The 72,089-nt window shown below is 39.5% G+C and overlaps 4 protein-coding genes across 5 annotated transcripts; 2 read left to right on the top strand and 2 right to left on the bottom strand.

The window, feature by feature from the left end:
* Window positions 1–9,215: 9,215 nt before the first annotated feature.
* Window positions 9,216–12,102, bottom strand: admp (anti-dorsalizing morphogenic protein; the record flags this gene model as incomplete). Its single annotated transcript, XM_083907797.1, has 5 exons — window positions 9,216–9,640; window positions 11,088–11,277; window positions 11,360–11,482; window positions 11,577–11,713; window positions 11,808–12,102. 5 exons carry the CDS (start codon window positions 12,100–12,102, stop codon window positions 9,216–9,218), a joined length of 1,170 nt encoding a protein of 389 aa, XP_083763923.1.
* Window positions 12,103–24,745: 12,643 nt separating this feature from the next.
* On the top strand, window positions 24,746–28,202 carry LOC310942204 (serine/threonine-protein kinase NIM1-like; the record flags this gene model as incomplete). The annotated part of the gene is made up of 4 exons (XM_083907528.1): window positions 24,746–24,809; window positions 24,913–25,152; window positions 25,674–25,942; window positions 27,447–28,202. 4 exons carry the CDS (start codon window positions 24,746–24,748, stop codon window positions 28,200–28,202), a joined length of 1,329 nt encoding a protein of 442 aa, XP_083763654.1.
* Window positions 28,203–33,603: 5,401 nt separating this feature from the next.
* Window positions 33,604–35,914, bottom strand: ccl25a (chemokine (C-C motif) ligand 25a; the record flags this gene model as incomplete). Its single annotated transcript, XM_083907796.1, has 4 exons — window positions 33,604–33,695; window positions 33,974–34,091; window positions 34,212–34,329; window positions 35,851–35,914. 4 exons carry the CDS (start codon window positions 35,912–35,914, stop codon window positions 33,666–33,668), a joined length of 330 nt encoding a protein of 109 aa, XP_083763922.1. The 3' UTR covers window positions 33,604–33,665.
* Window positions 35,915–46,060: 10,146 nt separating this feature from the next.
* On the top strand, window positions 46,061–71,773 carry ranbp3b (RAN binding protein 3b; the record flags this gene model as incomplete). Of its 2 annotated transcripts, XM_083907525.1 has the most annotated exons (17): window positions 46,061–46,114; window positions 47,920–47,975; window positions 51,408–51,444; window positions 51,524–51,601; window positions 51,708–51,779; window positions 53,374–53,439; window positions 53,591–53,683; window positions 53,880–53,989; window positions 54,311–54,427; window positions 54,557–54,648; window positions 54,746–54,821; window positions 54,903–54,999; window positions 58,655–58,779; window positions 58,875–58,995; window positions 61,087–61,229; window positions 68,561–68,750; window positions 70,601–71,773. In XM_083907525.1, 17 exons carry the CDS (start codon window positions 46,093–46,095, stop codon window positions 70,642–70,644), a joined length of 1,539 nt encoding a protein of 512 aa, XP_083763651.1. In that variant the 3' UTR covers window positions 70,645–71,773. The 2 variants fall into 2 exon arrangements, with proteins under 2 accessions (XP_083763651.1, XP_083763650.1); XM_083907524.1 differs by lacking the exon at window positions 46,061–46,114 and having other exon boundaries at window positions 47,892–47,975.
* Window positions 71,774–72,089: the final 316 nt, after the last annotated feature.

The following is a 72,089-nucleotide window of genomic DNA, read 5'->3' as shown; positions in this document are numbered from 1 at the left end:
TTTTTCCTCAGGTGTTTTTACATAGTTGGACAAAACTATTTATCAGACTGTCTAGGGTGGGACTGGTTTGCCCCAAAACACTTGTCCAGATGCAGAGCGTGCTACAAATCAATGAAAGTGGACGCCATGGAAGAAGCGACTATTACACGTTGCTTTCCCACAAATGTGTGGGAACCCTCCCTCATAATAATAGCTTTGCAACTCGATCTGGATCCTGCAGCCCAGAGGTCACCTGCAAGTAAGTGCCATAGAATGAGGAACTGAGCATTTTCTGTTTCTGTATCTAGACCTTCAATATTTATATTCTTGTATGACGAATATGTCAATATGAATATGACGTTCACAATTCCCTGAAATATGATTATGAATATGATGAAACAATTCAAATAGCCTGTGGGAGAGGAGTAACTGGCACGCAAATTAAGTTAAATAAATAATTATTTTGAACAGTGGGGACATAGAAATACACAGAACTTCCCAGCTCTTCAAAAGGATGATTTTTTAACATTTATTGTATTTCCTCCTTGTTTTTTCTTCTGCTGGGCATAAGGGAGAGACGGACAAAGCGATGCTGCCTTGCCTTAAGCTGAGTAAAGATAAGTCTGGTGTGGACGATTCTCAGACATGCCTCGAACAGTCAGAGCCTAAACACTCAGGTTTGAATTGTTTACCATGTAGCAAATGTGATTTCAAAGGCTTTCTGCGGAGAAATGCTTTCTTTCTTCTCACAGTGGCTGGAATTGTCCTGGGTAAGAGTCCACCTTTGAACTCATGTCAGTTTTCTTTAAGTCTCAGTGTTTTTTGATCTTCATACTTTTACAAAGGATATATGGATAGTTGTATCAAACAGTTGACCAAAGATATGACTTATGTATGTACTTCATAATGTCAAGATATTATTCAGTGTTTATGAGCCTTGTCTTCATACTGTAAATAATAATAATAATAATTGATATTTATTACCACAGTGGCGATACCATGTTTGTATTTCCTCTAGGTCTCACTCTGGGTTTTGCTCTGCACTCCGTTCACATGACAGCCACTCAGATTCATTACTTCAAATTTCCTGGAGAGCTGCTATTGAGGATGTTAACCATGATCATACTTCCTCTCATCATCTCCAGTCTGGTCTCAGGTCAGATCCCAACTTTACACCAAAATACTGTAACACCTTCCCAGAGTCGGCCAAATGATGACCAGGGGCCTCCAGTAGTATATGGAAAAAAACCCAAAACATTTTATCATATTAAAGACATCTAGATATCTAAATATTGTTGAGCTTAATTATTTTGTTTTATTTTGGAGTTGAAGATGTGCTCGTTTAGTTCACATTTGCACATTAGTCGTTAAACTGGTTTACTTGTTTAATTCAAGTTCAGTATCAGTGAATATGAAAGTGCAAATGAATGCTCGGAAACGTTACAGATTTTACTGCCGTCTAAAAAAGCAATAGTGACACTGGTTTGATGTGAATAACTATAATAAATACAATTTACAGTGTTACATTTGTATCAATAATAATAATCGAGCTACTGTGATGTGGTGAAATTTATTTTAGGGCCACATAAAGGCTTGGGCTGATGCTGCAACTTTCTACATGTGATCCCAGATATTCAGTGATGTTATTTAATTCATTTAATCTCTTAAAATTCTCTCAGACAGTCTTGTTGAGAACAGATTCTCTTTTACAAAGAGAATTATAAAACACAAATAATAAAATAGAGATAGAATAGAAAACAGATTGTACGGAGTATTAGGGCCACGTAAAAAAACAAAAAAGCAAAACGGCATGAATTGTGAGATACAGGTCCGAATTCTGATATTAAAGTCAGAATTCTGACTCTCAAAAGACAACAAGAACATACATTTAATGCCAGGCTTTCAGTTGATGCCATGTTCAAATGCAGCACTGGTCTTGGATCGCTCTGCATGCGCCTTTTTCTTGCAAGTAGCTTTCTCAAAAAACGTTTTTCGTTTGCAACCAACACCTGTTGTTGGCACCTTTTCTGACATAACATTGCTGCAGCTGCCTCTAGTTAAGCTAGACAGTTGCTAGGTTATGCCAGCCAGAGCTACAGTATATAATATGATTGGATGGTGTTTTGACAGACCTGTCTGTTCCACATGTAACTGATATTTTTCATTTTTGTGACAATGCATTAATGAATTGGTTTGTCCATTGTGGGCTACTGTGAAAACATAGTGCTCCAAAATGGCAGCATCTTTAGAGCTGTCCTGTCTCCAAATATAACATACTCAAATGAATCATCTCTGTATTCGCATTTTTTTAATCATTAGTACATTATTTATTTCTTAAAGGTCACAGAAGAGAGTTTTATTGCAGGACTGTGTGACACTGGTAAAATGTTCACTGACTTTGATAGTGAAATGTTACTTTATACATCACACTTTTCGTTCAGGCGTATCGTCTGTGGACAAGGAGACGTACGGAAAAATGGGTCTCTTCTCTTTTTGCTATTATGTGACATCCATGGTTCTGGCTTTGTCAACTGGCATCCTCCTGGTTATTTGTATCCAGCCAGGGAAATCACCTGTGAGCACCTCAGAGACCTCTAGTGGTGAATCGAGGGGGACGCAGACTTTGGATGCCTTTCTTGACCTGATCAGGTGTGTATTAAGAAAAAGCATTTCCTAATGTCACTATTATTTAGATATAAATCCACGATTTATAATGTGATCTCTTTTCTCATTGCAGAAATATTTTTCCTCCAAATCTGGTGGAATCTTGTTTCAAAATGGTGAGCTCCATGGTCATGATGTGTGTGTTTTTTAAATTACTGCTCAGCAATCTTGATTTTCTCTTGTCTTTTACTTAGTATAAAACGGTTTATTCTGAAAACCAAACCTCCGGTGCCATCAATACAGCTGAAAAAAGTGAGTTAAATGAGACTGTTCTCTTTTCCCCTGTCTTTGATTTCATTTAATATTGATGATTGCTGTCTTGACTTGTAACGGCATTACTTACTTGAACCCCTTCAGATGACTCAATATCAATCCCAACACTAAAGGAAGGCAGCGTAGATGGGATGAATATTATGGGTGTAGTGTTCTTCTCCATAGCTTTGGGCATCGTCCTGAGTGTTATGGGTGATGAGGGAAAACCTTTAAAGGACTTTTTTGACTGCCTCAATAAAGCCATCATTCATCTTGTCAACGCAATCATCTGGTAAGATTTTTTTTAATGATCTGGTCAGTTTTAAAGTTTGACAGATATGAGAGGATTTAAAAAATAAATACAATGAGCTGATGCAATACTTTTTATCGGTATCGGTCTGATATTAGTCAAAATCACTGGATCAGATATTAGAGAGACCATAAACCCTTAACATAACAAAAATTCATCACAATGCACAGGTTCACTCATTTTGTCTTTTGAATCAGAATAACTGAGCGTAACGTTTTTAAAATGGCAGTGACGAGCTCAAACAGCTCATTCCAAAAATTTAATAAATCTGACTTATTGGTATTGGTATTAAGATTCTTAAGATTGTGATATCATAGACAACACATATGCTTGTCTTCCCAAAATATTACAGGATACTGGGATAAGATTTGATGGGGTCTGAAAAAAAAATCTGGATATGAGATACCTACAACCTGTAAGATACTCAACTTGGGAAACTTATCAGACATACTACACAGAAGTGTCTAAAAATACTACTAACGGCAAGCAAAGCAATTACGTGATTATGGTATAGAACAGAACCTCTGACTGAAGGGCAGGGGCTGTGTATTGTGGATGAGATATTTGTAATGGAAAAGTGTCCCTTTCTTTCTGTCTTTGATTCTTTTTCTTTGGTAAATAAATGAGTAAATGCGAAAAATCAATGTGTAAGATACATAGATAAATAACAATACAATAGTACGGGGTCTTACAGGAGCAGTATACTTATCTGCACCCAAGGAGCAATGGAGGTTAGGTACTGTACGTTGCTCAGGGGCACCCCAGTACTTGACCTGTCACAGGATTTGAATTGGGGACCCTCCAGTTACAAATCCAAGTCCCTTTCATTGAGCCATAGGCTGCCAGCTAAGACCTGTAACAACAACAACCTAGCCAGCTTGTCCATATGGGCCCCATATAGTTTAGTAACATCGGCCCCACGTGGGAAGCCTGTGTGGGCAGACATGTAATTATTACTATGCATAACAATGTTAAAAAAACAATGCTTGAGAGCAACAGCCTAATTAAACTCAGGGACCCAATGGAAATCATGGACAAACCGGCTAGCACCAAATATAACCGCTGTCTGGGAAATTAAAAATCATCTCTGCTGCTTTGACACTGTAAAGTTACCCACTGTGGGACTGCTTTTGCTATCATATCTTATCTTAGGTTGTCTCTGATCTCTCTCCTACAGGTACTCCCCAGTAGGAATCATCTTCTTGGTTGGAGGACAGATTTTAATGTTGAAAGGCTTTGGTGAAATAGGACGCCGGCTTTTCCTGTACACTGCCACTGTCATCACGGGTCTGGCAATCCACTCTCTTGTCCTCCTCCCTCTCATCTATTTTATCGTCACACATAAGAATCCCTTCAAGTACATAGCTGGTCTCCTCAGCGCTATTACCACTGCCTTCGGGACATCATCCAGGTGAACGACTACTGAGTTTGGATGCTGATTTGATTGCTATTGAGTGTATATTAAACTGTATGTTTGTTCTTTCACAGTGCTGCTACTTTTCCCATTACTATCCATTGTTTGGAGAATAATCTTAAAATGGACAAAAGGGTAACACGCTTCATGGTGCCAATAGGTGCAGTTATGACAATGGATGGAACAGCACTCTATGAGGCAGTCGCTGCCATTTTCATAGCACAGGTTCATAATATTGAACTCAGCCCTGGCCAAATCGTCATCATCGGGTAAGTTGGAGATTCATCTTTGACCTTAGACATTCATATTTGAGGAATTTAGATTTTAATTTAGTTCACCAGTCATCTACACTAGTTCAGATTAGACAGACAGGGACCCTCTGTGTGATATGCTTTACCTCTCTTTTCCTATTTTCTTGCTACAACTACCCAAAATAGGCAAAACTTTTGTGTGTTCGTTGCATCGAAGCTAAATAGCTAAGCCGTTTGACATTTCATCTTCATGAAACTGTAACAGTGGAAACACTAAGTGGAAAGTAGGGAATGCCGTGACAAAGGTCCATGGATGACTTTACCATTAAGTCCTCAAGATACCTCAATAGGCTCAGTTATAGGACTCCCAAGTAATACATTTCATCTATAATTACTAAAATTATTCAACAGTCATGTCTAATGTTTTGTAAGAGACAGTAGCTCAGTGGTAGAGAGTGAGTCGTCCTCTTCCAGCTTGAAGTTTGTGGGTTTGATTTCTAACACTGCTAGTCTACATGCCGATGTGCCCTTGGGTAACCCGATGTTGTTCGTGAGGACTTGTGAATAGGTATGAAAGATGTGTGATAGTGTAAAGCAGCTTTAAGTGGTCATCAAGACTAGAAAAGTGCTATATAAATACAGACCATTAATCATAAACATGATGAATGCACATTCATTTATCGAATGGTTTATCATAAAATTGCACTTTTAATAATAAAATAGCACTACAAAGCATTCTGGTTAATCACTAACACATACAGTTTGACTGAGTAGATTTTTCATAATAAATAACTCCTTATTTGATTTTTCTTCTTGCCCGAATAAGCCTTTCATTAAGTTAAGCACTTTAGGAAAGGGCCTTGCTTTCATCAGCTGCCATCATGTGGTGCCATGTTTCTCTGGCAGCCTGAATGGACAAACAAACCAGAAATAGAAGTTTAGTACATAAACAAAAAGAAAGACATAGTTCTGACATGCTTGAGAAAGGGAGGGGCTCATTGACAACAATTAGATGTCACTCATTTCTACACACTCAATGTTTCCAAAGCAATAAATGATATTGTGATATTTAATGATTATATGAAGATTATGATTAGTGTCTGTTTGTAATGATGTAATTGCAGTATAACTTCCGCAGTTGCAGCTATGGGGGCTACAGGTGTTCCACAGGCAGGCATCATAACCATGACGATGGTGCTGTCAGCAGCTGGACTGCCACTGGATGGCATTTCATTAATCATCACAGTAGACTGGATCCTGTAAGTGTGTGTGCTGTCATTTGTGAACTGCTGTACCTACAGATTTTGTTAGTCTGGATACCACAAATTGCACTTTTCCATTATACAGTTTTAGCACTACTTGGCTCCACTCGACTCTACTTTTTTTTTTGCTTTACCATTTGGGATAGTACCTGGTACCTGGTGCTTTTTTTAAGTACCTGCTCTGGCGAGGTTCCAAGTGAGCTGAGCCGAGACTAAAACAGACTGCCAGTCACTGATTGGTCAGAGTTGTCACTGAAAGAGTCATGAGTGTGACGGAGCCTGGTGTATTTGGTGACGGCACTGCTCAAACCCAGTGATCGTGAGCCAAATCACAATCTGTTCAGTGGTATTTCAGTTCATTGACTGTGCCAGGTCATGAAGGAAGTACTGAACGATTCAGTGAACAAATCTTTTTAATTAACTGATTGTAATGATTCAGTTCCACCAAAAACAACTGCCTTGCCCGTCACTAGTAAAACCATGTCACAATAGTGCTATGATGACCCCCTCCTCCTTGAGGAGGTACTTTGAAGTAAAATGACGTGTCTGATACCAAACTGAGAAGAGTCGAGTAGAGCATGTGTGATGGAAAAGCGCTGCAATGTAGACACATTCTTCACATTCACATGAGTTGGTGTCATGCTGTTGATTCTGTTACCTCAAACCCTCCTGTGACTGTGGACAGGGATCGTCTGAGGACAATCACCAATGTGATGGGTGACAGTTTTGGTGTGGGCATAGTGCAACATCTCGCCAGACATGAGCTGCAGAGTTCTTCCACGGAAGCACAGATGTTTGATGACAGCATGGACAACTTTTGACTGGGACACTATACAAACATGCGACCACACGTTATGTTCTTCCTGCGACAAATTATAACACAATCAATGCCCGGTAGAATGTATGGTTGCAATAGTAGAACCATTAAAACCATATGTACAAATTCTACACAAATATTTTGTTTCATTTACACACCAAAGAATGTCCATATTATGGGTAACCTTGACACAAAGATTCAAATTAATCAACTTAAATTGAGGGGCGTAGTGGTTAGAACTATTGCCTCACAGCAAGAAGTTTGCCAATTTGAATCCTGGTTTGATTGAGGGCCTTTCTATGTGGAGTTTGCATGTTCTCCGCCTGCGTACGTGGGTTTTTTCTGGGTTGTCCTGTTTCCTCCCACTGTCCAAAAACATGCAGAGGTTAATTGGCGTAGGTTACGCAGAGCCTCTGCGTCGTCTCCGACGCACAAAATATTTAAGTGTCCGTCACTCCGTCAAGGGACAACAGAGACCGCAAGAGCTGTGATTGGTCCTCAGGACAGGCCGAGCTAAGCTGCTCTGTGCCGGCTCACAGTGCGCACCACAGCGTCCACAGAGGCGGAGCTGATCACCGCCGAACAACGTCACTGCCAAACTATAAATACGTTATATCTTAATACACAAACTTCATGTTTAGACTCTAAACGGCAAATTTCTCGCATCAAATTGTCAGAAAAGTGAGAAACGGCCACTGTTTCAACAACAACAGTCTTTCTCTCTCTGGCGCCATTGCTCAATGTAGCCAAAAGCACAACAACCTTGCACAGCGACCCCTACTGATCGGGCGGGAAATTGCAGCGTGTAGCCGTCCACGGCGCAGAAGTATGAAGGCTCGAGGGGTCTCCGTGGTTACGCAGTCGGATAACACATTACGCAGTCGGAGAAGTATAATGTGGCCTTAAGAGCAAATGCTTGTTTTTCTGTGTGCATGTTCCTGCGATAGATTGGACCTCTCCAAGTTGTGCCCCCGCCTTTCAACATGTCAGCTCGGATTGGCTCCAGCCCCCCCTACCCAACCCTCATGCAGTGGATAAAGGAGTAGACAATGAATGAATGAATGAATGAATGAATGAAAACAACAAAGCCCTAAAAACTCCCTAAAAAGTACCATCTGACTTAATGTGTTAGAAAAGTCAAAAGATACAGAATTAGCATTAGTTGTCTTTGCACAACACTTATTGACAGTGGATGTACCCTCTGCATTTAGCTCATTCTTATCACACACACAAAACCTCCTACATAAAAAAAGAAAACTTCGCCATTTTAAACTAAATCAAACAATGTTCCTCACAGTTACCTTGCTCAGAAAATGCATCTTACTTTAATAACATGGCCCATGACCAAGAGGAAAGAAATTGGGCTTGTAACTAGAGGGTCACCAGTACAAATGGACCCAGGAAGGGTCAAGGGTTGAGAGTAACCCTGAGAGACACCCAGTCCACCATTTCTCCCTGGGTGCAGAGGCACCGGGCAGTGATTATCTTTTTTAAGTGGTGCAATTTAACTGTTTCTTCCAATATGATTTTTTTTTACTTTATAACTGTGGTAACAACGGTGCTCTAGCCAGTCTTGAAGCTTGCTTCATTTTTACAATTGTATGATTGCAAGTGTTTTACCAAAATGTTGTAGTTCTGTTATTTACAAACTACTGCAGCGGATCCAAAAAAAACAACTCACTCACTCAGTGTCTACCACTTTATACTCCACAAGAGAGTCACAGAGGGCTGGAGCCAATCACAGCTGAAAAAGGGCAAAAGGCAGGGTACAACTTGGACAGGACACCTGTCCATCACAGGACATATAGAGACAAACTATTCACTCTCATATTCAGTGTCCTGTTAATCTAGCCTGCATGTTTCTGCACAGTGGGAGGCAGTACCTGGAGAAAACCCACATGCACAGAGTGAATATGCAAACTCTACACAGAAAGGACCTGAGCACTTTTATGCTGTAAGGCAACAGTGCTAGCCACTAATCCGCTGTGTGGCCCATCTTCCGGCATTAATTAATAAAATAAATACATTCCAATTATATATATATATTTTTTTTTTTTGTTTAAATCATTTATTCTGTATAATCATTCACAACAGGAAACATAACATATACACATTTACATCTTTCGCAGGCTATCACTTCCATATATTATAATTTATGGGTATTTACATATATTACAATGTCACATGTGGCACATAGCACAACTGTCTGTGTCCCCGTACTGGATTTAAACGGTGCCACTCACTCACTCACTCACTCACTGAAATGTCAGTGGCAGCCACAGCTTCCAGCCACCATGTCGCTGTACTGTTTGAGCACCACATTCTCATCATCATCGAAGTAGAGCAAATTGATGGAGAAGAGCTTGTCTGGCACACAGCACGGCGTCTCGATGCCTTTGATCAGCTTCAGTGCGTTGATGATGGACTGGACGGTGGCGTGGTTGGTCGGCCTCATGTTCTGACCCAGAGGGAAGGAGCAGGAGCCTTTGCAGTGGTAAGCATTGTAGCCGCGGGGAGAGACAATCCAGCCTGACCAGCCAATCTCCTCAAAGTCCACATAGAGAGGCAGGCGTTGACAGGGCATAGACATGCCGTCCTCGTCGCTGTAGTCCAGGGAGCGAGCGCTGCGGGAGGGTGGACCTGACATGGCGGCATGTGGCAGACTGGAAGTGGCTGCGAAATCATTTGGGTCTGGTGAAGGTAAGGAGAGCTATATGTTAGACAAAGTTGTGTTTGGTTGCATGTTAGGTTCCCTCAATACAGAGTTTATAAAAGCAAGGAACATCTGTCTGTCTCTCTTTTATTTGAACAACTGTCCAATGGTTCACTTGAGAGGCTTCAAACGTGACAGGTGACTTACTAAGGGCAACACTTTGGAGGTGTAAGAGATAACAGTAGAAATACAACAGACTAAAAAGTCCCTTCTGCCCCAGTCTTGCACTCCATGCACCAAATCATTTGGGTTATTTTGTTATTATTATCATTACATCATTATTTCAGTATGTGCATGTATATTTGATGTAAACAGAACTATTGCTGTGCAATAGTAAAAGTGACCATTCTAAAAATACACACAAAAAATCATACACAAAAATACATATAGTTAATTATGTTTATATACGTGTATAACTGGACATGTTGGTCAATTTCACTCAATTTAAACACTTGTACGTGTAAATGTACATCTGAATGTATGTGCTTTCACTTGCTTGACTACCAATCATATGTTCTTGTTATTTTGGTATTGCTATTTTGTTAATTCAGTATTATAAATAAATGTTGTTTGTTTTGTTTGTGCTATTTAACACCTTAATGTCATATGTCATTTTGCAGGGTGACCTTGAAATAAAAGAGCTTGCTCTAAATAGTCCTTCCCTGTTTTAAATAAAGGATGATAACGACCTCCAAATTAAAATGGTTTGTCTTTTGTCCTTGGAAATTGTGGGTTTCCGACTAAAAATGTAACGCAACACTGGAGCAAATATATAAATATATAAGGGCCTCACTTTGCAGATGATGCCATCTTGCACCAGGAAGTTTGAACAATAGGACTTCTCTTTAGCATTTTGAAACAGAAGCTTCCTATGAGATTAGTGAACAACTTCTCCCACATTAACATGATGCATAAACCCAGGCATGGGACATCATTTCTGGTATATGAAGGCTACAGTCATTTCCTGACGTACTTAGGAAAGGGACATGTGAGTAGAGGGTTCTTTTGTTTGTTCCACTGCAGTCTCGCCATTAGATGTAATTAATTCTAGCTAGATTTAACACTAGTTATTTATTAATTAACATGGAACATATTTTTTCAACATGAATAAAACAGGAATTTAAAAATAAATATAAATCCAATGTATGCTATGTAAATCTGGTATATAATGTGTACACATGTGGCACAAGTTGAGTAGATTATTGGCTTTTTAGAACAGCAAAACAATTGTTTAAAATAAAGCTGAATGTACATCATTTTGCTTCAGTTGTTGATAAAGATAAAGAAGCTGTTGTACATCAGTAACAAGAGGAGATTAGAGGATTGGAAAGCCAGAGGTCACTCAAGGCATTTTGAATCTCCACTAAACCACTGCTTATCAGCAATAACACCACAAAACACACAAGCAAACCAATAAACTCTCACCAGTAATCTCAGGAGCAGAAGAGCGGCGCCCATCGTCAGTGAAGAGAACCAACATTGGCTGTTTGCTCTGGTGGTGGTTGCGTCCCGAGGCAAAGCGGATCAGTTTCAAGTCCATCCTGCTCCCACCCAGGGTTTGAACCACTACATGGAGGCCCAGGTTGTTTCCTTCATCCACCATCCAGGAGCGAACCTGCAGGGATTAGTTTGTCAATTAAGACACCACATTTGCTTTATGCTGTTAGTACATGACCTTCAGAGAAGACGATACTTACAGCCTGAGTGATGGTGAACACCTCCCAACCTGTGGAGTGGACTGGGATGAGTCGAGAAGACAACAGCTTCTTCCCTTGTGTGCTGTTGCTTTTGCTGGTGTCGAGCACCTGATAAACACTGACCTGGATCAAACAGAGTGAATGCAGCCACTTTTAGAAACAGGCCATGCAGAGATACATTAGTGTGTCTCACTTCTTCATGCTTGTGTTTACATACTTGGCAGAAGTGATGTCGGTTAAATGTTGAAGTGGCCTGTGGTCGCAGCTTGAAAAGATGAAGCTCTGCAGTCAGGATCTTCTCAGTTCTTGCAACCGTGGACAAGTTGAACCTGAACTCCACTTGTTCACTTCGCACTGCAGAGGAAATGACATCATTAGAGACCAAAATAATCCAGAGTTGTTGTTTTTTACCTTATATGTTAAAAAAACGCAGACATGCGGATCTTACATCTGTCGAAGAAGCTGCGCACAGTATTCCCCTCCAGAAGATACGGGTCCTTGGTAACACCATCCACATCAGCGACTGTGTTGTACAGATCGAGCATGTACTGTGGAGGCTGCTTGTGTCCATGGATCGCAGGAGGGTCCTCCATCCCAAAAACCTCCAGAAGCCTCTTGATGGCGGCAGAGCGGACTTCTTCTGACTCATTCTCGGCGGTGAAATGATTCTCCAGGTAGTTGAGTGAAGGCCGCGCAGCGATCGTGCACACAAGTGCGGCAAAGCTTAGCGCAAGCGTCAACATCTCCGTAGATTGGTGGTGCGTAAGTGTCCACAGAAGCGCACAAGCAGCCAGTGACCTGGAGACGCAGTGACTGCAGGATCCTAGAGGCTCCACTTTTTATATCAAATGCCCCCGTTCACTCTCCAGTTCCCCCAAAGCCTCAGTAAACAGCAGTAAAGATGCTATTTGGTCGCAAATGTAAATCACCAATCAGCGAATGTAAAGGGAGACTAATGGCGGTGTTAACAAGGTGTGAACCCGATTGGAGATTTCATTCAAACCCCATTGTCTCCACGTCTGGCAATAAAGGCTCAAATAAACTAAATCCAGCCTTTGAAAGAGCCCAGGACTGTCTGAGCTGTGAGTGTAATGTTGAAAAAACATGCACATTTATTTGATATAAGTTTAGAAGTGAAGACTGTGAAGAATCTAAGCAGAGCAAACTTGGAGCTGATCTCTTGAGGAAGTGCACTCCCCACAGGAGGTTAACTGCGCCTGAATGAATCCATTAATTTAGAATAATGGGCACAGTGTTGTAGGTTGGAGCCAATTACTTCGACAAAGGCTCAGGTGTCGCTGGCTACACGTCGTCAGATTTACAATACTGCGTATCCAGTTGTTTCTCTGACGTCATCCAGTGATCCCTCTGTTGTTCCACAAAAAGAAGAGATGCTATAGTTGGATTTTAGTATATTTGTATCAATAGACCGCATGTAAATTGTTGAGAAAGATCATCAAACCTGAACAAAAACGTGTTTTTCTTCTTTTTTTAAAGAGTAAAATATGTTTAGCCCTCTCTTGCAAATTGGTTATTTTATTTTCTTGTTCATTCCCCATGAGGGAGCCAGACATTGCGCACTGTGCCATTTGGTGCCTTTGATCTTTACGCACAATTACGCACGCGTTAAAGACAAATTTAGACCAAAGGAAAGTTTTCCCCGCTGTAAAACATTTAGGAGATCAAAGTTTTTTTTACAAAATGGCACCTTACCAACAAGTCATAAAACATATTGTCTTTCAATGGCACCGAAAAGTGACACAAACGTGTTGTTTCACACTCTGACATCAGAATAAGAAGTTAACCACTTGCACGTGTTTTTAAGACATCTGAGATGTTGCTTGGTTTCATCTGCTCATTATTTAAAACTCAGACCGTTTAACTATGTTTATTCACAATTATTTGTTGGATTTATATTTTTGGTAAAGTCTACAAATGTGTCTCCCAGGTATCCTCGCAATTTAACATGATTTCTGCACATACAGAAGTCATACGTTTTTATAAGCTTTATACGTTTTAATTGATTTATACTAATTAGTGTTAAAAAGCTACACTATTGTTTATCGGTTGTAAAATGTCACGTGTCATCTGTTTCTTGAGTTCAACCTTTGATACCTTTGTGACACTTCAACACGTTTGGGTGAAATATATTTTCATGTTGGTCAATGACAAATCACAATATATATGTTGGTATTAAATTTATTTACAAAATTATCATTTTTTACATATATTACATATAATACAATAATACTTTAGAGTAGAAAAGTCCTCAGTGAATGACACAGTATTGGTTTCAGTGGGCTGCAGATAATAATTGTATTTTGTTTTCCACTAGGAGGCGCAGTGTTCAGTTTTGGCAAAGGCAGGAAGTGATGGAGAGGACTGTGCGTAACTGTCCGTGCTGGTTGAGGAAGTTGTGGCTCTCGTAGCCTTGAGGAACACAGGAGCTGGACTGCTTTTCTGCCCATATGTGGCACGTTTGTGGATCAGATGGACTCCTGTGGCAAAAAAGTTTGAAATCACAATTAGTTTAAAATTAAAGTCACATAAAAAATATATTTTGTGTTGTGTGTGTCTAAGTTTTGTTTTAATGTCAACTAAACAATTGAACTGCAGCTTTTTTCTCTGTAGGCCATACTGTGTATCAATGCTGCTATCAAAGTCAGAACTGTGAGTGTTTACTGCGTTCCAGTGGAAATGCAAACATATCTGGGGCTGGCCATTGTGAGCAAGACCAGTTGATAACAAGGCTGTTTAAAATCAAACACGACTGATTTACTGTGAGACAAATACAAGAGAAGCAAGTTGAAAATCACAGGGTGTTCCCAAGTAATTCTGTAATTCTTAGTTCCAACTACAAATGGAATGCAAAGTTCGACGACATTTCTGATGTTCTTTATGTTGTGTTATCTGCTGAAATTGTGGGAGATGTTATTGTTAGTTTGATTAATGTGAGGTGCAAAGACAATTACTGCTGCTTATTAAATGGATTAGCGTATTCAAATAATTACACAAATCCCATTAGGGCACACAATAATCAAGCAAAAATTGTATTTTAGATTTTAAAGAAATCCATGATAAATGTGTACAATTGGTCTTTTAATTAAAATGTATATTAACACTGTTGGAAAGTGACTTTGCCACAAAGTAAAACAGGTAGAAAGTTTAGAGACACTGGATGTTGGGAAAGCCAACATGCTGAGATCAGGAGGCGTCAAGCCTCACAGGCAATTGTTTTGAGAGTGATGTTAAGGAGGGGTGTGTGTGTGTGTGGGGGGGGGGGTGTATGTGTGTGTGTGTGTGTGTGTGTGTGCAGCAGCTGTGCTCATACCTACCTGAGAAGGCAACGGTTCCCTGTGGTGCAGCCCCCCAAACATCTGCCCTCATCTATTTCCTGTGGAAAATCAGCAACACAGAGAGAGGGCAATGAGTTCACAGCTGGTCACAAATATTGACCCAGTTGAGCTGGTCACCAGCTGCCATTTAGCATGTTAACTGCTTTGATTCGACACCTGCAGGAGCCATTTGTGTTTGCACTCTGCTCTCATCTCTGACGCTAAAACACAGCAGATGACCAACAAACTGGGGTTTAGGATTTACACCACAGTAATACAGATATAAGACTTCAAGGGAAAATAATGCATACATTCTCTTCTAGCTAGTTTTGGTACTTCCTAAGTCCTAATTTTCTAGAATAGTAGAAATTATTGAAGGGAACACACGTGTCATTCTCTTCATTAACAGTCATGGATGGTCAAGAACATAGTTAAATGAGGGATTTAGAGCTGTTTTACTGTACGGAATGTAACATTTGTACTGGTGTTGGGGGTCAAAATAAAGTTGTTTGCAGCCCACCCCCTTCCCTGTGCTCACTGAAAAGAGCAGAGATTCATTCTCTGTTCATATTCAAATGAAAAGCTGCCAGTCTTTCATGTGTATTGCTGCAGGTTGTGCATGAATAGGCATACAACACACCCTGGAGTCCTTCACACCAGGACGCGCGGTGCCAGCCACTGGCCAGTGGATTAGCCTAATTAAGTGTCGTCTTCCACATCTGATGCATAAAGATACTTCATTACTGTCTGGCACCACACCAGCTCACTATTTCCTCTTGAAAAAGGGAGAGTGTGAAATTCACAAATGAATCCTCTGGTGTAAAGTATGCCACACTAATAAAAGCCACAGATGTTTGACTTCATCTGTGGGTGAATCTGTTCCTTATAAAAGCAGTTTTTTTTGCTCCTGTGTTATGTTTTACTGAGCTTACCCTTACTTTTAGTCTCTCTTCTTTGATCCCATCTGCATGGTGAACTATTTCATAGTAATACTCCACATGTGAGACCCTGTAGCAGCTTTCCTTCAGCTCACATGCCACTACAGTCTGGATGAGATCCACTTTGTTGGGGGTTTCCACCAAAGCTGGGTCAAACTTCGTGGGGACACAGGAGAATCCCTCTGTGAATAATGATTAAAGGAAACAATGGATTTATACAGAGGAAGAACAGCTCAGATCTGAACAAACATTGACTGAAACACAGACTTAACTCTTTAGTTGTTCATTTTATAATCAAAACACTCATCAATATCTTGTGAACACATGTTTTGAAGTAGGCTGTAGTCAGAACATCAGGGCTTGACATTTTCCTCTCAGTTCATGTAGAATTGTTTTATTTTTTTTCGGACCTGCAGAGCTCGTCACGCTTTATTTTCATGTCAGGCCAAAACACTAAAATAAACAATATACTCTAATTATAATATTTATACCAGTTATAATGATATGCACTAAATGCTCAACTTTTTCACATTTCATTTCACCCTAATATTTAATTTCAACAATATATGTATATATATATATCCATATACACAGTTTTCTGTATAGAAGTGAAGTAACAAAACTGAAGAATCTTCTTGGATGAGAGGTAAAAACTGTTCCACAAAACTCAAGCTTCATTTCTTCAAATGTGAGATTGTGAGACTTTTGAATTGAAAACAATTAACTGTTTATTTGAAACTATAAACGATTAAATGCCCTGTGTTTCTGTTTTTTAAAAAAAAGTATTTTTTATGCAATTATGCCTTTATTTTGTATTTAATAGACTGTTAATGTTGTTTGATGTTGCATGTGTCATTTCTATAGCTCATTTATAAACAACCTCAGTTTTGACTAAAGATTCAGACAAACAATAAAATTACAATCATAAACAACCACATCTGAATGAAATAAGCACTAAGATAAACAATATAAACATTTAGAGGTGTGACTTTAAAAAAAGATACTGCATGCATGCAGTATAAAATAATACACACACACATATATATATAGATATCTATATAGATATATAGATATCTATATATATATATATAAACAGGTCAACCATGGCTGAAAGCCAGCAAGAAGAGAGATATACCCACAACCATAACCAGTTAATGCCTAACCTTAACCTTAACCTCAACCTTAACGACAATTCAAATCCTTAAGTTAACCAGTTCCTCAGAAATTAGACTTTGGCTCAAAAGGATGCTGTTTTGATCTCCATGAGGAATACTGGTCCTGACAAGGTCAGTGTTTATGACAGAGAAGGTCACATACAGAGAGACACACACACACACACCTGGGGAGCCTTTGGACCGGGAGCATCCTCCCACGTCGATCACAGTCTCATACGGAGTCTCGGCGTAATATGTCCTCAGTGCAGGGACACGGATACACTGGGTCAGCTTAACCTCACAGTGACACTCCTCGATGACCTCCACCTCCTGGTGTCCCTCCTGCAGCAGCACCCGGTCCACCCGCATCCCTGTGGGCTCACACATGTGGTTGAGCCCACAGGAGGGCAGCTGGTTCTGTGTCTCTGGACTCTCTGCAGCTGCGGGTCCACGACTCCTCATCTTTTATAAGGCAATGGTGGGTGATTGTTAGGGTTAGTCATGTCAGAACATGTTGCTATTTGCAAATTAATTGGATGCTCTGTGATGTTAATGACAAAATGTCCTTACGAACTGTGGTATATGTACTACCACTGTTACGTGAACTTCCTCTGGTGGTACTTCAGAAATCAGAAATAGTGTTCTACTCCAGGGTATGTGATCAGTGTGGTCCTGAGGGATTTTTAGTGTGTAGAAATGAAACAAATCTTCATATAATTTCACTATACCTTGTGTGTAAAGTAAATGTGAGAAAGAGGAGGATGATGAGAGAGCAAATTATCTTATTCGGAATAAATCTGCCGCCTCTGAAAAGATCATAGCTGACTGCTCGGTCTATTTACACCACTGTTTTAACGTTAGTGTTACTTTGAGAGCTCAGTATTTGGTACTTGGTACATGTATTAATCATGCAAAATCCTCTTTGTTATACATTTTACATACGTTCAGTCTCACTGACATGGTGCCAAAAATAATGCGTTTTAAAATCACTGCACTTCTTCTGCATCAGACCATCCAGCTGACAACAAAGCTACAGCGCATCCATGTGGCTGTATTGGGGAACTTCCACTTACTTTTTTGCTTTTGAGAAACTCCAGCATGGAGGAATGTTTTGAATATTCCTGCTGTCCTGCTTCAAGGGAGGCTCTGGACACTCCCCCGCAGTGTGACCTGCACATCCCCACATCCACACTGACAGGACTGCCCGAGATGTCTGGGAGGGAGTGGGAGGGACACATTAGATAGATAGATAGATAGATAGATAGATAGATAGATAGATAGATAGATAGATAGATAGATAGATAGAAAGATAGATAGATAGATAGATAGATAGATAGATAGATAGATAGATAGATAGATAGATAGATAGATAGATAGATAGACAGACAGACAGACAGACAGACAGACAGACAGACAGACAGACAGACAGACAGACAGATAGGCCTTTACCTTGTCCAATGTAAACAAAGTGACTCTGTCTCTTGCAGCACACTCTCTGTGTGAACAGGTTTCTGTGATCGACGTGTTTGCCCAAAACTCCAGTCACTAGAAAACACCAAACACATTTTATTTTTTATTTTATTGATACACTCATTTTGCTTCATAAATAAGTTTTTATCATTCCATATCAACATAAACACTTTTATTTTGAAAGTATGTGAAATATTTTCACAAAAAAACGTTCAAAATAAAAGTGTGTAATATCATGATGGAATATCATGATATTATTTTAAGGTTTAAATGTCGTCATTAGACTTTGAGACCCACGCTTTACACACGTGGCATTTTACTACATTTTGTTTGCAAAACCATCGTAATTGGGATTTAAATGCTTGTAAAAACAGAAAATACATGAGCAGGCTCATTTATACATAAAATTAATTTGAACATGATTAGCATAATACATATCTATAGCAGTAGCTTCTCTGGAAATACACATCTGAAAATAATTTTTTTTAAGAAAACATGACTTGACATCATTGTTGCAGTTGCAGGAATGCATGCACATTTCAAACCTTCTACTTTTGCTCATATTTAATCATACAACAAGGAATTTGCTGTCAATCCCATGAGTTCACAGTGTCCAGTAAAGTCACAGTAAAAGTAGAGTAGAGCAAAGCAAACAGTACTTACAGGTCAAGTGGAGGACACACAGGAGGAGAAGGAAAGACTGGGCTACATCCATGGCTTTAATCCAAAACTGCTCCTCAGCTGCCAGATCCTGAATGGCCCTCACCTCAGTGATACCTCTGATATTTATATGAGGTCAAGCTTCAGCCTCAAATGTTGCCCAAAAACAACCTCTCCGAGTGGTGTGGAGTGAAAATAGCTAATCAAATTTCCACGCTGAATGCCTTAAGGATGCTGTTCCTACAAGCAGGGGCCACTTCAAAGGAAACCACCTCAGCTTCTCTGTTTCTACAGTGAGGGGACCGAGTGGCTCAAGTGTGTCAATCGAGCCTGAACTCACCCTAATGAAGTGCTTAAGTAGCCTTGAGCCATTAAAGTGTCACTCATTCAAAGGCATTAATCATCTTTTATCTCAGGGGGGAAAGTGTTTGGCACCTCTGACTTAAAACAAAACCTGGCCCAAACACATAAACAGGATCAGCGTGGGGGCCCTGAGCCTCCCCTTCACAAAAGCTCAGCACCTTTGTGTTTATTCAACATGACACCAAATGGCCAGACCTCAGAGTGCTGCAGCTTCTTTTTCTCTTTACAGAAAGGCGAATGTCTGTGAGCAAGAATAGACTGAGAATATACACACACACACACGCATATATATATATATATATATACATATACATTAAAATCTTACATAGGCACTCGGATAAAATACAATCTTAAAAAAAAAAGGCAGAAAACACACCTAATGTTTTAATTTTATTTTATCATAGCTCTAGATGCTACATCGCATCACGCTCTGCTTTAATCACATGTAACATGTTTACAGTGCTGGGATTTCACTGATTCCCCATTCATGCTTTAATAAGGTGTTAGTCCGTCTTTGAAGTGCTGATGTGATCCGCTCATTTTCGGCGGGATCAACGGATCATCGTTCAGAGAGCCATCAGCACTCAGACACCTTGATTAAGGTGATGCCCACTGCAGTTTCAGTTGTTAATTCCTTTCATTAACTCACAACTAATCTTACTGAAACTCTATCATAATCCTAGTATAAACCCAGATTCAGACATAGTAATTACTTGATTCAATTATGTAAATTCTATGATATGTTGGCACACGGTTTTGGGCCCTAACAGCATGAAGGAGTATAATAATGTAATAATGTGACTCTGTCCATACAGAATGTCTGAGGTGATCTGTGGTCACAGATAAAGATGCTCACAAACAATAAATTAGGGTTTGAAGACTGACTGAACTCGAATTAAATCGCTTGCAAAACCTAGAGGAAGCACTCAGACAGTGCAAATCTCTGCCAACAGGGTCAATACACAAGAAAACAAGATCTGTATCCCGATCACCACTGAAACCTAATATTATATTGTTTCCTTTTGCCAACCTACACCTCCATAAAATGTTATTTCCCATCAATCGCTCTTGTGGAGATTTTGCTTGTGTCACATGATTTTTTATTCTGCAGATATAGTTTGGCTTGTTGACATGGAATTTATTCACATATCCACCTCCTCTACGCTTCTCGTTTTCACATTCACTGAAAATATGCAAAACATTTACTTGTTCTTCACTAAAATTATAGTGAAAATAATGTACTGTGTTTTGGCATGATTTTAATAGTTCATGGCTTAATCCCAATAGAAAGATACATTAGTACTTATTCATTCAGTTATTTTTGACACAGAGGTAAATGTTTTATTGTACATAATTTGTTTTCTTTTTTTAATATGTCTTGTTAGAGGAAATAAAAAGGCTGTCTCTGTGATTTTGTGTGGATGGAGTAGCTATAAGGAAAGTGATGATTAAGTATTCGTAATTCTGATTCTTTTTCTTTTTCATGACTCTAAGCGCTGCAGTATGCATGCCAGACCTGTATGTGGTGCTGTAATGCTGTAACAGAAATACACCAATAAAATGAAGAAGACAAATAGCATACACATTTTTTTTAAAGCGACCATTCAAATAAGTGTACATTATAATGTAGATACTGTAAAAACATAAAAACAACTTGTTATACCAAGTACCACCTAGAGCCTATAATTAAACCTAAGAAAGGAGCAGATTAATAAATAAAGTAAGATATCTTTTTTCATATTCATATTTTACATTAACATGTTTAGACATTGTATATTCTAAAACAGATAATTTTTGGTGGTGAATAAAACTCTTCCAATTTGCTTTTAAACCTTCTTTAAATGAAGAGAAGGAAATCATCATTTATGAGAGAACAAATGACGAATGATGATGAAAATAAATATTAAATGTAGTTTTGGGGGTTAATTTATGGAACAAGCTCAGTGATTAAATTAATTGTGTAACAACTCTTTTGGGGAAGTGAAAAGTCTAGTACTATAAATGTTTTATGTATTTACTCTTATGTATAACTTTTTGGTTATTGGCATATATGTTTTAAATCTCACTTCTCACTTTATGTTTATGTTTTTTTATGTGAATGACATAAAGATATTCATTCACCTGAGAAAATATTGAACTCTCGAAGTAACACCATTATCACAAACAGTAAAATACACAGGTGTAAATAGGTCGAGCAAAGTCATACAGACCTTTCACAGAAGGCAGATTCATTCCCAATAAGATCATTTGCTCTCTCATCATCCTCCTCTTCATCACATATACTTCACACACTGGTATAGTGAAATGAGATTAAGATGCAGTGAGACATAAGGGGACTTGTGTTATTTAATATATTATAATTTATTTTGTTATTTGTTTCATTTTCTACACACTCTGGTCAAAATTCCTCAGCTCCACTCTGATCACATACCCTGGTACATACAGTAGAACATTATTTCTGATTTGACCAGAGGAAGCTCACGTACCAGTTTGAAAACCATGGTTCAAAGGCATTTACCATATGCCAGATACAGTGTTATGCAAAAGTTTGGGTATATTTTCGTGATTTTCCTTTATAAACCATTGGTTGTTTGGATAAGAAATTTCAGTTAAATATATCATATAGGAGACAAACACAGTGATATTTGAGAAGTAAAATACACTTTATATGATTTACAGAAAGTGTGCAAGAATTATTGAAGCAAAATAAGGCATGAGCATAAATTTAGGCACCCATATCATTTTATTGATTTCAATAACTTTAGCAGTAATTATTGGAACTCAAAATTGGTTTGGTAACCTCAGTGACCGTTGACCTCCATACACAGGTGAAGCCAATCATGAGAAAGAGTATTTAAGGAGGTCAATTGTAAGTGTTTCTCCTCTTTGCATCTTCTCTGAAGAGTGGCAACATGGGAGCCTCAAAACAACTCTCAAATGACCTGAAAACAATGATTGTTCAACATCATGGTTTAGGGGAAGGATACAGAAAGCTATCTCAGAGATTTAAGCTCTCAGTTTGAACTCTGAGGAACATTGTGAGAAATTAGAAGACCACAGGCACAGTTCTAGTAAAGGCCAGAAGTGGCAGACCAAGAAAAATCTCAGATAAGCAGAGGTAAAGGATGGTGAGAACAGTCACAGTCAACCCACAGACCAGCTCCAAAGACCTACAACATCATCTTGCTGCAGATGGTGTCACTGTGCATCGTTCAACTATTCAGCGCACTTTACACAAGGAGATGCTGTATGGAAGAGTAATGCAGAAAAAGTATTTTCTCTGCACCCGCCACAAACAGAGTCGCGTGAGGTATGCTAAAGCACATCTGGACAAGCCAGCTTCATTTTGGAATAAGGTGCTGTGGACTGATGAAACTATAATAGTTATTTGGGCAAAACAAGGGGCGTTATGCATGGTGGAAAAAGAACACAGGATTCCAAGAAAAAGACTTATTGAATTATTGAACATTTGTGGTGTGATTTAAAGCGGGCTGTCCATGCTCGGAAACCATCAAACCTGTCTGAATTGGAGATGTTTTGTAAAGAAGAATGGTCCAAAATACCTTCTGCCAGAATCCAGACTCTAATTAGAAGCTATAGGAAGCGTTTAGAGGCTGTTATTTCTGCAAAAGGAGGATGCACAAAATGTTTCTTTTGTGGTGCCTAAACTTATGCACATGCCTAATTGTGTTTAAATAATTCTTGCACACTTTCTGTAAATCATATACATTTATATGATTTATTTCACTTCTCAAATATCACTTTGTCTCTTATATGATATATTTAACTGAAATTTCTTATCCAAACAACCAATTATTTCTAAAGGAAAATCATGAAAATGTACAGGGGTGCCCAAACTTTTGCATACCACTGTATATAATAATGTATGACTACAGCCACCATAGTAACTAACCCAGCTGAGGAGTGTAATTCAACATGTGCTGAGATAACGACTGAGGTTGTGATTGGATTACATCGTGACTCATTCCCAACATGAACATGCAGCTTATGCATGATGACACAACACACAACACAATCCCCACGTCCAGTCTGGGCAGCAGAGGTTGATGGGCGAGACAGCGGAACAGGAAGTTCATCTTCTGAGAGAGTGTCTGTACTGAGTGTCTGTCTGCTGTCATTGTCCTTGTCTGGGTCACTGTGCAGCCACACAATGACACACACTTTATGTGTTCTCTTATGCTTTAATTTATCAATATCATTTCAAACAGACTGCTTTTTAGTTAGTATTTATGATTTCTTTTAGGACACAAAATAAAAAAATAAACCAAATAAATTCAGAATTTCCATCTTTATACTTCCCCTTTTCCAATGATCTACCATTTGCCATCAACTATATTCAACTTTCTTGTTGCATGTACAACTTTTCCTGGGTTGTGTCCTCCTTTCTATTAAAGCTGTGATGCTCAAATTTGGATCTTGATCATTTATACTCGAACCTTCTCCAACGTGATGTCGTGTGCACTTAATCACAGAAGCTTGAGGTTTTAATTGAGTTCATGAGGGAAAACAGTTTCAGAATCAGAAAGACTTAAGTACAACAAGCAACGACATAATATTTCGATGCAAAATACACAAAACGAAATGTGAAATAAAATAAGAGCTTAGTGTGAGCTAAGCAGGGCTGTAGAAGTATTTACAACTAAAACGATGTGGAAATATACATGAAAACCTCCTCACTGTGAAGACTTGCAGTGGATATTGCACAGGAAGTATGATGCATGGAATATTTAACAGAGCACAGAAATGTGTGATGTGAGTGATGGTGATACATGGAGGTATTCAGGATTAAGTGGATACTGACAATAATTTAAATAATTGCTTCTACTCAGGTTATTCCTCATAACCACAGTACGTCTGCAGATAAAGAATAATTCATTCAAGGTTTAAGCATCAAGGTAAAACATTCACCACACTCTGACTTTATTGAAGGATTTCACCACAGAAATTCCCATGTAATGAACATTTGACTGTATTATTTATAACATTCATTACCTAAATCAGATGACCCTTAACTAGTAGTCATACACAGTGGCTAATCCCATTAATGTTCTACTAATGCACTTGTAACAGACTGTATGTTCATGTCTGGGGGTTAAAGAAGATGCTGTAAAGCCTGTCTGTTGTCTGTTTGTGTGGGCGGAGTCGAGTACTCTGGGATTACACGGTAGTTCTGGATTATACATCATGAGACAATACTGCAGCAGAGTGAGAGAGCTGCAGTGAAAAAGATCAGTGGGAACACAGTGTATCAGCATCTGGACAAGTACCATCACCATCATCTTAGAACATTTTTTTCCTGATGCATGCATGTGCTTTCTTTCTGCAGTTTTTTGATTGTGGAAATTCATTTTCCTGGATTTTACCAACTTCTTGTTTTCTAAATTATTCAAAATTTAGACGATAGAAAGAAAAATCGTAAACTCTGTCAAACCTGAATTAGGAGTCATGTATAACAGAAACAACACCATCAACATAGAAAGGAGTAAGAAGAACAAAAGAGGCAGAACATGTGAGTAGAGACATTTCCAAATTTAAATTGTAGAAACCTTTGACGTGCATGATCTATAATCAGATCCAACACAACGCAGTAACGATTACTCTCTCCACCTCAGGGGCTCACTTGAAGACCATGCCACACCAGGATAAGATGGAGATGAAGGAGAACATGACAGAGGCGCATGCATCCATGCAGCTCACTGCTTTTGGGAAGGCCCTCTATGACCTGACCCATTCTGAGAGAGTGATGAATGACCTGACGTTCGGACGGCGAGTGGGGTTTTACGAACTGAGAGGAGAGATTGGCTGTGGCAACTTCTCCCAAGTTAGATTGGGGATACATGACCTGACCAAAGGTGAGATATTGGATGTTATGTTTTGTTTTTTCTGTCCCATGTTTTCAATGAATCAGTGACCAGGTGTAGGACATGTGGACAAAAACAATATTACACAAAGAAGATGATATTTTGGCAGTTGGTGAAAACTATTTGGAATATTTTTGAAACAGTTAAGGACATGTTCACTATAACTGTTGTCTTTTAAATGTGCTGTTTGATTGTTTTTCTATAGCACACAGGTATAGTTTTGTCTAAATATCATTTCATTATTGTTTTTTCGACAAGAGATTTGATAACCAAAATAATGTTATTTTGGTTATGGCACACATTCAATTCATAAAAATAATTTAAACGAAAGTCCAGTCAGGATTATGGTCATTGAACGTGTTTATACTAACGATAATGGAGCTTATTTGCAGTGAAAGCAGAATAATAAGGAATTGAAAATTAAATGAATGACAAAGTATTAACAAAGGAGATTAAAATATGTTAATAATCATTGCCTCACCACTATTGCTTGTGTCTGTCGTCATCAACAGAGAGAGTGGCAGTGAAAATACTGGATAAAGTGCGTCTGGACAGATGTTCGCAGACATTTTTTGTCTCTGAAATCTCCTGCATGGAGAAGTTGTCTCACCCCAACATAGTGCAGCTGTATGAGGTGGTGGAGACTTTCAAGAGGCTCTACCTAGTGATGGAGTACGCCAGTGGAGGAGAGCTGTTCTCTCGTATCAGCACCAGGGGGCGCCTGTCAGACTTGGAGAGCAAGCTTGTGTTCTCTCAGGTCCTGTCTGCAGTCAAATACATGGTAAGGCAACAGTAAGTGGACATTGTTAGTACTGGTCACTGGTGTGCACAGACATTTCAGGGGGGCAGGGGCTTAAGTGACAAAAGGTCACCCCTTCATAATTATAACATGGAAAAAAACACTATGTTGCAAATCTTCATTTATTTTTAAAATCAAGCAGAAATTAAGTTAAATGCAAATGGTGGACATTGTTACACAATTTTAATTGAAAATGAATGCTACGGGCTGCCTTTTAATAAATTAAATTAGAATGAAATTAGAAAAGTAAATAGAAAAGGGCTTCACATGGTGGTGCAGTGGCTATTGTTGCCTCACAACAAGAAGGTCACCCGTTTGGATCTTGATTTGACAAAGGTTTTTCTGTGTGAAATTTGCATGTTTTCCTCATGTGCATGTGGCTTCCTCACACAATCACTTCATATATTGACCAAAATGAGAGTATGAATTAGGGGTTCCTTACCAGCAAAAAGGGGAGGTTCCTAAACTCCACCTGAAGTCAATCTGTGGACATCCATGGCACTAGCAGTGCATTTTGCTGTGGAATAAAATATGTTTTTGATGATGGAGTTGTTGAAATAACTCTTTAAAAAGAACCCCAGCTTGTAGGCCCTAATGAGCTACAATTGTTCTCTTGTACTAAAATATGTTGTTAGAAACACATAAAATATTGCCATTGATTTAATCTATAATATTAAGTGCATATTTTGACATACCTGCTTTCCGCGCGCAATGCACTCTGGGGGCGATGGCGTATAATGGTTGAATAGCGATTGGCCTAGTGTTTGTTTATGTGCGCACAGTTAAAGTAATTATAAAGTAAAATGCCACATTGTGCTGCTTTTGGATAACATTTCCAGTCAAAAGGCAACAAGGGGATTGATGTGAGTTTACATCGGGGTTTTACATCGGACACGCCACTGCTCACAGAAGAAGCTGATAATTCACCTCTTGAGTCAGTTAAGCAATCGGAAAGTGTAACGTTACAGTGTTCTCCAGCCTATTACTGAATGAGCTGATGATGTGCTAACTCTCTGCTAGTTGCTAAATCATTAGCATCATAGTCAATACTTCATACACAAAGCTGTGTCATTCACACATGATTCAAGCCCTGAAGCTAGTGAATAACAATGCAGGCACATAACGTTCCGAAACGCACAGTGGATTATTAAAAGACAAAAGGTGTTTTAATCCCTGTATGTGAATGATCAATAACGTTACATAGATTAACAACGTTAATTCACCCCATAAGAAGACAGGAGGTTAATAAGAGGCTCGGGTGCTGGCGTCAATAACAATGGCGACCTACGAGTTAAACCATTTTTTTTTTTTAAATATAAAAACTAAGACATCAAGAGGGTTTTTTATGTCACTTTATTATCACTGATACTAATATTTATCTTCAAGTCTTCATAGCCGGGGTTCTTTTTAAATTAAATGATATTGTATTTATTATACTTGGGCTGTGCAGGAGAGCTAATTCTTTGTCTGTATTCTCTTTTTGCAGCATGATAACAACATTGTCCACAGGGACCTGAAGGCAGAGAATGTTTTTTACACCAGCACTTACTGCATTAAAGTGGGTGACTTTGGCTTTAGCACAATCTGCTGCCTCAGCGATGTCCTCCACACGTTCTGTGGCTCTCCACCTTACGCTGCCCCTGAGTTGTTCAAACAGAAAGGTTACACTGGTCAATATGCAGACATGTGGGCGCTGGGTATCTTACTTTACTTCATGATGACTGCCACCATGCCATTCAAAGCTACCAACACAGGCAGGCTCAGATGCTGTATCCTGCAGGGCTCTTATGCCATCCCCTCCTATGTACCTGAATCATGTCAGGAGGTCATTAGGGGCATTCTGAGGCCAGTGCCTGTCGATCGCCTGACAATTGCACAGATAATTTCCAGCAAATGGATGAGAGGCATTGAATACCCTGAAGCGTATCCCTCTTACAACCCTACACCTTCCCGTCTCGTTGAGTCTGCCTATCTCCTCAGCTCAGATGAATTAAATGTGAAGGCAGCGCTTGAGGATCTTGGCATCACCAGGGTCCATCTCCTCAAAAACAGCCTTGACCTGAGAGGCCCCGTTACCGGGACTTACCGGATTCTGCTGCACCGCATTCAAAAACGGAGGTCTGTTGAGGCTGTGGGTTACAGCCAGTTATGCACCATGGAGTCACAGAACAACTTGCGGTGGAGAGCAGGATCAGACGGCCAATTAAACAAGGACCAGTCTGTCATCTGTACCATTATGTAGCTCAGTATGGTCAAAACGAGGTTCCCACACCGTGGTTGACAATTCAAGGACCTTTCAATGACTTTCCAGGAAGATGGGAGGGCAACTTGTAAGAGCCTCTTAAGTGACTGTCCTTGGGATCTTGGTCAAAGACAGTCTTTGTCATTTGTCTTTGATGAGACAGAGATCTTGGAATTTTTATTTCCCAGGCATCATGTCATTTGCTCTCACTTGCTTAACTTTAATCGCTCACTGTTCTTCATGAAATCATATGTCAATGGTGGAGAGAGACAGTGGACATAGTCCACAACACGGCTAGTAATTTTGACTCCACGTTTGTCCTGCATAGGCCTAGTCTACGTGCATCAAACAGTGCAGGGCATGAAACAGTAGGTGGAATCATGACAAACTGAGACTCTTGTGGTTCCGGCTCTGTATTATCAAAGCACACATTTAATTTGTATATTTATTTTATGGGTGTAGTAAATTTATGTGTGGAACTAATATATGTGTCAATGGAGGAGCAGGAAAGACAACATGTTATCTCGTGGGCTCTAAAGCACTTTAGAGCTAGTGCTTAAACCTGTCATTAATTAAAACAATGTAATGGTGATACAGAAACAATACGACTTGATCCTGATGTCTTATTCTTGTCTTCTTTTCACTGTTATGCCCTTCATATACATACCTGAATTGGGTTTCCACAGTATAACTGTAAAACTAATGTTTTATGATACAAAATTACAATGACAACACCAACTCTGACCAATTAAAACTCCCACAGTCACAACACAAAATCTGTTGTTTAAGTGGGAAAGTTATGTGTGTTTGGCACAGTGACTTCCAAGAGCCTTATGGGTATGAAACCAGTGGAGATATTGTGAATGAATGAATTCATTCATTTATATGTAACACGAAATAAAGTAACACAAATACTGAAAAGAACGTACTTGCCGGCAGCCAGACTCTGCTCATAATGGAGGAGAAAATTATCATTTTCCTCTAGCTCTATGACACAAGTTGTATTCTATTTCTTGTGGAAACATCTACAGAGGAAAAACCACCACATGTGTAAACGTGATGAGTTTACTTTAGGAGCTCCATATGGATGAGAACCGTTACCAGCACTACTTTCGTATGATGAGCAGCTATTTTGACGACGAGCTAGCTCCTATTGAGGCCAGGACAGGATTTCCTGGAGTGATACCAATTACAGTGTTACAGTGTTTGATGCCAGCTGCGGAGCGTCTGCTCGTGATGTGAAAGAATAGCTGGAAGTGGTTTTGATCCACACGGAACTCCTGATGTAAACGGGAAAACTCATCAAGTGCAACAATGTGTCTGATATTACCCATGGTTGAAGAAAAGAAATGGCTGTTTCATGCGAATTGCGAAGTGCGACGGAACACGAACGTCGGAGCTGGGAGTGATGTCACCTCATTCCAGAAAGAAGTCGGGAAAAAACATTGTGAGCAATACCAGTCAATAACCAAGTATTTTGAGAACACAAACACACATAGCAACACATCCACAGATAAAAACGGATAAAAATTAAACAGGAGTATGTGTAAGACTGATTTACTGTGAGACAGATATGACAGAAGTGGGGCTAAAATAAAATAAAATAAATTAACATTTCTTTTTTTTTTTTTTAAAAAGCAGTGTTTGTATGGTGGTAGCCATCTTGCTATCCTGAACTTGAGGTGTGTGAGGTTGCTCCAAATTGTGAATTTCAAATGCTGACTACAACTAGAACACAGCATCAACCGTGGATGTCACTTAATACTACACAATGAACCATTAAACTTAGGAGAAATCTTGGATAGTTGTAGCTCTCATGTGCATCTGTATTGAACACACACATACACACTTATTTTTCTATCCAGTTTTTTTTCCATGTTATAGGCCCCCTCCTGACCAAACTTGAAGCGTGGCCCCAGGTCATTGACGTTTGAGACCCCTGCTCTAAACGTAGACATTATGAGCATGTATTCACAGACAGAGGTTAATTTGTCTGTGTATACACATGCAGATGCTCTTGTGTTAATGCACGTCCCTGTGACTGAGAGCGCAGACCAGTGGCACAGTCTGTGACCACGCTTGGCTGTCATGCACGCTCTAAGATAACATCCAACATTTTTATACAGTGTGTGTTGTATTAAAACCAACTGAGCATGAAAGGAAACTCACAAAGGTTTGACAACCGCCACCAGCCTCATCTTTCACTGAAGTGACGGGAACGTGCTGATAAAACCACATTTTTAAATGATAAATGAGTGAAATGTCAAGTCAGGTTACAGTACATTTTACACAATGCATCATCAATTTTAAACACTGTGTATTTATTTTCCAGTTTCAATTCATCTTCTGGCCAACACCTGGATATCATAAAACTTAGAAATGGGTTTCAATATATGTTAAATAGATCCCATCTGTAGAAAATAAAAATAAGATGTAAACAAACTTAAATTAGCTTAGCTAAATATTGCGTAAAGAAGTCTGACATTTAAAATGTTACGTTTACATTACTACAAATCTACATAAAATTTTACAGTTGTAATTGGGCTGAGATATGATTTAACCTACAACTAACTGAACACTAATGAAAGAATTAATTAAAATGCGTTAAATTATAGTGCTCTAAAACATATGACAGTTAGGCGTAACAATTTATGATCCAGTGAATGCAGTTCAAAGTTTGTAGTCAAACAAAGTAGCTGCTATGTTATGACTGTACAAAAGGGGTGATAAAGTTTTTCAAGTCTCTTTGTGATGAGCAGTGTTTTATTGCCCTTGATATCGTCACAGCAGTGAAGACGTCAGTTTTGGCTCCACATTTCCTGATACGGATTTATGTTAAAATAAACGCCATTGTTTTTGATGTTATGAAGGGCAGAAACATAGCAAATGTGTCAGTGCCGTGACGTCTGTTTCTTTTATTCCTGCTTACAAAGCTCGCCGTGACATGTCACAAACTCTTTTTCTCTGCTTCTGGTTTATACGTGTTCAAACATTCCATTTCCTGTAATCCATCAGGTTGGTTTCACTAAAAAGTGATTTTTCCATGTATTGTTTTCACATCTCACACTCTCCTTTCATGGTGTTTTTCCCTTTTATAAAAGAAGTCTAAAATTTCTTCCCGTGATGCCAAACGGCCATTTTTCTCAATCCCATCATACGAAGCAGTGGAGAACATTCATCAGTGCTGTTTTGATATATAAACAAGAAGAAATGCCAAGACATTTTTCAAGCTGCAGCTCGATTGTTTGACCACTGAAGGTTGTGCACCAATACACAAACTCAATGGAAATTTGGATGTTCATCAGTAATGGATATGCCATCAACGTGTAGGTAATTAGTTTGTCAGATGATCTGTCATTTCTGCCTTTGGGTTAAGTTGGCAACCGATTCAAAATGCTTAATGAAATAGAGGGTTTTTGCATAATAATACTGATTGCCCTTCTTCAAAACTTATCTTTGAGCACAATCATCACCTTCTGCTCATGTGTGAACTGACTGAGACGTTCTTACAACTGCTATAACACACAATGATACACATGTGCAGGCTTGGAGTCTTTGATGATCCTGATTAAAAGGCATATTTTTAGTTTGCAGCTTGCAAGATGAAGGCAAGGCACCAATTTCTGTCTGGAGTCATCCATTTCCACAGAGAGCATTACTCACAGGAAGATTTTATCAGCTGCATGTCCCTGCAGTTCTCATAAATACCCTTCGAGGTGAGAAAAAAACAGGTGGGTTGGCAGGTAGGTGTGTATCAGCATTCACTGATACACACTGATTCAAGTTTTTACGTGTGACTGCTTCTCTTTGTAGATAGTATATGATGTGTGATGTACATTGAAAGAAAAGGGTGAAAAATGGAAAATAAATACGCCAATAAGTCTCCTGTTGCACCAGACAGAGAGTAGCTCAACCTAAAAGCAATTATGACAAAAATGTATCCATCCCTCATTTCATTCTAAGATTTGTCCTACATTGTAAATCAATGGTTCTCAAACTGTGGGACATGTACCACAAGCTTCCTCTGGTGGTACTTGGAGGAAAATCAGAAATACTGTTCTATTGTATAAACAGGGGAATGTGGTCTGAGTGGAACTGCCTCCTGTGAAAAGTCTAGGCCTTCAGTATTTACACCACTGTATTTAAAAAGTAGTTGAGAGCTTGGTATGAAAAGTTTGAGAAACCTTGTTGTAAATGATGTATCAGGAGTTCTGAATTGTGCTGTGTTGCAGTGGTGTGGTGAAATGTTGTGTTTTTTCAGGTAAAATAATAATAGAATATAGTATCTATTTAGACTGTGTTATGTTTTAAATGTCATTATGGGATGACACAGTCAGAAGAGTGTTTATTAATATTAATTATTAATAATAAAAAAGGGGAATTAAAGCAGCCGTCTTGAGAGTATGTGCAGACATTATAGTGTTACTAAGTTACAGCAATATCTGTTCTGTTCTCCTTATTAAAATGTGTTTAAATTTCCTTCAAACTCAAGAAACTGTATAAGATTGAAGACAAATAAGCAGCACCATTCCCCTTGTTTTGAAATAACTGAAATATGTTACCACAACTGTGCAGACAACACGCACATTACCTGTCTACATGTCACCTGACAACTACATGCGCTTAGTGGCTGCATGGAGCAAATCGATGAGTGGATGTGCAAGAATTTTCCTCACCTAAACATGAGGGGAGGCTTCTTCTCAGTTTTTATCCTCCAAATATCTGGAACAAACTCCCAGATGAATACTGTTTACATAAAAATAGAATTATTACTATTAATTATTAATTAACTTATAGCTTAGCTGCATTTATCTTTCTTGTTATTGTTAACCACTTTGAAATGCCTTGTTCTTAAAATGTGCTAAATCATTAAAGTTGCCTTGCCTTGTCTGCGTATACAAAATTGCACAGAATCGAGTGGAACATCACGTTTATTGTTATAATGCTTTATTCGAACACATGCTGTTGACAGCAATAAAACTCAATAGAAAAAATATGTAATGACAGACGTGTAATAAAAAAAACACTTCTCCTCTGACACACTCAGCAGGAAACAATTCACAATTTGCAGTCAGCGTTGGCATATACACAAGCATTTAAATTATATATATATATGTATATATATATATACATATATATATATGTTAAATGCGAGCTATCATTCTTTTTTATCACCATTTGCACTCCATCACCATTGATATAGCATCATTAAACAGCTTATTGAATATCTTAAAGGGCAGAAAACATTCACAGATATTCTAAGTATACTGTATATCTGTATATCATGTGGTGACCACTTGGCCGTATCAGGGAACAACCTCTTGACCCTTGACTTTGTCCATATAGAGTGAAAGTGAAAGTAATGCTACAAGTCAGTCCAGTCAGATACTATAAATCACAGGCTATTTATCGCTTGGTGACAGCATTTGTCGGTGGGTGGAAGGACAATCAGGGCAGCAGGCTTTAGCCTCTATTCATGCGAGCTCGAGAGTTCTGTAAGAAAGAAAGATGTGGGTTGTTTATTCACGTCAGTTAAAACCTTAAAAAAATAAATCAATGCAGTCATATTATTTCAAAAGTATTTTCAAAAATCAAGCTTCGTCACTGGTCTTGATTTCACTCCTGCATTGTTGTTCTGATGCAATCACAGATTTCTGGAACATGCGGTTCAAAGATTTCTAGTGGAAGCGGGATATAAAATATCCTGCCAGCATTGGGATAGACATTACGCAACATTAGCTATAAAGTACTAAAACTCTCATATTTCTCACCTTCTTGGGGGAGAAGTTGCGGCCACTGCCTCTCTTCTTGTCGAGCTTCTTCCTCAGTTCTATGACCCAGCGCTCTCTGGGGTCTGTGCAGAACACACGGCCTCTCCTCAAGGTGAAGCTGGAGCGTGATTCATACAAACAACAGCAACAACAGACAAGCAGAGGAAACTCTAACAGTCTGACAGGATTGATGTGGATACTGTTTCTGTTGTTGTTTGCTGTTGTTGTGTGCGCTCACATGACAGCAGGGATGTTGCAGCCTCCATCCGTCTGCTGCAGCCTGTACTTCACTGCATGTTTCTGGATGGTGTGGTTCATTTTCTTCACGTACTTGAGACAACAGTCATCGTAGGAAACTGAGGGATCAGAGATCACATGCAATAAAGTCAGGAGTCACTCAGCCAGCATGTCCATATTGGCAACATAAGGGTTATATTTGGGCTAGCATAATGGGACCAGCATAATTTGCCCACTACAAACCCCACCCCACTATTGCTATATATTATACAGCTACTCATTACTGCTAACATTAATATTATCCTCATCCACCCTTCATCAAGGCTTTGTCCTTTTCTGAGGGTCACATGAGAACCTGGATGCTACTTTACCCAGATGGTGTAGGGGCAAGCGGCATGTCACACCATGCACAAGATTATGAAGACAATAGTGATGATGATGATAAGTGTCATTAAAGTTATTCATTTTTTAAACACTCCTGGTGTCTTTCATCTTCTCTTCCCTCTTTGTAAATGTGATGTCTTGTTTGTAACCTGCTGAACTTATTTCTGACACATACTGCACGTCTGTTGGTCCTGGGAGAGAGATCGCCTCTGTGGCTCTTGATGAGGTTTGTCTAAGGAGCCCTTAGACCCTATGTCGAGTGAGGGTCCTTAGTAAGGACAGAGCAAGTCTGTACACTTGCTGTACATTCTGTAAAGCCCTTTGAGGAAAATAATGTTTGTGATAAATAAAATTGACTCGACTTAGGTGCCACAAAGTGGTCATGGGCTTAAGGCCACATTATACTTCTCCGACTGCGTATGCGTTATCCGTCTGCGTCACCACGGAGACGCCTCGAGCATTTATACTTCTGCGTCGTGGTGACGGACACTCGCTGCAATTTCCCGCCCGATCAGTAGGTGTCGCTGCGCAAGGTTGTTGTGCTTCTGGCTACAGTGAGCAATGGCGTCCGAGAAAGAAAGCGGGAGAAAGACTGTTGTTGTTGAAACAGTGGCCGTTTCTCACTTTTCTGTGTGACGGAACGCAGGTTTAAGATAATTTGAGGCGAGAAATTGGCCATTTAGGGTCTAAACATGTGCTGTGTGTGTTAAGATATGACGTATTTATAGTTCGGCAGCGGCGTTATCGGCGGGGATCTGCTCCGCCTCTGTCAGGACGCCCGGAGCGCACTGAGAGCCGGCACAGAGCAGCTTCGCTCAGCCTGTCCTGAGGACCAATCGCAGCTCTTGCCGTCTCCGTTGTCCCTTGACGGAGTGACGGACACTTAAAAAATATTTCGTGCACCCGGAGACGACGCAGAGGCTCTTCGACAGTCTCTGCGTCGACGCAGAGTCTCTACGTAGCCTACGCAGAGCACTTTACGCAGTAGTATAAATTTAGCTTTAAAGTGGTCAAACATGGGTGGGGACGCCATGGACAAACCAGCTTGAGACTTGTATTATCAACATGTAACCTATAACATATTTGAGTGAAGTGCAATCAATCAAGTCAATGATCAATTGAAAAGCACTAAGGACACAGCAAAGGCACATCTGCTAAAGCACTCTAGCAATAAAGCCAGCATGAATCGCTTTTTATTGTTCGTTGACAGCTCTCTATTGTGTATACTGCATATGTGCCCATGTACAGCCCCTCACCTTGTGCCAGTGCCAGACAGAGCCAAGACAGACCCAGCAGGAAGAACAGAGTGTTGAACCGCATGGTGCCGTCTGTTGTTCTCGTTCTGAAAAAAAAATAAAGTGAACAGTTTATGTGCAGAGAATCACAATGTTGACCTGAAATCAGCCTTATCACAGCAATCAAACCACTCCTTCACTTCACCTGAAATCCTGAACCTTGAACAAATGTTTGATACCAGCTCTCTCTACTGCCTTTACAATGATAGTACTTTCACTTTTAAAAATACAATTTTACATAGTGAAAGGAAAATAAATCAAAAATAGATTAATATATATAGAGAGGTCACACAATTAGGCATCACATAAAGGCAGGTCTGTATCAACAATCTTTCGGACCCACCAACTGTTTTTAATTTTTTGATAGATGAATAAATGCACATTTATCATGACATTTATCTTGACGAAATCAACAAGTCTATGCTGCGATTGGTATAAAAGAAAAGAACACAAACAGGCCTATAAAACAATACTATAAATAGTACTAGTAATACTTTTTACAGATAATGTTTGTATATAAAAAACCTGATGGAATTGAGAATAATCGGAATAAAAACACACTTTTTTGTCTTGACGAGACAAGTAAGTTGTTAAAGCCGATCTTTTTCCGATGATTATTTTTAAAAAGACTGCGGATCACGTTTGCTCACCTCTAGTGCTCCAGGTGTAGGTGTAGCTCTCTTCTTCTTCTGTCTGTCAAACTCCACTGACAACGCGCTCTTATAAAGCACTCAGGAACACTTTGCACAGGCTCATATTTCCATAAAGAACTCACCTTTGCACCTCGTCTCATTTTTCTCTTTCCTTTTTTTTCCTTTTCTCATTGATTTCAACTCAGCATTGTTGTGGGTCTTTTAAGCTTTTCCTTCCAAGAGTTCATAACAGACATATGATATAGAGCATGGTATGGTATGTGTTATTTGTTTTACCGTGTGCTAATGGATTCATAAAAACAAAGCTGGTAATACAGTATTTTCATTAAACAAGCACATTTAATGAATTGAAATGGAATTCTCAAGAAATACATGTGTATGTAGATAGAGGTTGCTGCACATTTGATTTAATGAACATGAATTAGACATTTCTTACCACAGAATTAACTAACTGATGTCGCCTGCGGTTGTTGAAAATAGATTCTGAGGTCCCATCAGTCTGACAGGTACATGTTGAGAAATACCAACTATGGTTATTGAATAAACATGTTTAGTTCCCTTCACTTATCCTTGCACGACATTCTTCTGAAATCTCATCCAAGACTTTTTGTTCGTGAAACCCTTTGCACGTGAAAACAGCTTGAAACAAAAGTGGGATGAATAAAAATATTTGCACTTACACATTCAAAAGCAGGTGCCATCATGCTAGTTTTTGTATAAAATGCACATGTGCATTAACAGGAATTTACATTCATACTGCAAACCTAACCAATGCATAACCACTTAACACATTATGACAGAGGCTTTTCATGTGTAAAGCCTTTTTGATAAATATGCCATGTATGCATATTCTGTACAATTACCACATGATACTCACACTACAATATTCAATTTTTCCATAATGATTGTTTCAAAAACAACTGAGTTAAGTTCCAGTGTGTAAAAAGTACACACACACACACACACACACACACACACACACACACACACACAAAAACAGTACAGGAACAGATTTCATGTTGCAGACACTGAAGAGACAATTATGCTTTGTTCTATTTTATATAATTGTATTTTTGTAGTGTGCAATCATGTTTACGAATTGCTTGTTTTTCATTGCTGTAGAATTAGCGTTTTATATTTATATAAAGAGCCAGGACAGCTCTGCAGAGGTCACCATGTTTTTACAGTAGCCCACAATGGACAAACTAAACTAAACTAAACTGCTAACTGAAGGCTACATAGGTTCTCTAACACACTTGGCAGCTGTAACATGCAACTATAAATAAATGCTGCTAAATTTTACACAATGCACCTTTATCATATTATGGTTCTAACCTAAAACATTTAGATTTCATAAAAAAACAGACTTTTGATTTGAATGAATCCTCTATAGTTGCAGCCCTGGATACATACAGTAGTTCCTGCACTAATCGAGTGATTACTAAATACTGATGTTACAATAACATCTGATAACAGCTCCATTCCACTGGTGCATCATTTCTAAGCTTCATTTGACAATATGAGGCATAACTGTGATGCACATCAAACTGAAATCCTACCTCTGCCTTACATGACCATTTCCCAGACTTTAAGTACTGTATTGCGTAACTTTTCAATACAAACAAATGTCCTTTACATTCAAACCACTGTCAAATTAGTTCACACAATGGTGATTGATGGTGCGTTCCACTTGTAGTCGGAACTCCAAGAACTTGGAACTTCCAAGATGGCTGGCTCCATAGAAACAGCTCTATTTTTTACCATCAATAGCACTTCTGTCATATTTGTTTCTCAGTAAATCAGTCGCACACATAATACTGATAATGTTTAACCATAGACATGTTGTTGTGCTGTTTGTTGACGCAAAATACCATGTAGAGTGTTGTTAGCGACTGGTATTGCTATTAATGTCTAGGCTGAGATATGTTTGCGTTTCTGACTTCTCAACTGGAACACAGTGAACTTATGGGTCAACTCCCAGTTCTGAGTTTGGATGTAAATGGAATGCAGCATTAGCCTATACCTACAAGATCAAGGCATCAATATCGTTATTTTAAATGTTCATTATGGCAGAGCTGGTGAAAAAGAAGCAGAGGAAACCATTTCCACTAAAAAAACCCTGTTAATTCAATAAATTGAGTGAGATAGTGAGATACTGAAAGGATTGTTGAAAGAGAACAGTATGGACATAGATTCGACCTCTCAGAAAGCTCTGTAGGTTCATCTGACGTGTGGGATACATCACACATCAGTGTTTTAAAGCAAATGAAAAGAAAACAATTTCCAATAATTCAATCGTATTTACAGATTATAACAAAAAATGGTGGAGACCAGCAAATATAAAGTTGGAAATTCAACTGTCGCATACTGTATTCACCTCTGAATGTGTGTGGAATTCCCCACAGATAGTACAGTTTTATCAAGCCATAAAAACCCTGGTCAGGAATGCTGTGGTTCACAAAGCTGACAGGAAACCAGCAATAAAGATAATACTTAATCAACACTGCCTAGTTAGTGATGACGGTTAATGGCATGTCTATAAATACTGACATTTGACAACATTGTAATTTTGAGGTTTTGAGTTTTTTTTTTTTTTACATTTCCTGACATTTTATGGACCCAACTAATTGATTAATCGATTAAATAATCAACAGATTAATTGATTATGAAAACAATCATTAGTTGCAGCCCTAATGCGGTTCATGTCATTGTAAAACCACTGGCTCTTGTCTTGAGTTGCCATGTGGTATTGGGAAAGAGAGGCTTCTTAACATTCTCTCTTTTGCTTGTCTGTACTCTCATAAGAGCTTGATATACGAGACATGTGTCGCACAGGATCACATGAGAAATAGCCTCCCTTCTGTCACACTGGCGTCTGACAGTTGAGAAACGTGTCAGCACCAAAGCTTTTACTTTTAATATGTAAATAAACTGCTGCATTCTGTTCCCTGGGTTTTTGTTGAATGCTATGTGACACATATTAATGAGCCCTGCGTGTGTGAGTGGTCATCTGATAGCACGGGTGAAGCCCAGTGAACCATTTCACGAACAAGTCTTTTTCTCTTTCTTTGCCTGCAGGATACTCATGCTCACTTCACTTGTTTACTCCAGAGCCTCCACCACTGTGCATCATGATCATGAAGCATAGAAGGGATCTGTAAATGATCTGTTTCTTACCACCCAGGTGTACCACCATATTCATTCATATTTACTTTACAATGTTTTATTGGGGAAGTGAGTCATTCTGTGCCTTGTAGGTTCAATTATGGTGCAACATTAAAGAGAACTAAATGTTTTTTGGCAAACTGAATGGGGTGGGGGGGATTCACAGAGTTGGCGCTGGTTCTCTCTTTTCCTGGCTGCTATTGTGTTATTTGAAAAATCTTGATGGATTAATGGCGCTGAGTAGGTGTGAGGAGATGATGGTCCACTGCCATGGGTACTTGGACTGAGGGCATGCAAAGATGCAGTGTTGCCTTTAGCATTCCTTTCAGACAACACAATGTGTTTTTTTATTCCTTTGTCTGCTGTTGTTTTTTTGAGAAGCCCTTTATTAGTGAATGGAAAAACTAGTCTTGATTTTAGCACCGTAAATAAACCTACAGTAGAGATGAGGGCAGAGCCGCCACACATGACTGATTGATAAGCTACTGATTACACATCTGCTTCTCTTACAACCATCACTTCGTAAAGTGCATGTATCTATGCGCACATGTCAAAGTAAAGCTTGTTTTTATTTTTGTATTTACAAACACCATAGATAAAAAAATTAACTGCATGGAGGTTATGGCCTGGAGAAAAAAAATGAAAAGACCTTTGTCAAGAATATTTTTAAAACTATTGTTAACTTTTGTCAATGATGAAATAATGTATGTATATAGGCCCCATGGTGGAATAGTGGGCATCACTGTTACATCAAGGTTTGACCAAGGGCCTTTGCATGTTTTTCTCCAGATACTCGGATACTCGGATCTGGTTTCTTCCCACATTCCAAAAACATAGAGAGACAGAGGTTCATCTCATTGACCGTCGGTGTGAATGTGTGTGTTTGCCCTGTGATGGACTGCCAACATGCCCAAGGTGTACCCTGCCTTTACCCCAATGTCAGCTGGGATTGGCTCCAGCCCTCCATGACCCTCATGTGGAGGATTAAGCAGTAGACAATGAATGAATATAGAGTAGGTCTAAATTGCTGTGTGGTTTGGTTTGAAATCTGGATCATGATCCGTACATTGACACTGTGGAAAGGTTTATGCTCTCTGGGTGGTTTCACTTGTTACCTTTTAACATGTTGAAGCATTCAGAGAAATCCATGGGTCTGAAGTGGGATAATGGCACAATCAGGATTGCAGTTTTCCTCTTTATCCTCTTCTCCCGCCTGAAGCATGAATGTGGAAGATAAGTCGGGAGATAAGTTATTTTTGTTACTGTAAGATTTGTTTTGGCATAAGGAAGTAATGAGATAAGTTTCTGCTTCTTAAAATGAAATGAAAAAACACATCACTCTTCAAGATGCCATCAAAAAGTCCAATGATGTTTCTTCTAAAGCTGGATGTTTTCTCTTTTCTTTTTTTTTTACCAAATGTTAAGATCAGAGCATTTGTACAGAACTCAGGACATGACATGGTCAAAAAAAGATTAAATTGAGGCCACAATATAGCTATAACGTGCACATGAAATACTATTTTGTGGCCATGAAATACTATATCGTGCGCACGTAATTGAATCTTTTTTGACCATGTCATGTCTGGGGCTCCGTACATTTGACCCTGGGTGGTCAAATTGAATTTTTTTGTCAAGACTTGGACTCTTATATAATTATAATATAGAGTGTATATTTTTTCATTTTAATAATCGTAGAAATGTATATTAATTCATGTGCAGTATGAATGCATAATGTTTTTATGCTGAAAAGTAATGGTTTGTTTTTATGTAGTGCTTTTTTAGTCTTGATGACCTCTCAAAGCTGCTTTTTTGCCATTCACACACACTATACAGTGCATCTACTGTATGTGCGGCACATTTTGTATCACTCGGCACAGCTGTCAGGAGCAACATTGGGTTAAGTGCCTTGCCTAAGGACACAAGTGGAGGGAAAAGTTGGCTGACAGGGATGTGTTACATCTGACCTTTGCTCCTATTCATAGTCTCAGACTAGTGTTTGATATCAAGAAGTCATTGTTAAATGCTGGCACCAGCCTTTAACATATGTAATTTGGGGATTTTTCTACTTTCATCCAGGTTTAACGTGGTTAAACCTAAAAAGTTTGTCATCATAGTATCACCGGTAAGTGGCTAGTTTAGCAATGTATCTTTTTTTAACATGAAAAATAATGTGCATGTGTTTTACAATTCTGGGCCAAAATGTGGCTAAATTGTTCATTTTTAGCAGCCATGCTGTGGTATTGATGCATCTCTTTCCAGGCTGGCATTTACATTCAACTCTGATATTTTGATCACTCCTGTGTATTCAGCACTACACAGAAGATGTTCTGTAGATGACACTGCTCAGACGAATATCAAAATCAAACACATAACACTCCACAAATAAGATGCTTTGGGGGTTAAACGAAAGGATGTTTGTGTCATGACTGTATTTCTTCAATCAAATTCCCCTAAGTTTCATTTTCAGGTTTTAGTTACAGTCATCTGAAGAAAAAATTGTATTTTATATAATAGTGTGTTTGAAGTCATTATCACATATCACACTCATCAGGGGGACAGAGAGACTCCCTGGGTGTAAAATTAGATAATTTAACAATGTCACAGATCCTGTTTGGAAAATATGCAATGTTGGGTGTCTGACAACACAACACAACAATGTAGCAGCATTACCTACAGTATAAGGATTCAGCTATTCAGCCTACTCACAATGAAAATACAGGAACTGGTGATAGACATTGGACTTTGAACCTTAAATAAAGTAATATAACATAACATAAATGAAACTTAACTGTTAAGGCTCAGAGTACAAGCCAAGCTCCTCTGACAGATGAGGGCCTTCACTGGCAAACAGCACCAACACATGCAGAGGCTTGTTTGAGCTTAGCCTGAAGACAAATTTGAAGTATTACTCATTCTCAATGCAAAAAGGCCAATGTTGAGCAATAGAAACTCTAAGGGAACATGCTCTATTCTGTGTTCGGTGCTCGCTTAACTGACAATGAACTAACAACATGTTTATGTTTACATCTGAATTTATTCACTGAATTTGTTTGTTATCTACAGAGAAAAAAACATAATAGTACAAGATGATGGGAAAGGTTTTACCCAACATGTGAGCATGTTTTTTAACTGGTATAGTTGATAAGACGACCACGTGTTAGGTTGTCGTGTGATGCTATAAGATGATACACAAGGAATTTTAATATTGTCAAGGTTGATGAAATAGTACTGGAAAAAAATAGTTCCTGTGTGACAACAAAAAGATCACACAGGAGGTGATAAATGTCTCTATATGGAGGAGGCTGGCTCCAGCTTTAAATGTTAGTTCGCCCTCTGGTGGTAAGTGTATTGACCTGCATTCCCTTTGCAATAGTACAGTATAAGTGGTAGGGCAAGTCGTCTTTCCACTAGAAAGTCAAGGGTTTGATTCCCAACTCTGCTAGTCTACATGCCCATGTATCCCTGTACACAGACAAAAAGCACTGTACACAGATTCACTGAACTGCAAGAAACTAGCCCAACTGGAAATAAGCCAGAACATTTTCTGTTGATTTAAAGTGTTTCATTCAAAAAAAAAAATCAAAAATAAACTTTAATTTTGTGAGGCTACTTGAAACTAGCTTTCAGACTAAAATGTGCCTTAAAATAATGAAAAACATCACAGACAAAGATATTTATACCTAAGGTTTCTTGTATTTGCACACACACCAATCAGTGATAGTGTATTTCACACGTCCAACCACATCCCTTGAACCACTGTTATAGTTTGTTACTGGTAATTAAAGCATACAATAAACTGTATTATTTTATTAAGTTGGATATTTTTTCTTAAAACCTGATTATTTTGATAATACAAAACTTGCTTGACAAGATAATCATTTCTCCAAATCAAGGCTTATTTTTTACTCACATACTTCTCGAAAATATTTGGATATGTGAATGTCAAAACTGTGGTGTAAAAGCAGCTTTAAGTGGTCATCAAGACTAGAAAAGGGTTATATAAAAGGGGACCGACATTTTTTTGAAAACGTTTTAGACGAGCTTTGTGAATGTTTTGGGGGAAAGAAATGTGTTCAACATGTTTCTGGACACAGCCAAAATGTCTAAGACGAAACACTGACTGTAAGTGAGCAGACCTCTTTAACTGAGACCAATAATTGAAGATAATTACAGTGTTTCTCAAACACCCCCTACCAATCTCACCCCCCATTCCTTTCATTAATCATGTCTGCTTGTGTCACTGTCATGTTAGATCTTTTTTAACTGTGTTAAAGGGAGGCCTCTAGTGTCAAACATTCAAACACGAGTCCTCTCATGTGTTTGAATGTGGAGAGGCTGTGAGGCAGCACTCTGCCACCATGTGTATAAATGTAAACACTGCGCTGACAGAAAGGGAACAATCTCAATTCACTCACTCTTCTACGGCTTTATCCTCCACATGAGGGTCGCGAGTGGCGCTGGTGTCAAATCCCAGCTGACACAGGGCAAAAGGTGGGGTCCATCCTGGATCGGTCCCATACAGAGATTAAAAAAAAAAAATTTGAATGTGAAATATATGTTTTCTTTACTAACAAAATGTTCAAAATGTCCATTCATCCATTTTCTACCAGTTTATCCTCCAAAGGAGGGTTGGGGCAGTTGCTGTGCCAATCTCAGCTGACATAGGGCGATAGGCAGGGTCACACCCTGAACAGTTCGCCAGTCCATCACAGGGACACATATAGAGACAAACAACCATTCACTCTCAATCTCACACCTACAGTCAATTTAGAGTATCCAAAACACATTTTGGACTGTGGGAGGAAGGCGGAGAACCTGGGAAAACATGCAAACTCCATGCAGAAAGGCCCTTGTTCCAACAGGGGCTCGAACCCAGGTCTTCTTGCGAGACTCTACACACACCCACGTGTAATGTTGCGATCCACGATCAAAGGCAAGCAATCCAGATCACACACAGATCAAAAATAGCCCACTCACATTGAACAATGGCAGAGATGTAGTGCAGATCAAAGCAAAAATAAAAAGGACATGTGCAAAGGATGGAAGAAAAAACAAAACAAAGCTATCATGAATACCTTGCCAAGAACTAAAGAGGAAAAGTGGTTATGGATACCTTACCATCCACCATGCCAAAGATGTCCAAGACTACAAAACTCCTGAGGCAACGGAGGCGAGCGCCTGTGTGTACAGCAACACATGATGAAACAGCAAATGCTGGTCCTCAGTGCTGTAATGTAATCCGTGAGTGTGTAGCATCTCCATCTTCTGCTCATGAACATCAAGATCTGGACCACCAGTTTAATTTTCCACCCATTATGTGATGCTTTTTTTTTTTTATGATGTTGGTAATTGTATGTTTTCTCGCTCTCTAATTTGGCTTCGGGCCCCATGAAGACTTGGGCCCTGGCCAGAAGTACACGATTTGTAGCTCACTGTGTAGCAAAATGTGTCCTCCACAGAGCCACCTCAAGAGCACTGATGTCTGTGCTCACGGTAACAAAAGGCATCATCAAATTATGTCCTATCTCATGGATTTGCTTGAATGCTAATGGTTTGAAGGGTGCTTTTCTGCCTTTTCAATTCATGTAGTTGGTAAAATACCATTTTCTGTAACTGCCTTTTCATTAACCTTCATAAACAGATCAAAGGCAGGCAAGGAAAAGCTAGCACTGGTCAAAAGCAGCAGCAAGAATAGTATTTACTGAATGTAACATACACTGACACAGACACAGCGAGATGACTCAAGAGTCCATTATGTGCAAATTAGGGACATCTAGTGTTTAAACTGCAAAATGCTATCCATACTGCTGTTGACATTAACTGGGCATTCAAGTTGTAGTCTCAGTATTAGTAAACTCAGAGCAACCTCACATAGCCAGATTCCAAGATGCTGCCACTCCGATCAATCAACAAACAGCCTGCTACTTTTACTGTTCATTGAAACATGGTGGTGCAAGAGGGCAGCCTTCATATTCTGCCCTTTCCTCAAGTGCATATAGGAGGCTAATTCTAAGGATAAAAACAAAGTAAACATCTTTTATTTTAATAGTAATTATATCAGATAAACACAGTAGTATATTCACGTTCACGCCAATAAACCCTCCTAAATGTTAGACCCTGGACCTTTATGCCTGATAATGATGTTGACAAATCCACTAATTCCTAACTAAGGTTAGGAAGATTTCAAACTTTACAGATCAGAAAAATACTCATAAGAAGTTTGTTTTGTTAAAGTATGTGGCAGAAGTTTCGGCCCAGCGGAGGTCGGAGTTGCTTAAAGAGTTCGCTAAACAGTTGCAGTGAGCTTTCGGCCACTGGAAAAAAAATCTGTCTCCACTAGTGTTATCTGCGCGGTGGGTTGTGGGTGTGTGAGCGTCGAAGTAAAATGGCGGACTTGGCAAACGAAGGTGAGTAAGTGGCTGTATGAGAAAAACAATGCGGCTTCTGTGGATTATAAACTGGGCATTGTGTTGTCTGGATATTTAATACCCGAAGTGCGGCTTCGTGGCTGCACGTTAGCGGCGAGTTCCGGCGATGTGTTTGCTTTACGTCGTTTGCAATGCTACAGCGTTAGCACGCAGGCTAACAGTGTTAACGATCGGGCTGTGTGTAATACCTGGAACGCATCGAAACGCCCTCGAACGCTGCCTGCCGCTAGCTGGCTTTACCCCTGAACGCTAACACCCGGCTATTTACAGGTAGTGCGATTAACTGTTTGCCTTCCCTGGATTTGTATCAAATCTCGATGGGTCGAAGACCGCGGGGCCGTTGATAAAGCTAAATTTTACATGCAGTATACGTGTGTTTGCCCCATTTAATGTGCTGTTGTTGAAAGTACGACACCCCTTGTTACAACGTAGTCGGTGCTTAGTTACAGGATTGCCTGGCGTTCATTTAGGCGCGTAGAAAGAGAAACCTCAAAAAAGATGCAATGTTTTTCATTATTGCTGCTTTCTGTAGATCTGTCTTGTATTTCGTCCATGGTTGCATGTTATATTATCAAACCGTTAGGTCAGGGGTAATTCGACTAGAATATTGGCGTCCTTGTTTGTGGGGTAAAATGACTCACGCGGGATGGAGCGCATTAGCAAGCTAACTATAGCCAGCCACTGTACCCATGTATTGCAAGCTAATAGGTTTGCCTCTGCGAGCAACCGGCGGCGCTGAGTATTTGCTGGAGTGGGTCAGCTAGTGTAGACGATTACAGAAGCCGGGAGCATCTCGGGCTATTTGAATTTCTGAGGGGAAATATAAGTGTTGCATGTTGAATTTCTTGTATTCGTAATTCTAAGATGTCTTACTGTAAGATGGGCAGTGATACGAAGCTTTAGTTAAATGGGTCGTGCAAAATTTTTATACTTTTAATCGTGAATCATAAACAATCGGTGATAGCCATGACACATTTTTGAAAGGGACGCCTGAGTGTTCGTTCACTTAACGTACCTGGATGAGCGGTGTTGTCATGTTTATGCTTAAAACGTGGATTGAAGATGCTCGACCTGCTCAGTGTAATAGGCCAAAGGCAGACAGAGGGAAACCTTTGTCCGTTTACGTTATAGGATTATATGTCTTAGTTACAGTGTGGAGGTAGATTAATGAAATTACCTGCTGTGAATTCAAATTATACCTGCCCTGGTGACTCCTGTCCTGCTTAAATATGATAGCAGTGTGTAGCAGCAACACATTATTTGCGGGTGAAACGAATGAAATCCTCTTGATTACAAAGGTGTTATTTAAATAGAGTGGTGTAAGAATCAGTGGAAGAGGTAGCTGATTACAAGTCCATTTGCATTTATTTCTTTTCATTTGACATTTTGTATTAAGACTGCACAGTCGTATATGGTGTCACTGCAGCGAAATAAGATGTTAGCCAGCATCAGCTAAATGTCATTTTCCAGATCAACTTGGTGGAAAAAAATAATAATAATTATACAGTCTGTGTAATACAGAACTTTGTCACTTATGGCATTATACTTCTCTACCTGCAAGTTGTTGTGCAGTTATGTAAAGCTTAGTGTGAATAATGTAATAGAATGCTAATTAGTATTGATTCACACACATCACATACTCTTATACATGTATATTCTGTCACTTCTTGTAAGGGGTACCTCAAGGTCATATAATAAGCACCCCTTGTCTTATTATATAGTAATATGATAGCTTTTTACCTAATTTGGTGCTTGGATGACTTGCCTTCATCTTCTCTTTACAGACAAGCCTGCCATAGCACCTCCAGTGTTTGTTTTCCAAAAAGATAAAGCACAGAAGGTAAGTTTGATTTTATTCAAGTGATTATTAATCAAACGTGAAAACAAAGTGACATAATTTTGTAAAACACTTGCACTGACAATACTTGCATTGGCGAACAGTAGGTACATTTCTCTATTATTAGCTGAGCTTTAACAGGGCTGCAATGAATTTTCAAAACACAACAGAGGTTCATCTTGGAGGAAGTTGTGCAAAGGAAAGAGAAAAAGACGGCAGTGATGCAACGTTACAGATGCGAACTGCCAACAACAAAGAAGAGATGTTTACTAAACTGTAAAATACTTTTTGGCTTATGTAGTTTTGATTTGTTTTTGCATTATACAGAGAGAGGTGTGTTTTTTTCACTGATCACATAATATAATCACCTGAACAGCTCCACAAACTACAACCATCAAAACTGTATTACATACTTGGGGCCAATTCCTATCTTAACCCTCAAGCTCAACCCTTAATCTTAACGCCCTCAAAACCAAGTGTTGAGGGTTATTTTGTCACTTAGAAATGGGACACCCCTTAAATGCAGATACGTCTTCAGACTGTGACCGTTTGTCAGTCAAGTTATGGGGTTGTCAGTTAGTTATAAGATGATACTCATACAAATACCACAACCATGGACATATTCAGCTGACAGTTACCACACACCAAGATGCTTATTGGAAAGTAAACGATAGCAAACGATCGCGTGTGCGTAGGCCTGTCGCGATATTCAATAAATCAATTAATCGCACGAATATTAAAATGAGCTCGATAATTTTTCTGGCCGCGATAAATGCCATTTGCATGCTTTTTTGTTTTCCCCGTCTCTCTCTCTCTCTCTCTCGGGTCCTAAAGTGTGTGAAATTTGATGTAGTATGCATGCCAGGTGGCGCTGTGAAGCACTGCCATACAACAACACCAGGGTCGTGTGTATGCGCTGAAACTTCCTTCTACTTCTCTCTAGTAGCGCCGAGTAGCCCACAGTCGAAAACCAAAACATTGACTCTGGGTAATTGCTGAAATGACTCCTGGATAGGTATCAGAGCAGCTAAGGTGACTTGAATGTGCGACTGATGGATTCTAATCCACATGTTTGTTGTTGTTTGTCTGTACTGCACATGGATCTGACTTCAGCGTACAGGAGGATAGCCAGCGTGACGACGCTGAAGTTGGCACCACATTCGTGAGCAGCTCAGAAAACACTTTTGCGTTTTCAACCCTTTAGACGGGAACGCGACAGCGGAGCGTTTTTAAGATTTCCACTCTGGAGGGTGGGTTCATTTTTTTGCGTTTTTAAGCCCCAAAAACGCCGTCCCTGTCTAAACGAAAGGCACATCTGATAAAATATTTTGTCGGTTTCACCTGGGAGCGTTGCCGTGTAAAGCCAGAGTAACGATGAGTGAACCTAGTGCAGCTAACCCATTTTATTTATTGCTTTTGCTTGTTTGTTAATTTATTCTGTTCTAGTGTTAAATATTCTTTAAAAATAAAAGTTTATTTCTCTTTGAAAAGGTGTACCTGCATTATTATACCAGTTGAAAATTATCTCAGCGCAACAATATTATCGATTATCGCAATAATTTCTGAGACAATTTATCGTCCAGCAAAATTTGTTATCGTGACAGGCCTACGTGTGCGCACCGGCCGGCTATTGACAAAAGATCGTAAAATAAAAATAAATGTTACGCAACAATGACGTAAGTAATCCATAATATGGGACTAAACTAAGATAATACAATGGTTTTCATAATTTTTATGTCTCTATTATCAAAGAAAATACTTAATTTGTAGCGTACTCGTTTCGCTGTTTTCGACGCCATATTTGTTACGTGAGAACGCGCAAAGCATTCTTGGTAGCCCTTGCTCCCAAGGGTGGTCTCAGAAAATCTCAATATTGAGGGCGATACAGCCCTTAAACTTGCCTCTCAACTAAATTTTTCTGAGAATCGGGACAGCACTTGCACTAGAGGTAGCACGCATTTTTGAGATTGAGGGTTAAGCAACTAATTGGAATTCACCCTTGTTGCGTTTACAAAAACGGCACCTTTCAACAATAACACTATACCTATGGTTAAGATAGAATTTATAGAACCTTCAATTCAGTGCGTGTAACTTAAATAATACCAAGTTTAATATGTGCTACTGATTAGGGCTGGGAGATATGGCCTCAAATCAATATCATGATATATTGAGCAGCTCACCTTGATAACGATAAATGCAACTGAATTCATTCATTTCTATTAAATCACAGAAGACTTGGAAACACTATGACCTTGTATGATCTCTGACAATGTGGTTCACTTTGAAATAAGTTCGAAGATGCTAGATGACGTCATCACCTAATTTGCATAATTGACCATTTGACTGATATAAGCATGTGCACCGTGACACACAGATATCAGTACTGACGCATAGCAGACATAATATGTATATAATATGTGTGTGTGTGTTATGTCTGATATGTATCAAATGCAGTGATTTATTTTGTGTGAGACTGAGTGAAGAAACATTTACACCGCGCTCTGTAAGCCAGATGTCAGAGACTGACTGCCTGAGCCCTTGATCAAGCATTTGTGTTTTTCTCCCTCGTCTTGTTCGTGTGGTATGTTATAGCACGTCGTATTGTGTGAAGGTGTTAAAACCTGCGGCCGTGAACACATCATTTAAAAACCAGGAAGCGTTGTTGTAAATCAGGCAGCAGGTACAACAAGCTCCCGATGTGGGGTGGACATACGTGTACATTTACGGCTCACATATTAAAAAATGGACGGGTTTAAATCAGACTCGGGCTCGTAATTACAGTCAATGTGTCGGGCCGGGCTAGGCTCGGGTAGGGTCGGGCTTGATTTTTTGGGCCCGATCTAAGCTCTAGCGGGGATCCCGGCAGCACTCGCTGCTTGTTCGGAGGGATACGTGCTTTCACTTTAGAGTTTCCAAACACCACAAAAGTCTCCACTAACACCAAAAGTCGGGAGATTTGTCATGAGTCGCTTTTGTCAAAAAAGTCGCTCGGAGGAGTTGGAAAGTCACCAGATTTAGCGAGAAAGTCGGCAAGTTGGCCAAAGTGCTACCGCACTCGCCACGGTTGTCGCTTCGTCTTTCCTCACTGTCTCTTTGCCTTCTTGTTCGAGAGGGCGTGGAGTCACGTGACTACACACGCTGTACACAGCCGAGTGTGTTAAAGGGACATGAACATACCGGTACCCTGCCTACATACACACACAGCCATAAACAACTTTTATTTTCTTTTTTTTAATTATCGAATATATCGACATGGGTAAAATGACGCCGATGATCATCGTAAGTATCGATAACGATACATTTTCGACATATCGCCCAACTACTACGGATGCAAATCTGTGTTGTTTTTTAAACTTTCTCTTTGTATTAATTTCAATGATGAGGACCTTCTTTTTGGGGGTGAAGAAGAACTAAAATACTTGTGTTTTCTCACAGCGATCTGCAGAGGGCTCAAGTGCAGAGGATGGAGAAGGTAAATTGAATGTCGTTGTTAATGTTTTGCACCCCTGTATAAAAAAGAAATGGAGCTAATATTTTATTATCACTTTTAGATTCAGATAAAGATGAGGCAAGCTATTGCCCCCCAGTGAAAAGGGAAAGGACCTCGTCATTCCCACCCCCACATTCTGGTAAGAGCGTATGGTTGACTAAGTGAAGCATTTGTTTAGTCTTGATTATTTGTGGTGTACACAATGATTTGTATGCTGAGTGCGATGCTTGTCTGCCACTTTGCAGTTCCCAAGAACAATGTATTCATGCCCTCAAGTTTCTGCCAGTCTCCAACTGGGAACTCTGACTCTGAGCCAGGTGAGACCTCTACACCATTTTTAGCTTCTTTCACAAACTGAAGGTTGCATTTTTAGATTACATGCTAGATATAATTTTTGAAGATATTTTCTTAAGAGTGAGTTACAAATAGACTATCTACCCAGTCAAACTAAAACGAGAAATGCAACTGAATTCATCCATTTCTATTAAATCACAGAAGACTTGGAAACACTATGACCTTGTATGATCTCTGACAATGTGGTTCACTTAGAAATTCGGTTAAGCTGGGAAACGAGCTCTGAAAATGTTGGCCACATTTATGATGCCACTATTGTAAGAAGGCCACCACAATATCAGTCAGTTTTCATTTCTGTGTTGTGTGCTGGTGGTTGGCTGTAGATTTGTTGCATTGGTTGTCACTGGAATTGCTTATTAATGATTATAGGGCAGTTGTGGCCCTCATGTATATTTGCTTTTTCCAGATTCATTATTATAAACATTTATGGGGGAATTGTTTTGATAGTCCCTATGAGAGGATGAATGCTTAGCATTTTGTTCAGAATGTTTTATAATGTTCTACAACATTGGGTCAGCTCGATGATCAGTTTAATTTTGAATGTGGCTACAGAACATGTTTGAATCTCAGCTTCAGGTCAGCATACTCTAAATCAGTCACATACATAATTTTATTTGTGCTTTAGATTTGATTGGTAGATTGAGACCAATTTATTTGTCTCTGCCTAAATATTTCACCAGCTCATTTTTGAAATTTGGGGGTTAGGGTTAGTCGTCTTCAAACATAATTATGTCTTAACCATAAATCCAGGTTGATTGGTTCAACGCCTTCAAAGTTATCAGCAATGATGTCATCGAAGCTGAGAAACTCCTCAAAATCACTGCCCTTTGAAATGTTTGCTCGAAGAAATTTCAAAACGATGTCCCGGCTTTAATGTTAGAATTACACAGTGGCGCTCCTGGCATCAATGGTAGAATTACGCAGCCGCGCTCCCGGCTTTAATGGTAGAAATGCGGCAATGCTTTCCCGGCGCCAATGGGTTAAGGACTAAGATTGGATGGTAATTTGAACAGACAGTGTAAAATTAATCTACTAACCACACATCTAACCACTTCAAGTATACTGTATTACATAAAACAAAATAAATTCTTTGTAAAACATCTTTACATAGAAGGTGAAAATCCTGCAAAGTATCTGACAGTTACTGCAGCCTTTTATGTCATTTCCAACCTAATGGATTTGCTGATCTAAACTGGTCTGCTTTAGATTGCTATGTAGTTGTATGCATTAGTGTGTTTAGTTTTAAAAGGTGGTTTATATTTTATTCTTTAGCAGCATTAGGGCCACAATACTACTGCCAGGCCAACAAAGCCCCTGAGACTGAGATACGGTGATAGAAATAGATCAGAGCCCCTTGGAGCCGTTCATGTTATGGCACTGAAGCTGGACCACAACAGAACTCTTGTTTAAAAAAAAAAAAAAAAATCCTGGCTAAAAGCCTGACTGGTAGTGTGGTTTAAAAATGGCAAAGAAAGGAGGAATTTACCCTTTTAAGTTGCTGTGTGACTATTCGATCTTTTTTTAATGTCTGCCTTCTCATGTGCTCAATCTCTCCAGAGGAGAAGCCTGTGGGATTCCGTTTAAAGCCACCAACTCTCATACATGGTCAGGCACCAAGTTCAGGTTGGTGTTTGTTGTTAGAAGTTACCCCAGACCTGCACTCATTTACAGGAACCCTCTCAAAAGATGTAAATCGTACATCTAGACTTGAGCATGTAGACCCAAAACATCTTAATGCATTTAAAAAGTATGAGACAGGACTCGTCTTTTTCAGGTGTCCCAAGTCAGAAACCCAAGGAGCAGCAACGCAGTGTCCTCCGCCCTGCAGTTCTCCAGGCACCACCCTCTAAATCACATTTAGAGTCTAGTGAGTTTGATTGGAGCCACCTGCCCTTATTAGCTGATAAAACATTATTTATTATAATTTAAGCTTTTTTAGCCTTATAATTCATTAAATCGGAATACTGATAACCTGAGTAGTGTGATTTCTAGATGTGTCTTGCAGGGTAAATGTCCTTAGGGATAGTACATATAATGCTTTTCTTTTTGTCTGTGCTCTTAAGATTCCAGTTGTGGAACCAATGGTGTGAAAAAGTCATCGGATGGGCCACTCACGGCCACGTCACTCTTCCTGAACAACACAGAGCACTCGGCTGCCCTCGTCAAGTCACTGGTGAGGCTTGGCCACATCTCTTTTATGACTGACTTGATTTTATAAAGCCCTGCAGGCATTGTAGCCAAAGCAGGACACATTTAAATTATTTTTAATTCTTTCCTTTATATGACAGCCAAAGTCTTATCTCGATGCTCTTCTGTAATGAGGAAGTATTTCACAAGTATTCATAGCAATTTTAGTTACTGTTGAACATCAAATAGATCACTGTAGGTTTTATTTTGCACAGGGTTGAAAAGTAATTGTAAAACTGACACTTGGAAAGACACAGCTGGCTGCAAAAATGAATTTTGCTGTGTGTTTTTTTCCCTCCATTTGCAGAAACATGAAAATAAGGAAGATGAAGCAAGTGGCAACAAAGATGATAGTGGCAGAGAGAAGGAAGCGGATGTAGCCATATCTTTTGTGTTTGGTCAAAATATTAAAGACAGAGCAAAGGTATGTTTGTTTGAATTAGTTGTTCATGTTTATTTTTGTGTGATGATGGAAATCTGCAAGTGCAATATCAGGATTTAATTCATTTTGAGATTGTGAGAAGTTAACACTGAATGAAATTTATTTTTTTAGTTGGAAGAGAACAGTACAGAAGACAAGTCAAAGGATGGTGACTCCCAATCAGAGGGCACTAATTATTTCTTACAGTACATCTCTACCCCAAGGTACTGAACAAGTGCCATCCATTGAGTATTTTTAATAACTCCTTTTCATTCATGATTAACTTCATCAACTCTCAAATTTTTGCTTCTCCCATTTCAGTTCAAATAATTCTGCAAATAGTACAGACAGTGGGGCAAAGTTTGTTTTTGGGCAAAACATGTCTGAAAGAGTTCTGGTGAGTTGTACAGCTTGTTGTATAGACAGCCCTAATGAGTGAGCTTTGTTCAAGTCCTAATGAAATCTGTTGTGTTTTCAGAGCCCACCGAAGGGCGAGTCTTCAAATGAGGAAAATAAAGAGGCTCCAGCTACACCTGTTTCAGAGCCTTCATCACAGGAACCCACCCCAGAGAAGGGTAAGAACTCTGCTCCACCGATTGCTCAAATAATGTTTGGTGTCAAGTGTATGGGTTGACTATTAATAAAAATGTTGCTTCATTTAAGTGACAAATATAAGCCTCAAACAAGCACAAGACACCACTGTCTTCACTCTTGTGGCGTGAGAAAACAGAATCGCGAAACGTCCTTTCTAACTCCCAGTTATTTTTCCAGTCAGCCACATGATAAGAGCTGTTAGTGCTACCAAACTTATTTTTATTAGGGGTGTCAAATTATTGTGTCAATTGTGATTAATTAATTACAGTCATCATTAACGCAGTATATCTTTTAATCGCGTTAATCTCTTCTTTACTGATGTTTCCGCTCCCGGGGCAGCATCAGACGCAGTGACAAAAGCATCATAAAACCATGTCTTACTTTAACAAACACAGACAGGCTGCATACCCACAGAAAGGTCAGAAACTCAGCTAAAAGCTCATATAAACATTCTTATGTTCATCAAACACAGTTAAAACACCGATCGATCAAACCCGCAGGAGTGGAAAAAAACCTGTTACAGTGCACACATTGAAAAGCGGCACCCGAGCGTCAACGTGATTATGTAAACAGCCGAGAATTCACAGATTCTAACGGTACCATTTTTCTCACTCTACGTCCAAGATTCACGGATCCAGCCCCAAAGTAAGAGCAAAACAACAACTGACTTTCAAGAAATACAAGCAGAAATGTTGTCTTACCTTTGCTGTTTATCAAAACAAGTTATTTCCACTGGAACAAAACTGCTTCTAATGAAGAACTACACTTCCCAGCATGCTTTGGGGACAAATCCCAGTCTGATTGATCATTTACTTTGTATTTTTCAACAGTATAATTTTGTTACAGAAAAGAGAGAAATCTTTGGTTATTTATTTATGTTCAAATCTGTTCACAGCGTTCCAAAATATTGTTATTAAATCTTACATTAAGTTGCTATATAAGTAAATGTTGTTTAAATAAAACGTTTTTTAAATAACAAAAAAAAATCGGATGGAATGTATCGAATCATGGGTCAAAAATCGTGAGTTTGTGTATCGTTACAGCCCCAATTACAACCAATGTCATTATGTCGGCTCAAGTGGTCGTGTACAGATATTCTGTGTTCATTTTAGAGCTGAAACGATAAATCGATAAATCGATTGTTAGTGGATTACTAAATTAATCGCCATCTTTTTTGATAATCGATAATCTGTTTGAAGCTTTTTTCATGATTAAAACCAGATTTCTGATTGTTTTAGCTTCTTAAATGTGAATAGTTTCTTTGCTCCACACAGACATTCGAGAACATCATAATTTTCGGGTTGGACCATAGCTGATCAACGTTTTTTAACATTTTCTGAAATTTTATGGACCAAACGATTCATCGATTAGTCGAGAAAATAATTGACAGATTAATCGATTACGAAAATAATCGTTAGTTGCAGCTCTAGTTCATTTTTGACTGTGGCAGTCATTTTAAACCAGTGACGAAGAAAAAATGAGTTTCGCAAGTGCTCTATGCTTAGGCTTTGATAATGTGGATGCAAACAAGTGTTTCTCTTCTGCAATTGGTCTGCAACAACCTTTACAGCACTGGTTTAACCCATTAAGGCCTGAAATGCCTGCAAAAAATGCCTGTAAAACCTAAGTGTGACTTCAGAAAGGACCTCTAAAACCTGAGGTTCAAATTCAGCAATTGTGTTGATGCCTACTAAATGATTGATTTCTCAGCCTCTTTAGCAGATAGGAACAAAATTCAAAAAGTATGTGAGTGCTTACACTTGTGGCTTTCCTGCGAAATTGAGTGTATTTAGATGCACCTTCATGTAAAAGTAAAGTGAACAGCAGTTTAAAAAAAAACACAGCAGAAAATAAAGTAATATCAACTTGTGTTGGTGCCTTGATTTTGCCCAATGGACTGGGAAGAACAAAAGCATGTAATGACTGTAACAGTCTGCTTCACATGTGACAGCGATAGTGCTTACAGCGGTGCGGCATCTGCAGGTAAATCGACTTTCACTCCTGGTGTGTGGTTGAAAACACTCCGCCGATTACGGTGGTAATTCTCCGTCTTCCAGTCACTTTCAAAACCTTAAAACGCATCGTTGTTACTGTTGACCTTGTCGTCTTCAAACGCGTCTTAACCATAAATCCCATTCGATTGGTTTAGCGCCTTCAAAGATATCAGACATAAGCAATAATGCCGTTGAAGCCGAGAAACTCCTCAAAATCACTGCCTTCACAAGAAATTTCAAAACAAGACGAAAACTGACGTATCCGCTTTCCTGACCTCAATGGTAGAAATATGCAACATCGCCCCTGGCTTTAACGGTAGAAATGTGGCAATGCTTTCCCTGCCTAAATGGGTTAACTAAGAATTATTCTTCGAATCCCTCAATCATCATACAGCTCCATCCAGGCTGTTTTTGTGGAGAGTGATCTTTTTGGGTTACAAGGAAAAAAGAATCCATGGTGAAATGGCAGTCTTACAGGCTTTAAGCTAGGATTTTTTTAGAGGGTGTCCCCCCTCGCGCCCCCCCCCCCCAAAAAATTTTTTTTTTGCATTATCATTATGGTGACTCATGAAGTAAGGGCAAGTAACTCAAAATGGAAAGAAACTGAAAAACCGAATTTAATTATTGTGCCAACTTTGTAACATTTATTTTATTTTATTTTTTAATATAACCGCCCCTGCTGACTCTGCTCTTCTCTCTCCTGCATTGTGCGCCACTGTAAGCGGACCCTTCGTATGGATGGAATATATAATTTCTCTGTCCGCAGTTTCATCCCCACATTCATATATGACACATACATAATGATCTTTATGACGAGGATCGATTACAGTCGCGATGAAATACAGGAGATCAGAGTAGTAATCTTAGTAAACTATTGACAGATTCTCAAGAGCGCACTTTTCATTGTTTTTACTCCGTGGTCTCATTCTTTCTTTAGAAGACGCTTTAGTGCTGTAATTAAGGGAATATCAGATGCACCAGATGAGCTGATCTCTTGAGTTAACTTCTCAAAGAGAGAGAAGAGAGTGTCGCGGGGAGTTCATAACCAGCGCTGCGCTGCAGCCAAGTTTCGCTTTTGCGCAAAGACACTTTCCAGTAGGGATGGCACTTTTTTGACGACAAAACGATCGACACGTGCGCACCTCGTCAAAAAAATTAGGAGTAAAAAAAGTCGAAGTGTCACAAACACGTAAAGTTCACGACCACGGAGGTTGAGGAGGCTCCCTGCGCTCTCAGGTGATGGTGCGTGCGCCACCGGCTCGTTCTCTCGAGTGGCTGTGCGTGTCCAAGCGTGTGCGTGCAGTGCGAATGAGGTTGCGCTTAAGTTTACAATGGGGGTGGGGGACATAACACAAGCGCTACACAAATGAAGACGGCATCTCATCCAGTCAAGATCACTGTTCTTCACTCTGGTGGTCACCTAACAAGCGCGCGCTGGCCGTAGTTTTTGCTGCCAGCACGCAGCACCTGTCTATACCCGCGCGCCATCACAACATCGTTTCGGTGTTCTGCCTTAAAGTAGGGCATCTAATTTCTTATTATTTTCAGTACAGGGCGTCCCCAGGATGCCCGGACGCCCTGCTGGCTTTCATATCGACATTTTTGAGACCTTTTCTCACTGTTGTCTTTTTTATCTCACCAGTGAACAGTGTGTCAGAGTCTTTGGAGGAGTCTGCAGCAGCGTACACCAAAGCCACAGCCAAGAAGTGCATCTTAGAGAAAGTTGACGTCAAAACCGGAGAGGAATCGGAAAGCAACGTTTTACAGGTAAATTACATTGTAGGCTCTCTTGATTCAAGATGCACTAAATTAATGAGATGGACACTCTTGAAAGTGCTTGCTTGTCTGCACTTTTCCTTCAGATGCAGTGCAAGTTATATGTTTTTGAAAAAACTGCTCAATCGTGGATAGAAAGAGGTCGAGGTTTGCTGAGGCTGAACGACATGGCATCAACAGACGACGGCTCGCTACAGTCACGTCTAGGTAAACACATCTGTGGAAACTTTGGTGGAAAAATTATCTTGCTGTCTTGTTTTCATAGTGTGGTACATGTATTTTCTGACTGGTTGACTTAGTTTGTAAAATTGATCTTGAATTAAATAGAAAGTTTTTTGGTGTTATAATTTCAATACCTGACATTGAACACAAGGGGGAGTACTTAAGTAGTCTAGACACTGCATTCAACTCATTGTGGTTGGTGTAATGAGAAATGTTTACAGATTAAGTTTTTTTTCTTAATTATAATTTCTTTTTTAACATAAAGCTACTACTAATCGTGTATCATTCATATTTTAAAACATTTTAAGACCAGGGTTTCCCCCAGTGAATTATAAGCCTGGGAGGCCACGTCACACTATCAAGTGCGTCATTATTACAGTTACATTGTTCTTGTCAATAAAGATGTTATATTTAGGGATGCACCGATAATTCGGCAGTCAAAACAGAGCTAGTACACTGTGGAACAGCAACTATTAAACGCTGGAAAGTCTCTGCGCAAAAGCGAAACTTGGCTGCATACAGAGCAAATTATGAACTCCCCACGATATTCACTTCACAGCAGAGAACATTCTCTCTCTTTGAGCAGTTAACTCAAGACATCAGCTCATCTGATACATCTGTTATTCCCTTAATTACAGTGCTAAAGAGTCTTCTATATAAATATTGAGCCCACGGAGTAAAAACGATGATGCGAACGAAGTGCGCTCCGATCTTCAGATTCTGTCACCAAGAGGTCAGAGATGGTAGAGACATGGAGAAAGAACCTGACGTGATAAACTCGCTGGTTGCCGTCAAGTGTGTGGAAAAGTTTCGCCTTTTACAAGCGTGGTGGAGAGCTGGATAAATCAAATGTGATATGTAATTTGTGCCGTGACTCTGTTAAATACACTGGGGGCACAACAAACTTACCTGAAGCGGCGACATGACTTGGATGTTTCTCAAACCCCGTCGAGACAGAGTTATGTTGCTCCCGTTTACGTCAATATGTAAACACTTTTACACACAGAGCTACGCAGACAAGTTCACTCACTTCGTCAGTGCTTATTTTATTGTAAACAAGAACGTATGCACTAGTTGCTTAGTGCCATCTACTGGTAGCAAACGGTATAACACATTTCGGCATACATAAGTTATCTTTTCAGATTTTTGTTAAAGGTTACACTTGTATCAGTTCCAGAGATACCTGTGAACAATCCATTGTCTCTGCTTCAAAGCAGTGTGTCAGCCCATTCAAGCTCTCTCTGATCTCTGTTGTATTTCCTATGTTTCAAAATAAAAGTCACAGCCAGCTTTAATGCTTTAAGTGCAATAACTTGAGAACTACTATGTATTCGGTAGTTTAATTTTCTTCTGCATCGCATCATATCCTATCGTATCACTTTAATTATCACTAATTAAATCATACTGTATCGCACTTTATCGTAATAGGTGGGAGAATCGATTCGTATCACTGGTAAATTTCATGAATGGTTAATGTATCGAATCGTTGACAGTGTATCGAGATGCGTATCGTTTCGCTTCGATGATGAAGATTCCCAACCCTACATGACACTCAAGGTCGCCTTGTTGATTTATTTTACTTTTAAATGTAACCATTGCATGGCTTGGTTTAAGATTCACTGGCCGATTACTTAATTAGTATTTAAGTGAAAAAAATGTATATTATTTATTTAATTTCAAGTGTGTCTTTTTGTAAGACTCTATAGTTGGTGTTTAAGTATTGTAAATTAAGGTCTTACAATAATGCCGTGGGCCGCCGGTGGGCTGCCCGAGAGGTCCTACCACCAGGCTTAGCAGGTTTTCTGAGGGAAACCCTGAAGACGATAGTGTAATTTAATATATTTGTTACCACTTTATTCATGGCAATACATAAATAGCTATAAAATATTGATGCTTAAAATATCCTCAGTTAGGTTGGAGATGACACCTTCTGGGGCTATCAACCTTAAATTGTTTGTGTTTTTGTTACTACTACCTCTAAGATCAAATTTAGGTTGAGAAGATGGTAAAGGTAGTGGTGGCTACTTGGGTCTGTACTTCATTGCTGCTGTTTGTATTTGTGGTGAAATGTTTCAGTGATGAGGACCCAGGGCAGCCTCCGGTTGATCCTCAACACTAAACTTTGGCCCCAGATGCAGGTGGACAAGGCCAGTGAAAAGAGTGTACGAATCACTGCCATGGACACAGAGGACCAGGGAGTCAAGGTTTTCCTAATATCGGTATGTATGTAAAATTCAAAGTTGTAACTGTGCTTTATTAATGGAAATGATTTGCCATGTTGCTTGTTCAGTGGCATGAAGTTGTTTTTTCTTTTGATAATCATCATTTTGCTTAAAGTCAAACCCAAAAATATAATTTGAGTTCAAAATGTGTACAGTCTAGAAAAAGGTTGTCAAAATGGAGGACACATGCGAAGGACAAGAATACTACACTACCAAATCATCGGAAAAGTAGGGCCCTATGAAATCCATTTTTTTCCAAATTCCGTTTTTTCCGTTTAAATTTTTTAGAATTCCGTTTATTCCTTTTTAATTTTTTTTATTCTGTTTTTTTTTTTTACCTTTTATACTTACTTTACCACCATAGAATATGTGCTTTTTGTGTCAGTGAATAAAATGTCCACTGAAATGTAACTTACTTCTTGAATCTTCGGACTTCTCAATTGTTCAATTGTTTTCACTTAAGTTAAAGGTCCCCTATTGTGCAAAATCAACTTTTTAATCTTTTAGTACTTATATTTGGGACTCAGTGGGCCATACCAGTCCCCAAAATGTGAAAAAACAAGACTCAGTCATGTTTTAGTGGTTCCACTTTGTATAGTATAGGCGCTAAAACACGCAATGTTTTAACCTCTCTCGCAATGACGACATAGCAACACATTTCACCGTGAATGTTGGCACACCGCCAGGCAGAGTACTTCACAGCTCCACCGTAGCTCCCCACAAGCTTCACAAGCCCTTTGTTGTTGATCGTGTGTTTAAATTCCTATGCTGGAGGGACACCTTGAAAGCACAAGTTACGTGCCTGCGGTTAGCGAGTGGCGTGTGTGGATCGGTGATATAAGGAGCACGCGTTTGAAAGCACTGCAGAAAGATGTAGATGTTGTCCTACATTTCTTCTCAACCAAAGGCTGCCTTTCTGTCGTGTTTCCAGTTCTCTCCTCGTGTTGTTGATCCACACACGTCAGTCGGAGCCGCAGTAACACTGGTGCGTTCAGGGTCTTTTTCTAGCATGGGAATTTACATACACGCCACCTCAGTAACAACGGCTAAACGGACATTACTATGGGGTATATGGAGCGGGGGTTGTGAGGACGGTGCATGACAATAGGTGATGAGTGGCGACAGTATGGCTGTGGATAGTAAAGGCCACATTATACTTCTCCGACTGCGTAATGCGTTATCCGTCTGCGTCACCACGTAGACCACTCGAGCCTTTATACTTCTGCGTCGTGGTGACGGATAGGTGCTGCAATTTCCTGCCCGATCAGTAGGTGTCGCTGCGCAAGGTTGTTGTGCTTTTGTCTACAGTGAGCAATGGCGTCTGAGGGAGAAAGACTGTTGTTGTTGAAACAGTGGCCGTTTGTCACTTTTCTATGTCCCGGAACGCAGTTTTAAGATAATTTGAGGCGAGAAATTGGCCATTTAGAGTTTAAACATGTGCTGTGTTTGTTAAGATATGACGTATTTATAGTTCGGCAGCGACGAAGTCAGCGGTGTTCAGCTCCGCCGTCTGTGAACGCTCGGAGCGCACTGTGAGCCGGCACAGAGCAGCTTCGCTCGGCCTGTCCTGAGGACCAATCGCAGCTCTTGCCGTCTCCGTTGTCCCTTGACGGAGTGACGGACACTTAAAAAATATTCCGTGCAGCCGGAGACGACGCAGAGACTCTACAACAGGTTCTGGGTCGACGCAGAGGACTCTGCGTAGCCTACGCAGAGCACTTTACGCAGGAGTATAAATTGGGCTTAAGTTAGATCGACACTCCCCTGGAAGCAGTGGATGTGTGTTTACCTGGGTCTCATTCACATGTAAATGACCAGGCACAAAACCGAGCGTTCTGAAAAAGGCTGTTTTGGCAGAGTTATTGAACTGCTATTGTGCTTCATCCTTATGATATTTTGACTAAAGCATGACACAGACATGTTAATTAGGGCACCAGGACCTAGTTTAACTTGGTTTAATAGGGTATAATATGGGACCTTTAAATCCTAATTAAGTAAATGCCAGTGAATCTTAAAACAAGCCATGCAATGCTGGTCACATTTAAAAAAAGTAAAATAATTAACATAAATAAAAAAGTGGTAGTGCCCCCTCATCTGGTGCAGACAGATTTCTGCGCACCGCCCCTGCGCTGTACTGTTCTCCCTCTCCTGCGCCTTCCGCTTCTCTGTATGCAGACTGTATAATTTCTCTTCACGCAATATTACCCCTACAACTCTGCAATTAAGGGAATAACAGATGCATCAGATGAGCTGATGTCTTTAGTTAACTGTTCAAAGTTAAAGAATGTTCTCTGCTGTGTGAATGTCACGGGGAGTTCATAAGTTTCACTTTTGCGCAAAGAGACTTTCCAGCATTTAATAGGCGATGTTCCACAGTTTACTCGCCGTGTTTCGGCCGCCGAATTATCGGTGCATTCCTAAATATAACATCTTTATTGACAATAACAATATAACCTTAATAATGGCGTATTTGATGGTGTGACTTGAGTTTCAATCGGCACCTGGACAAGAGGACGTGTAATTTATTGTGTACCGCTACCATTTTCACTACATTTTTTGATGGGTTGTCGAATTTGTCTGTTTCCGTTTGCATACTTGGCCACTTAACAGATCCCGGCAACTTTTTTTTTTCTTTTTTAAAAAAGGAACAAGTGACTTACTGTCATAATACTTTACGAGAAGGAAATGCATCTTGAATCAAGAGCGTCTACTATGTAATAGTAATAGTAACGCTCATGAGAGACCTAACAATATAACAAATGTTATATTTAACTTGCATAGCCCTTTATCCCACATTGTAAACAAAAACAAATTGAAAACATTTTATTATGAACATAAATACAAACTTTTATAATTGCAGGGAGCGAAATAATAAATGCACTTCATATGAGCCCAACAATCTTATCTATGAAATAAATTTACAAATACTAAGTACATTTTTCAGACTGACTGGCTACAGTCCTTATCAGTTGGTCTTTGGACAGACCCCCAGTATGCCTTCAGTGCTCATTGACAAATCCCCAGCACTAGAGGGCACCACAAGTGAATGAGTGACAAAACAAGTCACCACACACATCAAGCAAGGCTTTTACTGAAGCACAATGTTCAGAAAGGATCACAAGAGCATTGAGGAAACTAAGGAGAAATATGAATTTGGAGACAAAGTGTATGATAAAGTGGACTATCCAGAATGGAAAGGATCGTTTCACAAAGCAGGTTTAGTGAAAACTCTGAGTCTGTTGACCCTGAAATGAGGGAAACTCTTGATTTTTTTACGTTTCACAAAGGGAGGTAACTCAAACCAGAAAAAGAGGGGTAACTCTAGCCTGTTTCACAGAGAGAGGTAACTTAAGCTCTCGGTCAGTTACCATGGTAACATGCTCTGGACCAGGTTTTTCTCAACAAACCTTGAGTTTCTCTCCGTCTCCACCCTCTTTCAGCCACACACGGTATTTGATTTCCTCATTCATTCAGTCAGTAGGCGAGTTTTGGCGTAGTATAGTTCTGCCGTCTGTTTTGCTGGCTACATTAGAAGTGGCGACTATTTTCACTACCATGGCATGTCCCTTTGACAATGATCCCGTGGATGCAGGTACAGCATCACTGCGCAGAGAATTCAATATTCACCGGAAGATGATTTTCAGACCGCGCATAGATGTTTTTGCATTTCCAGACACTTATCTTTGTGAATGTTGGAAATGTCCTTACATTTCCAAAATTACCAACCGCAGTCATGCTCTCACATCCCAGCAGAAATCGTTTTTTGCGCTGCGTTTTTTGCAAATGGGAGTTTTTTATTGAACGTCGGAGATGCAGAGCACTTGAGCGTGATATAAATAAGTAAGTCATTTAAACAGCCACTTCATTTACTTTACAATGTAAAACATGATCAAAATGAGGTACCCCCATGAGATAATGGCATGGTCTTACCCGCCGTCGGATTGCACCTAAATCAAATAAATTAATAGGCTACCACCCAAGAAGTTTCCCGCTGTAATATTATTGTGATTGCAAAAGGACTACATTTAAACTTTCGCATTGACCCGAGCAGCAATGTTCCCCCACACCGTCTCCCTCTCTTTTGCTGCTGCAGTGGTGTTACACTTCCTTCGAAAAATTATGCTCAGACTCACTGTATGTGCATATTAATATTTCCAACTCCAATGGGTGAAGAACGTCACCCTCCGTTTCTCGGTTGCCATTGTGACTCGTCAAATCGGGGCTCCATTGATGCAGCCTTTTTATACTTGTGGTGCACACGCTTAACTTCAGGTGAAACTACTCAGAGTTGATCAAACTAACCATACCAGCTGTTGTGGAACCGAAAACTCAGTTTCCTATCTCAGAGTAGATCAACTTGGAGTTCAGGGTTAGACTCAGGTTTGTTGAACCTGCTTTGTGAAATGGACCCCAGGAGTCATCATTGTCAAGATGGCCCAGTGTTTGTCAGAATTGTGATGTGTTAAAAGTACTCTACCTCGGGTTTAAGAAGTGAAATACAGTCGATGTATATCAGGATATTGACAGTGATGAGACATGACGAACACAACAAGCACAGACAGGAGTTGGCAGAGTGAACTGGGGGTAATGCGGGTGAGATTTCGGTCTGTAACAGCATAGCTGATGAGAGCTTCGTTGAGGAGAGTTTTCAATCGGCTGGTTTGTAGCAACTAGGAGGTTTTTGTCCATAAAAACAAGTCGGTGTATGCAAGTTGACCTCCATAACTTGCATGTATTTGCGATAGGACCACTCTGTGAGCTTTAATTACAAAAGATGTTTCATTTGACTTAGCAAAAACATGAAGAGACAAAGAACTGTATTTGAGGTCAAAAATGAGGGACAGAACTACATCCCTACTAGATGGGTGTGCACCCTAAAAGAAACAGTCACTGGGTTAGTACTAAAAGCATGGCTTGTGGCTAGAGGTTTTGAGTAGTTAGAAGTGACAGACCAGTTGTGAAAAGGATTTTATGTCTATGGACATAAAATCTGCTTTTCTGCAAGGAATGCATCTTTCAAGTGGCATTGACATCAATACACCTTTTGAGACTCAAAAAGATGGTGGTTTACAGAAGCTCAAAAATGTGTGTATGGTCTGGCAGATGCCTCACACCATACTGGTACAGCAGAGTGAAGGAGATGGTGCTGGCAAAGGGAGGAAAAAATGTCACACCCAGCTGTTTTCTATTGGCGGGATCAGAACTGTAAGTTCTCGCCTGCCATGTGGATGATTTCATATGGTGATTCACACGAAGTTTCTCAACAATTGTTAATACCTCAGCTCCAATCTGCATTCCAAGTTACAGAACATTTCTGTTATGTGGGAATAGACAAAGTGCAAATACATCAGGAAAATGACATCCAATACATGCAGCCCATATCTTTCACAACCTGTTGTGTATGACTCCGGTCCGATGTAGGTCAAAGTCTATGGGTTGTCAGCCTAAGCAGACCTGATGTGTTCATTGATACCAGCAACTTTGCATCAAGCATCACATATTATGATTCTGGTTATTGTTAAGGAGCAGAAAGACAGAAGCAGGCTATTAATGTTACTTATGTCTTAGTGACTGTTTGTTTGTTTGTCCATTTGCATTGTTTGCAAGACCATAAGTTTGATTAGTTACATTAGGAAAAGTTTGTGTTTGTCACAATGAAAGTTTATCCTATTAATGTGACAATATGACCACCAGTTGATTAAAGGGGGCACATTCATTGTGGAGGGATAAGATGTGATGTCATTGCAGTGAACATTAGGGCTGTAACGATATGCGTATCAAAATCGAATTTCCGACACTCGGAGCCACGAACCTGTCTCGCGGTGTGAGAAAAACAGAATCGCCAAACGCTCTTTCTAACTCCCAGTTATTTTTCCAGTCAGCCACATGATATGAGCCGTTAGTGCTACCAATCTTACGAAACACAGTTAAAACACCAATGGATCAAACCCGCAGGAATGGGAAAAAAAAAACGCGCCGGGGCGTCAGCGTGATCATGTAAACAGCGGAGAACTCACAGATTCCAGCGGTAACATTCTTATCACTCTACGGCCAAGATTCACGGATCCAGGCCCTAAATGAGAGCAAAACAACTGACTTTCAAGAAATACAAGCGGAAATGTTGTCTTACCTTTGCTGTTTATCAAAACAATTTATTTCCACTGGAACAAAACTGCTTCTCATGAAGAACCACACTTCCCAGCATGCTTTGGGGACAAATCCCAGTCTGATTGATCATTTACTTTGTATTTTTCAACAGTATTGTTTTGTTACAGAAAAGAGAGAACTCTGGTTATTTATTTATGTTCAAATCTGTTCACAGTGTTCCAAAATATTTGTTATTAAATGTTACATTAAGTTGTAACCGTGGGTCAAAAATCGTGATACAAATCGAATTGTGAGTTTGTGTATCGTTACAGCCCTAGTGAACATGGCAGTTACCAATAAAAATGTGTACCGGTTGCTTGCATGAATATATGATGTCAATTTCCTCCAGTGAAAAGTTGTTCTTAACAGTTTAGTCATGTTTTAAACAGAAATACTGCTCTCTCACACCCAACACATGCCACAGTTTGCTTCATGATTCTATCTGTTAAAAGGAAGCTTGTCCTTGCCACTGTCACCAAGTGCTTCCTCATGGTTTTTGGGAAACGATACAGATTACAGTCTCGACGTGAATTATATGAAAGATGCTCTCTGGTTCTGGTACGATATAAATACAGTTATTGACAACTCCTGTTGTTTGGTGAAAGTCTGTTAATGAGATTCAAAACTTCTTACAAGAATACATTAAAACCTTTCCAGAAGCACAAACATCATTATCCCTCTGAAAAAGGAGGTTGTGTTTTCTATTTAACTGTTTGATGAAGAAGGGTTACAAAAATAATTTGAGAACCCTTTGCATACTTGGTGGATGGGCCAGTACAGAACAGAAGATATTACATTCTGGTGCTGATCCAGTAAAAAGAGCAAATGCCAGAACTTTTATTCACTTGACATTGCAAAATGGGGCTTTTTCGTTTTCCTGAATAAAAAATAATCTCAACATAAATCTCAATGTTATGAGCTACTTATGTGTACATCTCTCTTTTGGTCAGGTGATAATAATAATAATAATAATAATGCATTTTATTTGGAGGTGCCTTTCATGACAAACGAGGTCACCTTACAACAACAAAATAATAATAACAATAATAACATCAATGGGTAGAGGGTTGGAGTTAGAGGGAGTAGGCCTGTTTAATGGTATGCACTTCACTGAGTGCCATTCGAGATTTCTCCTCTTCCCCTGTGTGGCTGACTCTTCTGTACCCGTCTCTCTTTCTTAGGGTAGCTCTAAGGACGTCGGTCAGTTGGCTGCAGCGTTGCATCACCGCATCTTGGCCCTGAAGAGCAGAGTGGAGCAGGAGCCTGAGGCACCACCAACAGCCATCCCTGAGGCCAAGATACCACAGTCCAACGAAGACGACAGTGACGAGGAAGGCAATGCTTCTGCTTCTGCCTCAACTCCTGCTACAAGTCAGTGATTTTTATCTCCTTGTTCAAAGTGTCTCTCCTCTGGTTTTATTTTTAAATCATACAAACGTTATGATTGATTGGTTGTTACATTAGTGCTGCCCTAGATTAGGTATACTTATGTCGCCTTGCCTACCTTGTGCTTTTTTGGTACCTGTTCTGGGGAGGTTCCAAGTGAGCTGAGCCTATAATCACTGACTGATTAGCAGAAAGTGTCATCACTGAAACTGTAGATCAGTGTTAACATTTAGTAAGGAAATTTCTAAAGATGTTATGATTTAACAGAGGAGTCTGGTGTAAGCCAGTGATCGTGCGTCAAATCATAACCAGTTCAGCTGTATTTCAGTTCTGTGACTGTCAGACGGAGCCTGTGCTCCAATCATGCAGGAAGTACTGAACAATTCCGTGAACAGATCTTTTTAATTACCTGATTCTAATGATTCAGTTTCACTGAAAGCAACTGCTTTGTCCATCACTAGTTTGTTTTTGTTTCATGTAGACCAGCAGGTCCGTGCACCTGTGCTATATCGACTCGCCCGCGTTGAGGAGGTTCTATGAAGTCATGAAAACTGACTTGTCCGATACTTATTCGAGAAGACTTGAGTCAAGTAGAGCTGAGTAATGCTAGAACTTTATAATGGAAAAGTGTCATTAGTTACACCTTTCCTATGCACTAGGGATGCACCGATTGCCATTTTTGGGGCCGATTTCCGATTTTTCAAGAAGTTTGACCTACCGATACCGATTTTAGCCGATTTAAAAAAAAATTAAACCACTTTACAGCATACAGAGAGATATATATTTTTGCATAATCTTTAATAGAACATTTTAACATAGAAATACAATCAGTTCACATCCAATATCCAACTAAAAATACAAAAACTAATCACTACCTGTATGTGTAGTTTATTTAAGTTTAGACATATTTCACAACATAGTACCTACACACAAATAAGTAAATGAACTGATGACCAAGAGCGCACATCTCTCTCTCTCTCTCGCTCTCTCTCTCTCTCTCTCTCTCTCTCTCTCTCTCACTCTCTCTCTCCCCCGCCCGTGCCAAAAATGCCTCTCTCTCTCTCCTCACACAGGTTTAAATGACAAACAAACAAATGCTGATCAAAAGTTTTCTGCAAGTGATTTAAGGTCCTGACACTTGTCCCAAATATGACAGGCTTCGTTCAGTGATTGAAACAAATATATAAACATTAATGAAACGTTTACGTACAGAGCGCTCACTCGCATGTTGTGTAATCAAATACACCGGCATGGCCCTATATTAAAAATTCATATCATAACTGAAAAAAAAAACAATATTCGGTGTGAACCGGTATACCGCCCAGCCCTACACTCTACTACATGTGCGTTGCTGATGCTGCGCGATGCGGGTGCATTTTGATCGGCTTATTAAAATCGTAATATTCTGACTGATCGGCTGGTCGCCGATTTCGGCCGATCACGTGAAAATCGGCTGATTCCGATCACTGGCCGATTAATCGGTGCATCCCTACTATGCACATCAGTGAAATAATTACATACCAGAAATAATGTTGTTGTTCCTCTTTGCATGAAAGGCTTCTGCTTAAAACTGCGAAACACATGTTCTGGTTCAGGCTTCTGTAGAAAGATGGCCGTGCAAGATGGTGGCCTCTTTAAAGCAAGACCCTTGCCTAAAGTACACCTAACAGGCACATAAAACAAATTATTTTACATCAATTGTACACTTAAACCAACATACTTAAGGGTAGTAATTTAATTCTCTTGAATGCTGCAAACTGGATCTTTTTAATATATCCAGGGCATTTGCCCACAGACATACATTATGTCAACATGCTGTCAATTTGTTCCTGCAGGTAACTCAGAGGGAGGGGAGAGCCAGGCAGCAGGAAGCACATAGCGTCACAAATGGACAGCCTGCTAAGATGCTGAAGTTAAGGCTTTTTGCTGTGGGCATCTCCATGGACACCCCTTGACCAACATGGGTCCTCCAGACCAGTACTTTTGGATATTAGAAGTCTAGCTCCAGGAAATAACCCCCTGTGCCGGAGTGTCTCACCCAACTTGTGCAGTTCATCTTCTCTGCATTCAGCGTAATATCTGGAGTCGTTATTTTTTCGCCCTCCCTCTCCCGTTTTGTGTTTTTATTTTTTGAGTATTTTTTCCCTCTTCCCCATAGCAAAGATGAAGACTTCAAAGCTTTGGTTTGGGACTTTTCTGCTCATCATATTGATGAGCATAAGGGTGTTTTCCTCTACATTTTAAAGTATGGCAAATGTTAAGACTGCAGTTTGTACTTTGGGACCTTTTTACTCACTCTACAGCCGTAAATCTGGATACCACACATCCAGAGGAGCTTCATTCAGCGTATTTGACTAGTCATCAGTCAGTTGTTCCTACATCAAGTCTCCTACCCTTCCAACCCTTTCCCTCATTCCAACATTTCAACCAGTCTGTGCGTTAAGTTTTGGAAAATGTAATTTATTTTGGGCTGTCATTTTCTTTCATTTTCATCAGGCATCAACAAGTGGGCTGTTTGTAATCACCAGCCATGGCCTCTCAAGTTGTCATTAATAACCGTTTCTTATATTTCCAATTGACCTATATTATAGTGATAAAATCCTGAATCAATGCCATTTCTGCTAATGTGTGTGAACAAGGAAGACAAAAGGGCAGAAGGAATCACCTCAATTTTATTTTATTTAAATTAATAAAATGAGTTAGTCATTCACCTTCAGGGCTTTTGTTTTTTTTATATATTTTGTTTTCAATCAAATTTACTCATCAGTCTACATTCTGCATGTAACTGTTTTTTTTTCTGTTTTCTTTTCAGAGTCCCAAGAATTAATTGTGTTGATACATTTTTATTATTTTGGAAACATACAATAACGTTTAATGAAGATACACTTGGAAATTCTTTTGGAATGAAGACTTCATGTGTAGAAACATTGAGTGAAACTGTAATACCCTTTTGAATGTCATGTACATTTGAATATATCATCATTTAGTAGCGCGCCATGTTTTCTCATCTCCACCTGCCCCCCCCTTTACAAAATAAACAATTTTGGACTGACATCTGTGCTTTTAATTTTTCATGAAGCTTGATTATATGTTTACGTTCCTTACTTGCACAAACCAATTAGTGGAGTATGTGAACACGGACAGTCACATGTGGCTGTGTTGAATTATTCTACAGGAGCATGAACAGTCAAAAGAAATACCAGATGTCAACCTTGAACATGGACTGAGTGATTCAACCGTTATGTTTGTCACATCTGATCCACGCGTTTGACATATGTTGTGCTCTGCACTGAGCAGGATGCATAAACAAGTGCTTATATACAC

Source organism: Microchirus variegatus, assembly GCF_963457635.1.
Source record: "Microchirus variegatus genome assembly, chromosome: 21".
Taxonomy (NCBI): domain Eukaryota; kingdom Metazoa; phylum Chordata; class Actinopteri; order Pleuronectiformes; family Soleidae; genus Microchirus; species Microchirus variegatus.
Note: the sequence above shows the minus strand (reverse complement) of the source record. Positions and strands in the feature narration are given on the sequence as shown.